The following is a 52,856-nucleotide window of genomic DNA, read 5'->3' on the forward strand; positions in this document are numbered from 1 at the left end:
TCGTTCCGGACATGTTCTAGGGAAATTACATTACCAACTGCTTGACTCACCAATGCCAATAGCTACATTGTGGGAAGATTGCAGGGAAATTATTCAGAATCCTGCAAATGTCCGCAACTTATCCAGATATTAATTGAGACGGGCCCCAACTAGTCAAATGGCTTAGACCCAATTTTTTGACAAGATCGTGACCGAGTGGTCCAAAGCACCAACCTTGGCAAATAGATTCTACAAGCCCCAGAGAAGATATTTAGAAGGGGTGACACCTGAAATTCTTGAGCGAAGGGTGCCTAATTTGCACAATATTGTGTAATATATTTGTTCCCATATTCGAGTATATTTTATTTTGTTTTATTTTTTGAAAGTATATTTCTCATACTGTGAACGAGGTACCTTAATACTTAGGGATGTACATTGCACTCAATAGCAGATCCACTTCCATGACAGACAAACGGTTATACACATACACTGAGAGGCAATTCGCATGGAATTGTTCAACCTATGATTATTAAACTAAATCCGTACAATGTGTAATATAACAAATACATGGTTTCTTTTCAGGAAGAAGTGTGAAATTACTTGGTGAAATTTGCTGCTATTGAGTACAATGTACCTCCCTCCACTTCACGCAGGACGCTTAGTCAAATAAGCCAATGCCTTGAGACCAGTAATTCCGCACTACTTCCCGTCAAACCATGTTGTATACATATACATGTACAGAACATTTGTAGCAAATTATCTTTTAAAAGCCTTTATATTCCTGTCCCCAGAATATGGAGGGCTTGCCATTGGCATCTCGCTCCCGCTTCACGAAGGACGTAAATGAAGAGGTACAAGTCCCGATGAAGTAGTCAGCCTGGCCAAGTATCATCAAGTCTTCCTGAGGTGAGTCTGGGTCTAAATAGTGGACCAGTGCCTACATGAGCAACAAAGGGGAAACAAAGGAGTCATTTGGGAGTTGAACCACTGACCTCTAAACAACCACTCCAGGGCTCTACTGAGCTTCCCAACTTACAGCAAGCATGGCATCAGCAATAAAAATATGGATTGATCGAGACTCGAGCCACAGACATCTGTACAACCATTCCAGGGCACTATAAGCTGTACAGGCTACATCTTTACAATTGGCCAATCAACATGAGCAAGACATAAATATGACTCAACAGTGAATCGAACCACAGACCTCTGGACTACCATTTCTTTCCAGGGCAAAACAAAGAACACTCAAATACAAAAATGCATCATCACCTAAAACATAAAGAAATATTAATTATGACTGAACTGGACTTCAAGAAGAGACCTATTAACTACTATTCAAGTACTCTACCAACAAAGCTCCAAATTAGCTAATAGCTTTTGTAATGCAGCATTTGGATAATACAAAACACGACTGACTCGAATCAGAGACCTCTGAAATACTCATCCAGCACTATACCAATTGAACCTTCCAGCTGATTGCTTTCAAATGAAGCACTTGAATTATAAAAATATAACTGGACTGGACTCGAACCAGAGACCGCTGATCTTCTATGTCAGTCCAAGCTTTCCATCTTACAGCTAGTGCATAAAAACACAAAATATGACAAATACAATATCTAACTTGACTTGGTTTCGATCCAGAAACCTTTCAACTATTGTTACAGTGGTCTACCGTATGAGCTGTCTAGCCCATGCTCTCAAAGGACCATCCCTTTCAAACTTAAGTTGATTACAGTTAATTACAGATTGTAGGGTTTGGAGTTGGATGGAGGGGGATGGGGGGGGGGGATCAGAACTCGGAATGAGAGGTGCTGATTGCTATCTTACTCCGAGAGGCTCGAGCAGTGTCCTGAATTCCTCTAGATGTGGATGTTTGTCTGTTGCAATGAAGAGATGTTTAGCTTTGACGTCTTGGAAGACTTGCAATGTCAACTCTCGGATGTGGGGTACACTAGCTAGACACAGGTCCTAGAAGCCGAATGAGAACAGAAGGTTAACTTGCCATGTAACAAGCGCATGAGTGATTGTAAAAAAAAAAAAAAAAAGTGGTGACACGGTGATGGTGTCCGACTCAAGCGCAATTGTACATACCCGAAAATATGGAGTTTATGTTCTTGGGCAATACACTTTATTTCAACTACCTGCCCCCATGCGGTATCCAGAAATATTAATTGATGCCCTAGGGGGATGAGACCAGATTGCACTGATCTACATCTGCTGCAGAAAAAAAACTGGGCTGAATGCCAGACGAGCTGGGGTAATAATTTAAAAAGATTACCTTGGTAACAGCTCCAAGCTTTATCTCATGACACTGTGGAGATGCCATCACATAGGCTTTCTTCTCAATGTCCATTTCACAAGCCTTCTCCTGTAAAAAAAAATGCAAAAGAATTTACCTGGAATGAGTCTTGTGACTGACCACATAATGTTGGTATCTTAGACAACTTGGAGGAACCATTACAGGTATGAAAATGATGTAGGTTTGAGTCACAGTACTGGGGTGTGTTCCACTTATGTGAACAAATGCTAACATTTGCTAACATTGGCAATGTTTGCACACGCTGATCATTTTTTAGTGTTTTAGCCAGCGATCCATACAGGCCGTGTTAGCGGCCAGTTTTGAAAAAATCACAGGCTATATGTTATCAAGCACAGCTTGTATAAAAAAAATGCTTAATGGGAATATACAGCATTTACTTTTGCTGTAAGTTTCAGAAATGGATGGATTCAATACACTGACTTGTTTGAAGTTTGGTGTTTGTAGATGCTGGAAAAACAAAGAAGAACAGGCATGTTTTTTTAGTCTCGTTCCCTGACCCCATTTAAGTTGAAACGGAGCAATTTCGGGAACTGTAATGGCAGGGAACCAGTCTAGCTGACTTGTACCCGTTCATGGGTGTGTAATCAATTGCAAACAAAATGTGGATTAACTAAATATGGTAAACTGGGGGAATTATTTGAAAAAAAAGCCAGTTTTTCCCAACGCTGGTCGGCCGACCATTGTAAACTGTCAGCACACCAGGTGCCATGACTTTACAGGATGCTTCAGACTGTCTTCACTAACAGTCTGGTAAGGTAATTCATAATAATTTGGTAGTTTTGTTTTTTGATGTTTGCAAATGTTGTATATTAATTCCCTTTAAGTGGAGCAGACTGTTTGCTAGCACAAAAAGCAAAAGTCTTTCAAAATAGCCGACACATACAATGAATGTAATAATCGTTGACTTTATTTTCCTTTCATTTATTTCTTTTGCGTCTGGCTACTAATTACCCAATCCGGGCCATTCCTGAGGTGCACAGCAACCCAGATGTCCTCTCCAAAAGTCTCTGAAATGTAGGCCCTGGCGGTGGCAAACGCAGCATCTGTCCATCGGAGATACATCTGCAGGAACCGGTTCCCTGCAACTATTGGAAACCTGCCGATGGGACCACCGTAGGCCAGGACAGGGTGATCCTGAGGGGGAAAACTAGAAAAGAAAATAAAATAATAATAATAGTGGGTATTTATAAAGCACACGTATCCACCAGGACTGGTGCTCAAGGCGCTACATTTACATCATTATTACCCCTGCTCACTGGGCCCATGAAACATTCCAAATACCATCTCAGCTCCCTGGGGAGTATACAGCTCGATGCAGCCTCATATAACCATCTCTGCCCTCACAGGTACCCATTTACTCCTGGGTGGAGAGAAGCAATGAGTCACAAAGTGCCTTGCCCAAGGGCACCATGACCCCAGGCTGGACTTGAACCCTCAACCTGCAGAATTACCCTCAGACCACAAATCCAATGCCCTTAACCATAAGGCCACAGCACTCCACTACATGCACAACAAGATAATAATAACAATAATTTGGGAGGCTAATCATCCTTACTCGCAGCTGAGAAGCTGAATTGCAAAGGCCGCGGCTACATGTACATGTGGTTGTGCCGAAGGCATGTAAAGGCGCCTTTGGCAGCCAGCCATACGAGCATGGAGCACAGCCAGGGCTACAGATCAAATGTCATTTGATTTTTTTCGGAGGAAGGAAAACCGGAGGTCCCTGAGAAAAACCCTGGTGGCACAGGAGAGAACCAACGCACAACTCTACTTATTATGGTCCTAGCTGGGAACGAACCAGCATGACCAGGGCCACAGTTGCGAGATCAGAGCAAGTGTTTAGAACATCATGAATTTGGTGAAAAATAATGAGCAATATTTAACAAAAGTTTAAGCTAGTTAAGCAACTATCAGAGTTACTTTCATTGATAAAACTTTGTTAAATTGTGTTTGTTGATGATTTTGAACATTGCAGTTGAAGGTGAGCTGGTTCACCACTGACTGACTGACGGCAAAAAAAAACAGTTATAATGTCACAATATAGTCCTGTGTGTGACTCCTGGGGCACCGGCATATGCTGGTTCTCTGGATCCCTGTCATGTTCACCCCTGATGACAGGGCACCAGTCACCAGCTAACACTGTCTTTCCGTGTCCACAGAGTCATCACTGATGGTGGGGTACGAGATACAAGACACTGGTTTTCTGTGTCCCTGGTCAGCAATGGAAACAGGACACCAGACTAACCCTCCTACTATTAAAGAGGTCACAATCGGTCAAAATTTTCTTCCTCACCTCCTGGCATACTGTGTACAAACCAACAAGGGCGGATCCAGAACACAATTTTGGAGGGGGCCAAAAAAAAATTTGGTCCCCCCAAAAAGTTGGTCAAGAAAATTACGGCGTGGGGTTCGGGGCCCGCTTAAGGGCCCCGAAAAATTTTTGGATTCTAGATGCTCTGTGGTGCGATCTGAGGCAATTTCTGACCACTTTAACCAATGTTTTTTGAGGACAAGATGGTGGTGTACTCATTGCCTGCCTTTATTGCGATGTCACATAAAAAACAAACAAATTGGTTTCGTTTTTGGGGGGCCATGGCCCCCTTTGGCCCCCCCCCTGGATCCGCCCTTGCAAACCAATGGGGGTCTTGACCAATATTGACCCAAGTAATAACAAGGCTGACAATGCATGCTGTCATAGAGGAGGGTAACACTGGTCCATGAGTGTCCCCCTTGAGTAATTTACCTTTCTGACCAAAGTTTTGTTATTGTTGTCCTCAAGTTTTCATCGCTGAAATCGACGTCAGTCCTTAACTTAGTTGGAATGCACGCATCAAACTCCACTGGCTGGCTTAACTCCTTATAAAAAGACTCACCTGGGATTTATATGGTTTGAAGGAAGAAAGTGAAGACGATTAGGAACATCCTCATTCTTTTAAAGTGTAACTTTTGCTATGGAATACGAATTAACAAGAAAGGTGGCCAATTGCTTCCAGACCTTTTGTATCCATCAACCATCTTTGAAGTGTTTTTTGTTGTTATAATTTAGTTACATGTACAATGAATGCACAACAGGTGTACAAATGCATACCTGTCATGCCTGTAGAACAAAAGCATACACCTCTGTTTCGCAATACAAAGGATTAAAGCAAATTGGAAAAAACCCAAAATATTCATAAAACAAATTTTGAGCATCTTTATTTCAGGTTAGTAACCCTAACCGAACCCAACCCGTCAAAGTTCAACAGCAGGTTTTGTTTGAATCTGTTGGGATGGGTACAGTACCCCCAAACAGATGGTATTTTACAATGGGTTTGGCATACCTCCAGAAACTAAGTCAAACAGTGTACATGTACAATTCCTCATGTGGGTGTTTGAATTTGCCAGGATGGGTATGGTTCCTAGTAAATTATGCTAGGGAGTTAGGGTTAAAGAAGGAAATGGTGTGCACATGAAAAGTGTTTTTCAGTGTGCAATGTATACAACAACACAAGGAAACGTGTGCTCCCAGGGCAACCTGCGTATTACCCACACTTCAAAGAAAGCAGGAGACAAGGCATCAGTCCGATGCTCCACCTCAATACCCATTTTTAAATCTTCACTGAAGACTACTTGCTCTCTTGTAATTCATGGTAATGTCCATGCAAACATTTGGAGGGAAATTTCATCGGTTAAACCCCAAAACTGAACAGAAAGAGGAAGAGGGCACATCAAGCTTTAATTATTAAACATGTATAGTGTGCATGTCTGGATCACCTAGTATTTCCTCCTTTTTTCAAGTTTGGGCATTAATACCATTGGTGCCTATTGCAATGTATTTACTGCTCTTATCTGCACCCTTATGTTGCCAGTGTGTGGTCTACAACTTTGATTGTGTTTTTTACTTTGTGTCAGGCGGCATTCTCCTCTGAAGGGGTAGGCATAGGCCTTCCGTTGACCCTGGGGCCAGTGCTTGAGGGCTAGCGTCGTCAGAAAATCATCCATAGAAATGGCACGATGGAACTCTCGTACTGCATCAACCTGAAAAAATTCTGTGAACGGCACAGATTTCTGTTGGAAATGAGAAAAAAAAGGGAAAATGTAGTTGGCTTCATACATGTCATAACGGAATCAATTATGTATCCTTGACACTGAATTGTTGGTGCATGTGACTGTGTTCATGGGCATGTGACCATGGAGTGTCATGGCCTAGCGGTTAAGAGCACCGGACTCATGCTCTGGTGCTTCAGAGGCAACAGTGGCGTGTGTTTGAGCCGGGCCCGGACACTTGTGCCTTTAAGCAAGGCACTTAACCATTATTGCTTCGTTCTTCGGATGGGACGTTAAGCCGGAGGTCCCGTGTGTTGTATAAGGCCTAACGCACGTAAAAGACCCCAGTAACACTTATCGCTAAGAGAAGGGGTTTGCCCTGGTGTTTCTGGCCTTCTAGTTATACTCCCTTGTGGAAGTCCTTAGGAGAAGAACCAACCAAGTACCAAGTTCAATTCTCACAAACTGTGTCATGAAATTCTCACAACTACATGTATCTCACAAAGTCCACATCATCTGCATTAATGCTGCATTAAGAGGGAGACCACCGTCTCTGTTACTTCGCGTCAGCAGCTTCTGACGAGGGTCTCTAGGTAAACAACATACGGTTCTGGAGACAGGCTGTCTCCCTGAGGTGTGCCGATGGTGGTGTCAAAGGGTTCGCATGTGCCCTTCTGCAGGCGGGATTCTAGTGATGTTTCTGCCAAAAGAAGTTGAATGATGCGCAATTCCGATCTCGTCGAGAAACGTCTGAAGAATGTCTCTTCTGATGGCATCGAAGTCGTGACTCATATAAGCCCGAGATCTCTGCACTCTGATAACATCGTTGTGGCTTGGCACACAGCCAGCGGTAGCCAAACACTAAGTTTGCTGTTCCACGAACTCGCTGGAAACCGCTTTGTCCAGAGGCAAGAAACGTGTCCCTCTTCTCATAGATTAGATGCTTTTGAGGACCAACAGAGAGAGCATCTTGCCCAGTGTTGTCTGTAGGATGATAGATCTGAGGCTGGACAAAGGACCTCAAGGTTTCCCAGGCTTTTGTAGTAGGAAGAGGACACCGCGTCCAATACTGCGTGGTTGCTGCTCCTCTAACGCCTGGTTAAAGATGTCTGATATAGGTTGTGCCAGCGTCTCTGCGGGTATTTGAGCACGAGTGGCTGTATTGAGTTTCTTCTTCATGGAGGACTACACTTCCTTAGGCTCTCCTTCAAAAGGGGGCATGCCAGAGACCACACTGCCGCGGAACTAGTTAAGTTTACCGAAGTGCTCTGAAATTAGTTTGATAGTTTCCGTTGGGTTGTTGATGGTGAGCCCATGTTACTCGTGAACCGCATGAGGGGTGTACGGCTTGTGATAGAGGAATTATTGGAATGGAATGGAGGATGTTCACCTATAATATCATCTGTTGGATTTTTATTGGGGAGAAGAGCTTAGCTGGAATGGTCCAGGGGTTGATCTTACTACTATATGTAGCATTTGGAGGATGTTTACCTATAATAACATCTGTTCTAAGGTTTCATATGAGATACATTATTGTGATAACATTGTTAATGTTATTACATTAATGAATTGTACAATGTAGGCCTACATATGGAAACCCAATTTGACCTTTTGGCCAGGAGAGTATTACAAAAAAAAATTTAAAAAAATACTCACATGAACCCTTCGAGGCGGGCGGCCATGGTGATGTATATGGTAGAAGGGAGGTAGTATCAGGGTTCTGTTCACGACTTTAGCAAAGGCGAATGCTGCGAGGTACATCTCCACCTGGTTCCCAAAATTTCCTGTCAGTGTCATGGAGAGGAAAGTGAACAGGAGAACAGTGAACTTTTTCAGATGTCCATTTTTTGTGAAATTTCCAGATACATTTGCACACGTTTTCGTATCAAAATTTCAACATGAAATTTCACAAAAATTAGACATCTGAAAAAGGCAGCACTTTCTGATTAGCCTATATAGAGGGTGAGAATGCTTCTAAAGCAAAAAAAAAACCTACAAAGTAAGCCTAAATGTGAAAATCTAAATTTGGCAAAGTCGACACGTTTTTGTACATGTGGATATGTGTGGCCTATGTTTACGGAGGCAGTCCAGTAAATAGGCCACATTTATGGGGCTATCCTGTCAGTATCTGTGACTTTTTACGTTACATTTAATTTATCAAACTTTATAGTCAGTCATCGATATCATGCATAACGTTAAACAAGACATGTGGCAGACTCTCAGACTCTTACCCATACACGGGCAAAATGTAACGTAACCATTCCTGTCCCATCCATCTTTGATCCCGTCCCGGGCAAACTCCGCATCCTTCCCCGCCCTGTCTGTTCCCTCGGACCCGCTCCACCGGTCCCAGTGACCGTGACAGGTATCTGCCTCGCAAACCTGCCCGCTGGCAGGATTTTCTCCCTCGGAATTCTTGCTCGTCGCTGGGACGATTCCATCCATAGCTGCGGCGTTTTTGCGAGCATTGCTAGTGCCGTCACCTGCCACACTGTTGGCTGCCAATTCTAAAATAAAGAGCCCCAAAATTGCTCCAAAATATAACCATTTTGAGGACATCTCCACAATTACCGCGCGGAATAAAGTTCTGCCTGCTCGCCGCGCGCGCCGCGCCGCCCGGCCGGGCCGCCCGGCCCGGCCCGGCCCGGCCCTGCTTCTAGCGCGCCCTCCATCGATCGTACAATTACATTTGCTGTCTGCAGTCAGTCCAATATGAAGTCCGGGAAGGGACAGGGTGGATTTTTTTTTTGGAGTTTGCTAATTATTATGAACGAATTACTAATTCGTTCCCACGAATTAGTAATTCGTGCGAACGAATTAGGAATTCGTGCGAACGAATTAGGAATTCGTGCGAACGAATTACGAATTCGTGCGAACGAATTAGGAATTCGTGCGAACGAATTAGTAATTCGTGCGAACGAATTAGTAATTCGTGCGAACGAATTAGGAAATTCCAAAAAAAAAAAATCCACCCTGTCCCTTCCCGGGCTTCATAGTATGGTCCAACTCCAAAAGTCCAACTCCCAGATTACGGCCAGAACAAGACTCAAGAGCAATTTTTGTTGACAAAACGTCTGAAACAAAGGTAAAAGTTAAGGTACGTATTAATTTGTAAGAATGTAACATAGCAATGATACAAGAATGAACTGCATGTCAATGACGTTTTGGTCATGTTACCACGAATACTGTTTGATTGAAGGATAAATTGTTGGCACTTTTTTTATGGCAGTACATTGTAGGATTCGGGCAAAATGTTGGGCGCGGTTCGCATGTACTGTCATGACTGTAGGCCTATACGTATTGGTTTCGATCCAACTCGGACCCAAACCAAGTCGGACCCAAGCCAACTCGGACCCATGCCAACTCGGACCCACTACCAACTTGGACCCACGTCAACTCGGACCCACTATCAACTCGGATCCACAACCAACTCGGACCCACTACCAACTCGGACCCATGCATGACCAACTCGGACCCATCGTTTACAATCATTTGACAGCGTTTTCAATCATTCGACAATTTCATAAAGTTTGTCCACTTATCATCTGTTAATACAGTTATGCTGTTAAGTATAAATTTTCATTGTAGTTGTCAGGTAAAATATCTGTATTGCAGCAGTTTGTCGTCGTAAAGCGCATTGAAATGCTATTTTGAAATGCGCTTTAAAAGTGTAATTAATTATTTATTTTTATTATTTGTTTCCATTGAAACATATTGCGCTTTAACCAAAAGTAATTAAAATGAAAGTTTAACCAATTAATCATTTTCATATTTGACATCGTTCACGCCATCTTGCTCAATTTAACATTTCATTTTTAATTCAAACCACATAAATTCAAAACAGATCTTCATAGAAAAATAAAATTGGAAAGTATGACATTGAAACATAAACACTTCCAAACATGACATTATTAACTCAATAAATATAAGTAAACATTATAAGTCATTAAATAAAATAAATAAGGTATAAAAACGAAGTCTATTCTAATCTCTACATGTACATGTATTTAAAAAAAATAACCACATAAACACCATTGTATACACTGCAAGAAAAATGACGGTTCCATATTGAACAAAAAAGGTTGATCAAAAAAGTTACACAGATTTGTAAAAAAAACACAAAATTCAAAGCCAGCATGTGAACTAAAAAAAAAATCAACTTATTAAAAACCCTACAATTATGAAATGTCAATCATCAGAAAGGAGTATTGGAGCTCTGGGAAGATTATCCTTCAAGGCCTTACAGGTAGCTGCCTGTATGTTCCACTATGATGTTCCATTGGGGAAAAAAGTTAATCAAAAAAGTATAACAAGTTAAACAGATTCGTAAAAAAAAACAATTAAAAAACTAACAATTACATGAAATGAAAGGCCTATAACTTCCTCACTGAACAAAATTTTTGTGACATATTAAAATCCTTCATTGAGTGTGATTTAATTTGGTTTATTATTTGGCACACACACAAAAAGCAGATGAAAAAGGAAAACATTGCACATAGATATCCATTTCTTCACGTGTATGAGTAATAAGAGAGCAAAATCAATGTAGTATAATCAAACAACAAAACTAAAAGCCCCATTCTGACCAATATCATTACAAAATATCTTCACTATATAAGCACTGTAACATTAAGATGACCTATAAATATAATCTCTGAAACTAATGATTAAGTCATTGTTGGGTCCGAGTTGGTTGTGCTTGGGTCCGAGTTGGTAGTGGGTCCGAGTTGGTCTTGGGTCCGAGTTGGTCGTGGGTCCGAGATGGTAGTGGGTCCGAGTTGGCGTGGGTCCGAGTTGGCGCGGGTCCGACTTGGCATGGGTCCGACTTGGTTTGGGTCCGAGTTGACCTGATGCCTACGTATTTGAGCGAATGGTGTACACCCCGTGTACACAAAACCGCTGCCCAGTTTCCGGACATGTCTGGCCAGGATCCCAGATTGGTAATTAATTAGGACCCTGTTCTTAAATAAGGTTAAAAGACTCGCCAAAACAGCTGACTAGATGACACTCAACAGTGATATTTCTGATATTTCTTGACACATTTGAACAGTTGGCTATGACACCTTCTTGAATATCACACTTAATTTTGTGGAAAGAGGGCAGGGCTTTGATTTATGAGGGAAATTAAGGGGTAAAACTAAAAGACGACGATGACAAACAGAAAATAGGCTAAAAAGGCAAGATGGCGAACTGCAAAAAAGGTCGGATAGCCACATTTTCTTTGAGAGTGCTTTCAAAATTACAACTATCATGAGTTTATCTGAAGATTTATATACACTGCTTCAGCCTGCAAAAGTCAGTTTTGAACAGAACTGGTAAAAAATAGAGGTGTCCTAAAGATCAGGATTACCCCCCAGATTCATGTCTTTAATTTCAACACAATGATTAACCTTCATTGCCATGATGATGATTGAATTTCATTGCATTGCTGAGATAAATAATGATGAAAAAAGAGGGGTCAGAATGCAGCATTCTTTCCGACTATTTTGCCAATGGTTCTGGGATAGAATTCGTGCTACGCAGCCTGCGCTTTTTTCAATTTTTTTAATTTATAATATTTAACGTCATTTATCAATAATAGTCCTATTCCTAGTTTTCTTTACTTGTTTGTTTTTAATCGAATGTTTCTTTATATTTACATGTAAGTAGATCTCATTTCTTTCTTCTTTGTGCAAATGTTGTAATCAGTCATTAACTCATTGTCTGTGCAATTGGAGCATTTTCTTTTTAACAAGGAACTAAAGTCCGAGAACCATTCAGTTGATAGTCTGGTTCCAACAGCCAAAGATCCTGACGTTGAATAGTATTAGGTCAGGCAACCAGACGGTTGCCTATCATGGAGTGCCCTGCTGTGGAGTGTCCTGTCATGGAGTGTCATATGGCCGAGCGGTTACGAGCACCGCTGGCTCTGCTGGTGTTTCTGACCAGCAGAGTGTGGGTTCGAGTCCCGGTCTCGACACTTGTGTCCTTAAGCAAGACACTTAACCATTATTGCTTCGTCCTTTGGATAAGACGTAAAGTCGTACATGTAGGTCCCATGCGTTGTGTTGTGTAATGCACGTTAAAGAACCCAGTAACACTTATCGCTAAGAGAAGGGGTTTGCTTTGATGTTTCTGGCAGTGCGTTTACATGTATCTTCAACCATATGAAGGCAGCACTTGTAAGGAAGGAAGGAAGGTTGACTGCCTAGCCCTATTCTATTCCTGGCCACAGTATACTGTAGTAAACTCTGTGCTAAGGGCCATAAGTGAGCACAAGGTTGGTTATTGCTGGCATTTAAAAACAAAAAATCATGGAAATCTAAGTTTTGGACTCACACTCGGCATGAGTGTGAGTTTCTGGTTGGAAATTCTGGTGAAATTCGTCTATTAATTTGCCAGTTTGGAAGTTCATACGTTTGGGGCCGGGAAAAGTTTGGCAACGTTCTTGGTCTACAAACAAATCACCATCATCATCATCATCATCATTAGCCTAATTCAATCCACTGCTGGATGAAGGCCTCTCCACTAACTTTCCATGCTTTTCGATCCCTTGCCAGTTGTTTCCATTTCTTCCCTATGAAATCAGAGATTTCATCTCGCCATCTCTTAGGCTGTCTTTCTCTTCGCCTCTTCAATGATAATGGCGTCCAATCCGTTACTTTCAGGGTCCATCTGTGGTTGTCTCTTCTCATGACATGTCCTGCCCAACTCCACTTTTTCTTTTTGATCTCAACTATTATGTCTTGCACCCCTGTCGTTCTTCTAAGATCTTCGTTCCTTGTTCTGTCTCTCTTTGTGACCCCAATCATTATCCTTTCCATTGCCCGTACGTTGACTCGCAATTTTTGCTCTGATTTCTTTGAAGGTGCCCAAGCCTCAGCGCCATATGTTAAAACTGGGATGATGCACTGGTCGAAGAGTTGACGAATAAATATTCAGTTATAAATACATGAAATCATGTTATGAAATCACAGATTTTTCTTTGTTTTTTGCTCTGCACAGAAATTGTAGTTGCCGATATCTCGTCATAATGCCTAACATGGGAGGTTCTGCTAAATGTGGAAAATGTGGAAAGTCTGTGTACTTTGCCGAAGAAATGGTGGTTGCCGGGAAGAAATGGCACAAGATGTGTGTCAAATGTGGTAAGGCAAACTGAGTGTACTTTCATTGCATTGTTATCCATAGTCTATCAGTACCAACAACAGTCTGCAGACCATGCCTGACCCTGTTTCCTGTCCTGCTAAATTGCTATATTTGGATACACGTTTGTACATTTTGTTGAGGTTGAATGAAGTTTGCGTATTAATGACAATTTTCCACTGGAAGTTGAACGCATACATGTACATGTATTTGATAAATTTGTAATGTCACTTGCTCTGCTGCAACCTCCAATTTAATTCATTGCCAACATAATGTAGATTTTTGTACTCCCCTTCAATATCTGCCACAGTACAAGTTTCCTGGCAAACTACAGACAATTTCTTTTAACCCTTACTCCCAAGCGTCTTTTACTAGGAACTGGACCAATTCCATCAAGAGTCATCTATCACTGTGCGTCTAATACAAAACTGTACATGACATAATGGAATCCACCACTGACACACTGGTTGAGGGGGGGATTCCCCCCCCCCCCTAAGATCTCGACCATCGAGTGACGAAAAAAACTTTAAACTCGGGACATGCATAGAGCAACTCATCATGAGCATACCCAAGAAATTTCATGACTATAGGGCAAAGGGTTTTGGAATTATGGCTAATTAATTATTCATATGTATGAATGGTAATTCTGCTCTATGATAATGTACACGACGTACATACATGTATGGGGAAATGATAGGCACATACTCTCATACACAGTATTGAGAGTCCCAAATTGTCAGACTATTAGCTAAAGTATGCTTTAGCATCCATGCACAGCTCCTGGCTCTTCCCTGACTTTCGAAAAATTGTACCAAAAGAGCAAGGGTTAAAACCCAAACACAGGACACTTGTACCAATTGTATAATTTGTTGTTTTAAATTCCCCTTTGCCCAACCCTGTCTTGTCCCCACCCTTGCGGTTCAAAGAGGACTGCAACAAGATGTTGGATTCATTCACCGTGAAGGACCACGAGGGCGTGCTCTACTGCTCAGGCTGCCACGGCAAGAATTTTGGTCTCAAGGGCTACGGCTATGGCGGTGGAGCTGGTGTACTCAGCACTGGTGGCGCTGTTGGGTGCGTATTTTGCCTGTATCCACTTCTCCCTATGTAGTGATGGTGGTTAGGCTTGGGCAATATGTTAGTAATACAGTCGAGTCTCGTTAATACAAACTCGTTCAGACCTAGCCAAATTGTTTGTCATATCAGAATTTTGTATTAAGAGGAACATCAGTCCCATTCATTGTGCACATAAATGCACAGTCGGGACTAAGGCTTTATGTTTGTTATAACCAGAGTTTTGTATAAACAGAGTTTGTACTAACGAGATTCGACAGTACCATTACAAATGTAGTTGCAATATTTTGTTATGTACTGAACAGTACCAAATGAAAAATACCGAATACCGTGGTATTTTTGTGCCTCTCTAAGATGCAACAAAGTACGAGCAGTGCACCGGTGCACTGATTTCGTTGAGTGTAACCTTTCATTGGATCGAGATTGGTCTACCTTACCAAATGTGAGGATCTGTACATCCCCATCGCCCTATATCCAAGTGGCGCTAGGCTCGGACTTCAACATGTCGAAAGGTTGAACTCTGGACAGATTTTGTGCACTTGAAATGGGGGCTGGATGAATTGTAAGGACAGCATGAGAAAGGCTTAATTTTTCAAAAATTGGACCAGTTGTAGTGGGGACTTGTACTGTCGAGCATCCCTAAAATGTTTTTGGTCCCAATAAAATTTGAAGGTTTGCATGGTGGAAAGATAATAAGACAAGATAAGTTTGCGATGATGATGATGATGATGATGATGATGCGATGATGATGATGATGCGATGTTATAGGGATGGGTGCGGTGAGGCCTCACCGCACCCATCCTTATAACATCGCATCATCGGTGGAATCCCTCATTCTCCTGACGACAGGCAGAGCATACTGTTCAAAACATTGAGTCCCTCCGTTTCTTTTCAGAAACACACATACTCACAAAAGAGATTTATTCACATGGTGCTACCGCAAACTTATCTTGTCTTGGTTCCAATAAACCCTATAATACTACAAGTTGAATTGTGTGCAGTCCAAAAACCAAGAAACAAGAACTTGTTCATGTTGTAACATTCTCCAGCATCTCCTGACTACAATCAGTTTGGGACTTATTAAGAAATAGTTGGCATTCCGACAGACTTTGCCTGAAATCTGAAACAGAATGAAAACAAATACGACAGTTTCCTGAAGCAGGAAGTGCTTAAAGTAGACAGTGGGTGGAAATTATTTATAGTTCATTGATTTTTGGAAACGGGAAGTGGAAACCACGTTATAAACACATGGTGTATTTTTGTGCAATCTCTATCTGCAAATTTGTTTTGTTCAGCAATGAGAAAAATAATATGACACGTCATCTTTGTGCACAAAAATCACTACAAAGTCTTAATCTAGGAATGGGGGATGTACTGTACATAAAGTAAGGGAACCACATTGTACTGTACATGTACATAATAATAATGATAATGAACATTTATAAAGTGCACACATCCACTTAATAATAATAGGCACTCATGACGCTACAAAAAATTAACCCTGCGCAGCGTTTACAAAATAACTTTGCAATAACTCGGTACTTTCCCACACTACGCAAGACCCTATTCATAGCAATACAACAAAAAGCCACGTGCCAGACAGTGTCCAGACAGTTGCCAGACAGTGCGCTGGAAAGATAATTGACTGGCGGCTGTGGTATGCAGTTATGAAGGGAGATGACTGTGTCAAGTTACAGGTCTTTGTTGATGTTTCAATGAGACTTGGCAGGAGGCCTGGTTGAAAGTTTGTTGACACGGCCTGGGTGTAGCCCTGGCTGCAAAGTTCATTGAACCAGCTGATTTGGCAAGGGTTGAATGAGGATTAGATAGGAGGTGAACGTTATTGGCCCTAATTTTTTTTTATTAAAAAAATTTGGTTACCTGGGGCCCAAAGGGCAGCAGGTCACTCTGCGCAGGGTTAACTAATAGACAAAAGAGAGGAAAAAACCCAACTGCAGACAACCACTAGGCCTATTTACAATCTGGTGTTATAGGAAAGCATGTTGGTGCCACTCATAGAGTTGAACAAACCTCTGACATCCAGGAGACTGAGCAGTTTGTACAAAATGTACATGTGTGTACTTGCAGTCAAGGTGTTCGAAGTGGCCACTATAATTCGTAATTCACATGATAAGTTTTTTTTTGCTGTAGAACTAAAATGACACCACGAAAACAATGCAGAGTCCATTTTACTGCTAGCACTTCTAACAAAAGTGTACTCTGGATCAATTTGGAGTATTTTATTTGCAACACTAGTTGTCAATACCAAAATTTTAAAAGCTGAAAATGAATTACGTCGTCCTGGCCTTAAAGTGGTGAGTCATCATATCAGAAGTGTCAAAATGTGAGCAAATGTGAGCAAATGTGGGAAACTGAGGAGACTATTAAAGAGGTTGTGGAATGCTCGAAGACATTTCCGTCATTTGTCGGGTATATGTAGCCTAAGGTATGATGAAATAAAAACGACTATTGTGTCTGTCATGAAATGAGTACAAAAGGTACTTTTGAGAGCTGTTCTTCAGGTCCTGCTTCGACCTGAACGGGCAGTTTGTGTAAAAGTCGTCGTTGGGGGCAGCAAACAAAACATAGTAAATCGTGACATAATAAACAGGACTCCCGATGCAGCGTAGTATAAACGAGTCCTGTTTATTACGTCATGATTTTTCTCATTTTACGAAGAACCCGACGACTGTTGATTTCGATTATGCGCTCGACGACCAACAAATTACTCGATGAGTTTCAGTTTTATAAACATATAAACGCACATGACAAAAGAATGGCACATTGTCATTTTGATATATACATGTATATGGGTCTACTCTACAAAAAAAAAATATAAAAAACAAAACGACTTTCAGCATTCCACAACCTCTTTAACACGACTTGGTTATGAGGTTTTGCAAAGAGGTATTTTTGTCAGGGTTTGTCTATAGTGTAAATTGAGGACACACATGTGAAGCATCGCGAGTATATTTGAGGACAGGTCATATCGAGGAAGACTTTGATTAGAAATTGTGTACAAAATGAATGGAAACTGTTGCAAAATGTTGTATAACAAAACATCAATGATGAGGAACAAAAGGAAATCCTGATTTTACACCATAAACAGTCTTGGCATGTCTTTGTGTGTTTGCTTGTTTGTTTAAGGTGTTAATCGAGGACACACACGTGCAACATCATTGATGAATCGAGGACAGAAACCAAATCGAGGACTCCTCGGTTGGAAAACATGTACGAAACCAATGAGAGCTGTTGCGAAAAAAGTACAAAGTAAATAATGAAAGGTTTGCGGAAACACCACGTGCGAATAATTTCTCAACTACGAGAATGGTTCTGAAAAGAAACACGGGTTTGTGTTTCCGCAAACCTTTCATTACTTAGTATCTCCACCATGCAAAGCCTCAAATCTTACTTACAAACAAAGTAAAAGGGAAGAGGAACAAAAGAAAATCTTTGATTTACACCATAAACAATCGTGCTTGTATGTGTCCCCTGCATGTGTTTTAGGAGTAAGCCAACAAGTGAGACGGCCTATCAGCCGGCTGGCAAAGGAGCAGCAGGTGGATCCAGATTTGGTGGTGCAGACAAGTGTCCTCGCTGTTCTAAATCAGTGTATGCTGCTGAAAAGATTATTGGTGCTGGCCAGGTAAGTGATGGTTAAATCTAATTTTACACATACGGTTTGGTTTTTTTTCGTCCATGGAAATCTACCCTTGCATTTTCTTTCCACCGTCATGGAGACATACTGGAAAGTCCTACAATTTATAGTGATCATGAAAAGTCAGAAAAGTCGTGGAATCCTGCACAACTCATACATCATTTTATGTCACGGTGATGCTGCATAATTTTGGTTGTGGCAGTCTTCCAGTTTGCATTCCAACGCATCTCCATATAAGGAATTGTTTACGACTACTCGCAAGAGACACATACCATAACATTTCTAGAGTTTTTTTCCCCAGAAACATGAAATTAAAGTTGTTGAACAAAATTGTTGGAATTGATCTTTTAAATTCAAGTTTTCACCATTAAACTATAAAGCTTAATGTGGTTGTATGTGGACCGATGTAATGCGGACCGATATTTTTGGCCTTTTGGTTTTCTAAGGGTAATGGATTTTGGCCTCACAGTTTACGTTTTATTCAAATGCTTGATTTTTTTTCTCGTTTAGTCGTGGCATAAAGGCTGTTTCAACTGCATCACATGCAACAAAAAACTGGACTCCACTACCATGTGCGATAAAGAGGGCGAGATCTACTGCAAGTGTAAGTTTAACAGAATAGGCGGGGAATTTCTTTTTTCTCTGTGCCTGTGCAAAACTTAAACTGTGCAGAAATTAAAAGACCTGGCTACTCATCAATAGACCCCTCCCTGACAGTCAAACAAAACGTGTGCATTGACCAATTAGATCACTATGTTTGGTCAGGTGACCACACATGATAGCTCAGCCTCGGTCAAACTTGGACACAAACTCTGTTTAGCCTTTCACTGTAGCGCTCGAAACCGCCCTGCCTATTACTCACTGTTGCGCCCGAAACATGCCCGACAACACTCTATGGTTTTATTGATTCTTCAGTGAATAAACACATTGTAGTGCAAGTGCACATGGGTTAAAAATGTAACCCCCCCCCCCCAAAAAAAATGGGCGGCCGCTTGCATGTATGTGCTAACATTCAAAATGACTTGAATTATGTTTGAACCACGAGGCACACATCTCAAGTGTCATTCCAAAACAGAAGGCTCAGTTTTCTGTTGCAAGTGTGGATCAAGGTTTTTGAAGACAATGTTCATGTCACTTTGGGGATTTTGAAAATTTGAGGTATATTGGTCTGAAATGTTAATCACCCTCCAGTCCAGACATCAAATCTATTTGGATTCGAACCTACGTCATAATTAGTACAGCTAGAAGGCCAAGTGAACCCCCCCCCAACAAAAAAATATAGAATAACAAAAACAGTAATTCACTCTGTACATATATCATTATTAGGTTTTTTTATTTGTCCATTTTATTTTTATTTATACAGCTTGTTACGGCAAGAAGTTCGGGCCCAAGGGTTATGGATTTGGTGGTGGTGCTGGTACCCTTGTTAACACCGAGTAAAGCTGCCACTGCTTACCAGTGATCATGATTTATCGACGGTAATCTTTGCAAGTTTATATACTGCTTGGCATTTACAGTGTAGGGCTACACCCATATTTTTTGGCTTTGGCTGGTATTAATGTGTGTCTGTAGACATGTGCAGCACCTTGTAAACCCTTATAAGCATGGGCGTCGCGAGGGGGGGGGGGCAAGGGGGGGCACTTGCCCCCCCCCCCCCTGGAAAAGCCCCCCCCCCCAAAAAAAAAGGAAGAAAAAAGAAAAGTAAAATAAAGAAAAGAAAAAGAGGCGCGAAGACAAAGTGGTGTAAGTTTAATGAGTTGGGGGGGGGGCAAAATGTCCCTGCCCCCCTCTAAAACTGATAAATCGAGAATGTGTTGAGAAATACAAGCATTTTTTGGCAAAAAAAGTTTTTTTTGCCCCCCTCTAGAAAAAAACCTGGCGACGCCCATGCTTATAAGGTGCTACATAATGGGTCTCATAATGTTCATTTCCCTGTCTTGAATGATAGACATAATTTCCAGTGCCTGGAGTACCTAAATGTTGGTAGATACGTGCGCTATGTAAGACTCCGGTATTATACTAGTCGTAGCCAAGAAATTCAGATGCGACTCATTCTATTCCATGTTTTTCCTGTACCTGTTACATCTGATATCTATGTAATTCTAGATGCACTCCTTAACCCTACCACCCCAACCCTTCAAAATTCAACTGCATATTCTGTTGGAATATGTTGGAGTGAGTACTGCACTATTAAACTGATTAATGCTTACATGGAGTTAGGTATACCACCATAATCAGATCCCAACAGTTTGGTTGTTGACTTACCATGTGATGCGATCAAGCTACACAAGTCGTTTGTCGGGAATTTTCATTTGGAGATACAGGCCAAAATAGGGCCACTTCATCACATCACTTCATCACATCTCTTGGTGTTCCGACTTCCATAAGTTTTGAACTAAAGATCAGAGGGTACCAGCGTGCAGTTTTCACAGCAGTAATGCTGAGATTGTGCTCTTTTCAAATCTGTAATAAAAAAAAATTTGATGGGGGGTCGACCAACGACTCATTTAGCTTGATCGCATCACATATGGTGTTGGATTTTGCAATAGCAAGGAAGGTTTAAGTCACTCATTGAGTTAAGGACGATACTAGGAACCTTCCTCGTCCTTGCAAATCCCAACAGGTGCACATAAACAGCTGTATGCCTAATTCCATCGTAAAGCACATGTACAGTCAGTTCACTAGTGCAGTACTCATCCTAACAGATTGCAACAAACCCGGGTATTGGAGTTTGGCTGCTTGGGGATCGTTGGGGTGAAAATATTCTTCCTTCATGACGTATGTGGAGCAAACAGCCTTCCCAAGAAATAAAGATCAGTTTGAAATCATTTGTAATGACACTTGAATGGCAGTTTACAAAGTGCAGAGGTAACAGGGACAGTGACATTTTCACACGTGGAGTGAACCCTAACTTTATAGATTGACCCACGTAGCACTAACACTTGATGATTGAAAACAAAGGATGGGGAGGGGCTTAAATTTAATACATGCACATGTAATAACATGAATAAGGGGAAAGAGTCGATCATTAAAATAAACCTGTAATCTTCAGGCCCCCTCCCCCCCCCCCCCCAGAAAAAAAAAAATAGTCGATCTCTGGTCAGACCAAAGTTCCGGAATTAATGCGCAAATTTTTTTTTTTTTTTTTTTTTTTTTTCAAGCTTGGATTGTACAGCCATATGTCCTCATATATACATTGGTGTCCTCCATCATTTGCCTGTTTGCAATTTCCCCATTTCTTTGTGCTCCTTGGTCCAAAATTTGAGGTGGTGCGGCAATAGAGATCGCTGTTGAAGCTACTGCGGAAAATTTGAAGAAAAAAAAAAGATTGACGCGCATGATCAAAATCGACGCAGGCGCTGATCAGAGACCGACTACTTTTTTTTGGGGGGGGCCTAATCTTACCTAAATCCTTCAAAGTGCAGCAGAAGGTTTTCAAGAATTTATTTGCAGAATGAAGGAAGCTAGAGCCAAGCTACATGGGATTCGATGCCACTTGACAGATTAAATACAAAGAAGGTTCCTGTAGATAAGTGTTTATGTCTATATACGTGGACTGCATGAAGTCTGAAAATGGGTAAAGAATTTAGTCATTTAGATTTATTTTGAATAAATATTCCAAAGATGTTTTTTTTTGGTTTTTGTTGCAACGAGGGAAATGATTTGTGTTGTTTATTTAGCTACAGTATAATCCATGATTAGTGTACAGTTATGTACATGTTTAAAAAGGCTAGAAGTTATACATGTAGGCATGTAAATTTGACAATTTTTCTGAGGATAAAACAGCTCACAAAACAACTAACAGTAACATATTAAACCTTGGTGTTTGAAACGTCTCATTATCGTTATTTTATGAAGGGTAATTAAGTTTTTCCTAAAGAAATGTTTTTAAAACATTACACTTTGATGAGCATACACATTTTTTTGTGCTTTAATTTGAACATTTCTTGTCTGAACTAAAAGACTTACCTCGTTATTCATCAGTCTTTCATTTCCAAAACATTCATTCCATTTTTAGCTTTTTTTTCAGTTTTCTAATCAAACATCTGTAGATTCGTAATATTCACTGAGTTAATTAGGATCACCTTTCAGAATTCTGAAATTTTACAAAGTTCAGACAGAATCCCCACTTGTAAGAATGAGCCTTTCTTGAAAGAATGCTACAACAACGGGTGAAACTAGTGTCTGTGGCTTTGACCCTAACCTTCTGAACTCCATCAAAATCCATCCCGCCTATGGGGGAATTTTGGCAGACAAGCCATCTGTACCAAGTCCATCAAAATCCACCTATAGTCGGTGATAGTAGTGGTGGTCTTGTGGTAGATTTTGGTCCTGAAGCATGTGAAATAGGGCCAGTGGTGGTTTTTGGCGGACTTGGTCCAGTACTTAGTAAAAGACAGTAGGAAGTTAGGGTTAATAGGAACATTTTGGCGAACATTTTTCCACACTCCTACAATTGAGTATCCCAGGTAGATTTAGTTGATTTTCAGAGCTTCAGGACTTTCTCTAAAACTATCATCATCAAACATTTCCATTTATTGATTCCGAGATTGCCTTGATAACTAACAATTCTTTATTTTTGTATACAAACAAGTCTTCCACAAGTCAAAATTATATTTTTGGGAAACGTAGGAAACTTTTTCTGTTTATTAATTATAATTAAAAAGTTGAGAAACTTCTTTTTCATGATTAACTTTAAACTAGCATAGAAACTACTTGTATGTGTACAATCATATAATACTATGCTTTTTCTTAAGCATTAACAATTTTTCATTTTATTTTAAATGTTATGTTGTAAAATTTGTTTAGTTTATTTATTAATTCATATTGATTTTGTTTACCTATTTTTGCTGCTGTTTTGCTTGTATACAATTATGTATAGCGCCTTGAGCACCTCACGGTGGATATTTGCGCTTTATGAATGTCCAATATTATTATTATTATTATTATTAAATACATAAACCTTAAAAAGGTAATATGGTCTATCAAATGAAATTAACTTAACCATGAATATTTGTAGACGCACACACATGACTGCTTTAGATGTTTGGGGAGTAATTATCCAATAATGTTGTTAAAGCTTTATAGGATCATTTGCTTTTTGTAACTTTCGTTTAATAAAGTAACACAATTGCTCAGAGTCTTAAGTAGGATGCATAATTTACAGGTAATTTGTTGACGTTTCAGCTCAGTAGATGCTGTACATTTTTCAGAAAACAGAAAATGTATATGCACTATTGTTAGGGTCTTGCGATCGTAATTGGATCGCACTTAAAAATTGTGTCAAATTCCCTTCACCGACGTATAAACACTGTATACTCAGTGTGTTACCTCCCGAGTGAATGTTGGGGAAAAAAATCACTCGGGTGGGACTCAAACCCACGACCTTCTGCTTTCTAGTGCAGATGTCTTACCACTTGACCACCAAGCTAACGGATCAAATCAGATATACATAGGAGTGGGTACTACATTAACTAATCATATAACTATTCATTAAAAAGTGTGCCCACATACACACTTAAAAAAAAAATCATTTTTTAATGATACTGTTTCTGGCGGAATATTTTCACAGAGTATTTGATACCAGTCCTATGATCTTCATTTTGAGCAAGGTTTCCGTCTGTCTTTGAATCGGTTCATGTAGGTATTTTCCAGGTAATTGTAAATGATCCTGTTGGCTTTAAGCACTGATTTAAAGTTGCAAGTAGGCAATTTTGTAGGTTATACCACGCTTACTGTGTGTCATACAGAGTTGCCAAAAATATGCTGAGTTGGAATTTGTGATCTAAAAGATGATTTTTTTTATCAGCAGCATTGCTCACCAACTGAAATAACAATCACTAGTTCACCAAAATGATGCTCCTTTTGCACAAACTTCACCTACTTGTAGTCCACAATCTTAGCCACAGCCTGATCTTGGTATTTTTAAATGTGGGCTAATCAATAACTTTCTGTGGTGTTCCTAAAGGGTACCAATTTAGTTTCAGAAATTAAATCAAGGTGTATTTTTCATATACTCTGTACATGTTGCATTCTGAAAATTACCTGCACATGAGTGTGGAGATGACCAATATGATATGTTGATATGTTTAGCACCCAGTTCTATATTATTGTGTAATTTTTGTTTTCTCTATTTCTTCATTACAAGACTATAGGTGTAGATTCTGTCATTTCATTCATGAAATGGTCACAAAATTTGTGCAACACACAAATTCAATGCTATGCCTTGAATCCAGCTAAAAACGTGTGTTGCAAATGATTGCTTTGTGTATGAATAGACTGTACATGTACAATTAGAAGCACAATGGAGCCATATAACAATCATACACAAAAAGTATACATGTATGTATTTCATTAGAATAAATATTAACTACGCAACTTTGATAAAACCTAAAGTACATTTTTTTTTTCATTTTAGGCACTAACATTGTTTTTGCAAAATTTATTCCAGCATAGTGTTTCAATGCAGTTTTATTTTTGTAGTTAATATATTGTATTGAATTGACCAAGCTTTTTTGTTTCTTTATAGTTTAAAAGAAAATATTCCAATAAAATTGACTTCATTAGAATTAACATTAAAAGTGCTGTAGTTTGTGAATTTTAGTTATGTTTATTTATAAACTTTAGCAATTGAGGTGACTGTTGGTGATGTAGTCCACGATACATTACCCTTCACATAATGTATACAGTAGTTTGTAGAGAGCGCTTTCATTGTGGAAAGGTCAAGATCTTTGTTCATTGTGATTTATAGAGTAGACACAACTTGTAATTGTGTTTTTCATTGTCACAAATTTGAAACACAACCTGTCAACAGTGAGGGCGCTCTGTGCAAGCCCTCTATAGCTATTATTCATAAACTAAAGCCTTGTATGTGTCAACGTGTTTTGGGCCCCATGGAGAAGTATGCCTTCAATTGGTAAAAAAAACCTCCAAGTGGTAAAAAAAAAAACACCAAAAAAACAACAACCTTTAATTGGTAAAAAAAAAAAAAAAATTAACATACCTGTAGTGTATTGAAGGACTCTTCAGATTGCCAGTGATCTTCTTTGCACAGGTGTATTCCTGATGTGGAAAGATGCCAAGGAATGATGCATCAGTTTGTAAGTGGCTGTGCTCAACACTTCTATTGCACTCGTGATGTCAGGCAATGATGCATTAATCATGTGTGCTTTTGACATGTTTGAGTAGCGCCACTTACAGAGTGTGCCAAAAAGTGCAACATTCAGAAAACAAATAATGAAAACTTTTTAATGTTTTTGTCTTCAATGAAAGTAAATACATGTACTACATTAAAACCCGACTATTTCTCAATCCACTCTTTTTTTACCCCATTCCACTGGGTCCCTAGATCCAGAAATGCAACTAAGTGAAATGGTGTAAAATTTACTTGGGCCACTGTCACCTGCTGCAGAATCTGGGTTAAGCATTGAATAGGCATTGAAGTTGGTGACATCACATTTTTTGGCACACTTTGTAGCATATATATCAGTTCTTGCATGAGTCCATTTTTTTAAAACTGGAATTACATTTGCGGCCTTATTAATCTGCAAGGAAAGTGGGAAATTTGAAGTTGGAGCAAGTCTAATCTGAGGAAATAAAAACAAATCAGCCACATTACCTGTCTGTGTAGACACGTCATAGCACTAAAGATTTCTTGAGGGATATTCAAATCTCAAGGTCTTCTTTCATTTTGTGACTAGTCTGAGATGCCAGTCTGGACAACTAGTCACGGTCGAACTTTAGTTCGGTAGATTGGCCCTGCCCTTGACTACAGTTTTGGTAGTTTGACGATGTTCTACTGGGGCATATATTGGACGGCACTTCGGGTTTACTGATGACCAGCATGAGGAACTGTACTGGGCCGACTGTGCTGGCGATCAGCGTGACACGTTTATAATAATTCAGATCTCCCCCCCCCCTTTTTTTGTCACAACTGCACGAAAGGCGCGTCCACGGGTATACGCAATGTAAGTTGATTTGAATCCAAATTTTTGAGAATATACTGGGATCTTAAAATTCTTCGTCGTTATTTTTTCGGTATTCGGCGACAACCATCTCCTGGTACGTTACGTTCACAACAAAGAAATACATGTATAACCATCCAGAATATTTTGCCGATTATAAAAAATACCGCACAAAATGAAGCCCACACTGGGGCTCAGTATGCTTGTTTACATGCATCATTTCGTACTCTAATTTTAGGGGGGGGGGTCCCCAAACGTGGCGCACGGGCTTCCGGCGATGTTCCCCCGACTTTCCTCATGCATGCATGCCAAAAAAACCCGGACTCAGTGTGTGAAAATGAAAAAAAAAAAAAATCTAAACATGATATACTGGAATGTACATCCCAGTGTATTTCTTACGGCGGGGGATGCTGGGGCAATGTGTAAGAACAGCTGCTCCTGACAGAGATACCGATAGAGATACAAAAAGAGAGTAATTTCATTTTCTCCCCTCCTCAAGAACTGCTCCTCTCCGACCCCACACACCCATCCCGTGCTCTCAGCTCAAAATATTAAATGCTAAAATTGAAAGAGGGCGGCACATAATTATTGATGACGTAATCCCATCATCCAAAGCGCGTTTCGGAAGTAAAAAATGGCCGCCGCCATTCGATCAAAAGGCAAGTGTAGCTCATTGAAAGAATAGAAATTTTGCCGCAACATAAAGATCGTCTCAAGCAACGACTCTGCTGACACTGAAGATAAATTTACCCGAAAGCAGGTGAGTTTGGGAATGAAGCTAACGTTCACGATTTTACAAAATTTCAATAAGAATATAATTTACGGCGAAATCCGACGGGCAGTAGAACATGAAATGCACGTTTTAAAAAGAAAAGCACAGGCCGCATACAAACGACTTCACATTACTGTGACGTCATAGCATACTTGCACACGTGTAGAAAAGCACTTGTAGATCGTGTTCAGTAGACTAGACATGGTTGATCGGAATTTTCACCATCGATTCGTGGATTCGTAAGTGAAAATTAAAATAATGTCTTCAAAACCACTGTCACTGCACTAACAAATTAACAAAGTGCTAACCCCCCCCCCCCAGCCCAGTTTCTTTAAATTATAGAAGGCCCAGGCTTTGTTATTTAGTGAGTCGGCCTCAATCAAATCTCAATTTGAATGATTCAAATTTTGAATCTAGCAATTACGGCCTTAAATAATTAATAAATAAACCCTTTCGGCATGTTCGGGCATAGCATCATAAATTTGGCCAAAATAGGCCTACCTCCTAAAAAAAAAGTCCACACTCGGAAGAGTCGGAACACTGGAACATGCACCCGAAAGTGTAGAACTTTGTCAAATTTTGATTTTCACATTTGGACTAGCATGACTAGGCAGTAGGGTAGGCCTATATTTGTAGTTCATTAACACTTTAGAAATAGACGCATACTCACACTCTTTATATTGTAGCCACACTCTTTGTATTGTGTTAAAGCACTTTGTTATTTGTTGAAAAGCGATAGAGTAATAATACTATTTTGAAGAATTAATTTTTCAAACGTCATGTACATTTGTAATTATTCATTCGTAGAAGCAATGGAAGAATTCAAACCCTACCCAACCCAAGCCATGGCCAGCCAAGCCGATATGCCCCCGGCTCAGCTAATGGTCAGCAGCAACGAAGCGCATCTGCCGGCCGACCGTCGATCACCCCATCAACAGCAAGTCCGATCCAAACCAGACTACTCCACATTTGACTCGGTCCAGGCCGTCCAGTACGGCGCCATTGATCGGTTGAAAGAACTTGTTGAGAATGGCTTGGATGTACAGGAACCGGACAAGGAGAATGTGACGCTGCTGCACTGGGCTGCGATCAACAATAGACTGGAAATTGCAAGGTAAATCACAAGAAGTGGGAAGCATTGGAGTGCTGTGCCTCATGTATAGGGCCTCATATTGAGTAGGAATTGAGTCAATCACAAGTCAATCACAAGGTCAATTCGCAAGTACATGCAGCAGGGGATGAGCAGTGACGAAGGAATGTCTTTTTACAGTTGATTTGCTCAGAATGCTATTTGAATTGAGACTGGACGACTTGTGATTGACTTAGGTGATGAGTGGTCGTAACTTGTTGAACCAACTTTATTACAACACATGTGTGCATTATGTAAATGCATTTAAAGGTATAATTTACTGTAAAATTACTCTTTCAAAATTAAGTGGTACCAGTTCGGTATTTCAATGACCAGAGGTCATTCGGGATAGCATCGCTGACAGGATCTTCCACGATGTTACGCACACGGTAATTTACATGCAAGCGTCGTGAGCCCGCATTCATGCGCCTTCGAAACGTTCAATTATCCCGAATGACCCGTGACCCATATCATTGTGCACATGTATGTACAGTTGAAATACCAAACTGGCTTATTGGGGAGGCTGAAGAAGATGGGGATCAGGAAGAGGGGGAGCACAAGGATGAGGAGCTTGAAGAAGCAGAGGATGAGGTGGGAGAAGAAGGAGAAGGGGACCAGGAAGAAGAGGAGGACCAGGATGAGTATGAAGAAGAAGAGGGGGATGATGAGGATGAGGATGATGACGAGGACGAAGAAGACGAGACGGAAAGTGACATACCCGAGCCAACACCAAGAAGGACGGAATGGCGACCAACAACTCCAAAGAAGGCCAGCAGAGGCAAAAAGAGACAACTGGATTACGATCCAGACCCACAATCTGTGTAGTCTATGTACATGTAATAGACATGGCGAAAGCCATGATCTATTACAATTGAGCAGATTCGCTGATTAGTTATGCAAGACAACCGCATCTTGACCTCTAGATTTTGACCAATCAGCTGGCGCTTCCTATATCGGATCTTCGGTCATTCACGTCTTTGCGTCATAGACATGGATATAAAAAAACCTGTGTCACGTGCTCTGTATCATGTTACGCAATATGCGCCCAGCTGTTGTTGTATTTGAAAACACTGCATTCGAATTGACCAATCAAACCATTAGTCCTAATATGGGAATTAAATGACGTCACAAGTTAGTAAAGTCGACCCCGATTTGCTGGCGCCTGGCTTGCATATATCCGCATGTTTAAACATACATGTATCAGACGTTGTACAGGAGACTTGGCTCTGTGGATAACGGGTGATACTCAGACCACCATCTATGCTCCAGCCAGACGTCCCCCTTGACGAACATGGATGGACGAGAACTCTGGCTGATGTGTTTGTGCTGCTGGGTCCCACCTTCAGACGAAGAGAGTCACACATGCACTTTCTCCAGCTCCTTCCCCCTGTCTTGGATGGTATTTATTGTCAATTGGACGAACATGAAATTGAACTGAAGGAGGCAGGTGATAAGACCTCCACCATCCAAGAGATACAGGCCTGGTGTGGCCTCCACTTTCTCATGGGTCTCAACAAGCTGCCAAACTACAGAGGATACCGGTCCACATACCATGCCCTGTCCACACACGATGGCTCGGAACCAGTTTGACATCATGAACAAGTACCTGGCATGCCACGATCCTGACAAAGGTCCAGGTTTGATCGGTAACAAGGCAGCAAAAATTTGGAGGAAACACCCACTAGCTGTACCTCCTCCAGCCACCCTTGGAACAACAAGGTTTGACATCGATGCATCCACCACTGCAACGCCATCCGGGAGGTGACGATCGAAGAAGCAGTGACAAAGTAAATGTACAGTGGCTACAAAGCCAGAGTCAACAAATTTGTCATACCCCTGAAATCAATCCAGGTAGGCTTCAAGATCTACGTCTTAGCCGGGCCATCTTAAACTTCATGGAGCATCCCTGGTGCACAAAGACCAGGATGACATCCATTGCTACCACAGTAGTGAAGCACCACCTTGGCCACACTTCCGCAACATCTAAACATACCGACTATACATATCAATCCCCTTGGCCAGAACCCTGCTTTCCCACAAAACTTACCCCACTGGGGCTGTGAAATGCAACAGTCGAGGTGTGCCTTCAGGTCTTAGATGCAGACTGAACGAGATGAAGAAAGTATGGAGAGGTACATTGTACGTCCTACATGTACTCCCAGCAGAATTGCCAGATGGTTGTCTCCGCTTGGAAGGACAGCAAGGCCATGATGGTTCTTTAGCAGCTCACCAGGGATTTAGAGATCAGATCAGCACAACGTCCAGCGGAAGGTTCCAGATGACAGCGGCTGGAGAAAGACCCCGGTGGTGCTGGCTCCACTCCAAACCATTGACAACATGGCACACATGACATGGGAGGGATGGACTGTGGAGATCAACTCCATGCATAGTAAACATGCTCCCGGAAGTCTCAATGCTGGTGGAAGAAGATCCTGTACTTCCTGATGGACATCACCAGGGTTAACGCCTACATCTGTGACATCAGTTGGCAGGGCTTAATGGTACCAGCAAGAAACCACACCAACTTTCCTTTTTTTTTTAAAGGGAATGAAATTTAAATTGTTCCTCTTTTTTTTTTCTCAACCAGATACCTCATCAACCATGGAGCCGTCATTGACCAACTGGGCGGAGACCTGAACTCAACCCCTCTCCACTGGGCCACCAGGCAGGGTCACCTACCCATGGTGGTCCTCCTGATGCAATACGGGGCTGACCCCTCCTTGAGGGATGGGGAGGGGGTAAGTGGGGTCCACCTGTCATGCCAGTATGGGCACACGGCCATCGCAGCCTACCTGGTAGCCAAGGGGCAGGATCCGAATCTGCTGGATGGCAATGGAATGTCTCCACTTATGTGGGCATGTTATAGGACGTTCTCGTAAGTAGGAATTCTGTGCATAGACTGTTTCACAGATGTCGAAATCTTTTATTTTTTGTTCAAGTCATTTTAAGTGCTGCCTAACTTTTCCATGTGATTTTGTCTGACTTATATAGCTGGCCACCACTTATGATTTTGAGGTGACAGATTTATTTTCACTCATGTTTTACTTCAATTTTTGTTTCCCTCTCAGAGTTGATCCAACTCGTCTCCTGTTGACTCTGGGAGCAAATCCCAATCTTCAAGACAAGCATTATCTCAATTCTGCCCTGCACTGGGCCACGGCCGTGGGTAATACGGCGGCCGTCAGCACGCTATTGCAACATGGCTCGGATAGCTTCATTGAGAACAGCCGGGTACGTTTGAGTGCCAATTTGCAGACAATATTTTTCACAAGATTTCTGCTTCAAAAACTTGATAAGAAACGAACCGTTAGAAACAAGCTCCATCGTATGGCTCTTGGCATATCCACTATTTTAAACCAATGCGAAAATGAAGCGGAAACACCCGCAACAGAAGTGCTCAATCAGCAAAATGAGCGTTATATTTGCTTTGAGCAAACAACACACACATGCCTCATATTTGGTTCCAATAATTTTTCATGCTTACGAACCCTCTGCTTCCTCATTTGTTGTGCTCTCACATTGCAAATGTTCTACAATTAAGCACATAACAGCCATAACTTGTCAACGGAATGTCTGATTAAAGTACAAGACCACACACCCCAATTTCGACCTCTGCCCAGTTCTGTCTTATTTAGCTAGAATGCTTCACATATGATCGTTTTCTCTGTTTAGCACGAGACACCGTTAGACGTAGCGATGTCACGGCGCAATGGCTACATTGCCATGCGTATCAAGGAGCACCGAGGGGAATTCCCACACGGCTCAAAGAAAGGGAGCAAGGTTGGTTTGTTCCCCTATCTATCTGTCTGTCTGTGAGTTTTTGGTTACTCTAGATTTGTTAGAACTAAGGGCGAGACTTTGTGTTAAATTTTGTAAACATTTAGCAAATACTTTAAATAAGGATTAAACGTTTAAATGCTTAGTCATATCACAAAGTCTGATGCCTGCCCATTATGTCTGCAGACCGGCGTGATTGACATAATAAAGCAACGATGATTGACATAATAAATAGCAGGCAGTCATTGAAAAAGTAAAACTTAACTAAGTGTACCCCCTAATCAAGCACTGTGGTGCTTCTAAGGCTATGTATGTTTAGCTCAACGGAAGATTGTATGAATGTCAGTCCCTTTTTTATAATTCATGTTTCGTGTAAAAATTTTGGAAAATTTGTAATCTTATTTAGCATTCTATTCCTTTTTGACGTTGTAAACATGTAAAGTTAATATTCATAATTACAGAAAATAGCAGAAAATATTTCAACATGTTGCTAAGCAAAAGTCAGTGGAGCACCAGTCAGAGGTTATGTACATTGCGTGAAATTGTGGCTGGTAACCAGCCGTTGCTCAAACGTTCTCTTTGTTTCTGTGTTAAACAGCTGCATGATATTATGCCGCTTAAATGAGGCAGTATTTTGCAATTATACCACATCGTTGCGAGCAAGTTTGGAAGGCCTCAGTTTTGCTATATTCCCTCAAACTCGTGCTTGACAACCATAGTGTTGTTCATGGTATTATGGGACCGAGGACACTATGGGGACAGCAGAAAAGCCCCACAACTTAGTCCTAATTTGTCTAACAATAAAAACTTCCCATAACTCGGTGACGGGCTGCCGGTCTGCCCACTGTTATTTATGGCAATTTTACCCCTCTCATGCTTGTACTCATACCTATGGAAATTTTCTGGACTACAACATTTCTATGTATTATTAAATGAATGTGCTGGTTTTTGCACTCGTAGGCCTTACGGAAATACGTCATGTGGGCCATTCCAGCCGTCGTCATGTTCCTCCTGGGGTTTATCCCCAATCTCAGCGCTTCCTACATCACCAAGGCTGGTCTGTTTGCGTTGAGTGTTGGCCTTGTGTACCTTTCACTACGGTAAGAGTTGACTGATCTTGGATTTGGATTTTATTTCCCTTGTGCATCCTGTCACTGATAAGCGTGGTAAAGCCACGTGCAGTAGACGTCGCTATCAACAAGATGAATCATATCCAGCCTTAGGAATTTTGGCAGCGCTACCCAGGAAATTCGGAGCATCTACCTTTACGCGTGCTGCATCCAAGCTGATGCGAATTGCACGAGGTATGCTGCGGAAGTTACCCAGACTGTATTGGATTCATCTTGTTTATTGTGACTTGTAACGCTGCAGCGGCTTTACTGTGTTTGTCACGGACTGATGAGTGTATCAGGGGAATAAATGCAGATCCAGTCTAGGACCAAGACTAACAGTAGACTGCTGGAAACTTGTTCTCAATCGTTCACTGAAACTGTGGAACACCTGTCTAAAATGGGTTCAAAACACATCATATAGCCTTCATTGGTTTCCCTGTGCCTTTATGATTCTTCCTTTCCTGATTCCTTGATATGGCATGTAATATTTTGTATGCATAAATATTAAACTAATGTTATATTGGTTATTGCCTGTAGATAAATGTTAATGTGAATATTTGATATTGACTATACCCTGAGTTTATCAAACATTTCACAACTTGTGAGAAGGTAGTTGATTTCTCCTTTTGTGTTTCATTCAAAACATACATGTAGGTTCTTTGTCGATAGTCGAGCTGCTCAGCTTTTTCCCATCGCTTTGGCAGTTGCAACCAAGGTCATCGTCAACTTCACATATTTTGCCTTCTTCTGGCCTTATATCCTTTTGTTACCCTTCCACTCCCTTTTTTCTGTAATTGGGCAATTCCATTGTTACGGACCTTACATTCAGAGCCTACTGACCAATTTGAAACAACAAAGAAAAAATTGCATTACGAGCAAATGTGATATATTTGGTACATGTACAACTCTAGCTTGGGCCTTAATTTAAAAGATACCATAGTTAATGTAGTATTTAATAGCTGAATTAATAAATGAGATATACATATATCTAAGCGCTGTGACAACCATTACAGATGTTACGCATGAAGACTGGTCTTGAGTTTTAGTATGCAATGATGAAAGTCTGTGAAGTTTTTGCAGGGATTTAATGAAATAAAACATGTTATATAGCTTCACTCTATAAAATCCCAATAACATTTTACAAAAGCTACTTTGATGTTATTGATTCCTCATGTTTTTGTTGTTAAGGATTTTATATTATGTTATGAACGTTACTTGTCTGAAATTAACCTCACACACGTGATAAAAAAACATACATACCGGTAATCATGGTAAGCAGATTCTTAGTTCTGAGTGTATAAAATATAAACCGTTGTCTCTGCCTTAAAAACAAAAATCACAATAACACTTGTGTTTTGCATGTGAAAACAAGATGCGAAAAGGACTACCTAAAATGTGTAATTTTAGCCTGAAAACATCCCAGAGCAGTTTAATTCACAAGTAACAGTCGGTCAGTGAGAAAGGTAACAATATGTAGGTAACCAGTCTTTAACCTTAACTCCCTCGGCCTTTTTGCTAGGATGTAGCCTCAATCTTGCAAAATCCTTCAATTAGCCTCATGGAAAAATAGCATAGCCTCAATTCTGCAAATTCCATCAATTATTTCTTGAATATGGTCCATGGAGGGGTGACCACTGCCTGAATCCTGCAAACTCCTGCGGCACTTGCTGTCAATTTGACATCCTGGAGCAGTACGGAGGATTTCAAGCATAATCCAGGTGTACATGTATACTTATGCATGGCTGAGCAAAAACAACACAAGGTCCGGCCCAAGACCTTGACAAAGTGCATCCTACGAAATCAGTAATGCGCTTTTGTCATGTAACCTCAATCCTCCAAATTCCTTCACTTTGGCAAAGAGGATTTTGAAGGATTCAGGGCGGTTAAGGTTAATCAAAAGTGAAAGTTAGTCTGTAAGATAGGTAACCAGTCTAATTGATAAGGACTGTCAGTCAGTGAGATAGTCCGACTAGTCCAAATCGAGTGTCAATCAGTAAATGAGAGACAAGCAAGTCTATTTTATTCTAATTGCCAAGCAATAGTTGGTCAGTAAGGAACATACTATGTACCAAGAGGAGTGTACAATGCCTCTTGGACCAATTCAAAATGTAAGTACTGAACAAGATATAAAGGCCAGTAAAGGTGGCAAAACTTTGAAAGCGTAGCTTGTATCAGGCATGTCATTATACAAAAACAGACAAACTATTACAGAAAGATAATTACACACATTGTATACTTCTAAGCTTTTACCAAAGTTATGAAAAGTAATAATGGGCTAGGAGTAGGATTGCCATAAAAAGTCCAAGGACAGAGACACATCAAATATAAAATATATTACATTACATAAGGTACAATTTAAGTTTGCGTATGAAAATATTGTATGACCTTGAACATCTAAGAGAGAATGGTAGATTTTTCCATAATTTAGGTCAAGTATTTAATGTTGTATTGAAAGGCAGATGTTCTTTGTTGCGGTATACACACAAGTGTTATAGTTATGTAAACAAAGACGGTCACTTGATTGCTTTTGCTGCTGAGATGGCTTTGTTTGATTCATCAGCTAGCGACTAATGATGTATGCCCAGGGTACTTCTTTGGGACAGCCACAACAACATTCTTGTGGCTCAAACAGTGAAAGCTTTTTCCAAATCGTGCTATGTCCAATACAGCAGTTTACCAATAAGCCTTTTCGGAGTTCCAACTGCGCATTCGTAACCTGTGACAACGCGCATTGTTTGTCTCAAATGGCCTTTGACATCATCGCGCCACTGACTTTATAAAAAGGCTGTTTGTGCATTGTGGGTACTGTCAAAGGGCATTTGAGACAAACAATGTGCGTTGTCACAGGTTACGAATGCGCGCAGTTTGAACTCCGAAAAGGCTTATTACAGCCACATTTACCTGATATAGTGTACATACATGTACATGTATGTAGCCGTATAGGTTAGGCAGCCATATTTTGATAAATATATCAAGAGTAAGTCTGGTTCCTTGACTCTGAACACATGTCAGTGATCTGTGGATGAAGGCAGGGTACTTTCTGTCTATGGGTGCTATGTTGTACAGCTTCTGGAAGTGCTGGCGGTTCAACCCTGGCGTCATCAAAAACTCGCAGGAAGACCAGAAAAGGGTGAGACGTTTTGCTTACAGCGACTGAGCTATCTAAGGGTAGTATCAAAAATGAAGACCCCTAAAAACGAAGACCTAAAACCGAAGACCCACTGAAAAACAAACACCCACTCAAAAACAAAGACCTGTTTTTGAGTGGGTCTTCGTTTTTGAGTGGTTCTTTGTTTTCAAGTGGGTCTTCGGTCATCGTTTTAGGGGTCTTCGTTTTCGATACTACCACTATCTAACTGTGCTCTTGACAGTTAACTTTCAATCCTAGGTCTCCTTCTCTGATGTTTTTTTTCCCCCATTCAACCATTAACCATATTGTGAGCCACACAGCGGTGATACACCATGTGTGGGGGAAAAGTTGATTTTGAAAAAAAATAAAATTGGGAATGTTTTTTTTTTTCCAGTTGATATTCACCACAGAAGGTACTTTAGCTGGTTAATGCCGTGTCCGAAACGGGCTTCCAGAGCTACGGCTACGTCTATTGTCAGCGCGTCCCCGCGTATTTTCAATGGGCACAGACCTAGACCTAGCTCTAGGCAGTTGATTCGGATGCAGCCTAATAACCAGAGAAGATCAAAAGGTCAAGTGTACATGAGAGTGTACATGACCTGTGACCCAGAGAAAAGCACTGCAATCTGTTTTGGACAAACCCACTGTCAAACTAAACACAAAAGAAACATGATTAATATTTCAACCAGGTAATTACCTTCCATGGTGAATATCATGTGAAAAACAAAACAGTCACGATTTCGATTTCCTCAAAATCAACTTTTCCCCACGTACGTACCACTGTGTGGCTCACAATATGAGGAAGTCCAGTATTTATTGGGCTATTATATTTGTTATGTAATGTACAATTGTTGGAACTTATGCAAAATCAGGAACATGCAATGTGACATTGGAGAGGCACACATGTTGGTACCCATGTTGGCAGTGGATGGGGCTTGATAGATTGGTCAATTAAGCTAGGGCGACTCCTGTTCAGAATCAAAAAGAATTGATTCCCAACTTGGAAGTGGAATCGTAGCTCCGCTTTTTGAGTTTTCAGTTCCGGACACTGAATCAAAATTTATGTCTTTTAAGCAATCACTGAAGAGAGGGAAAACACCCATTAAAGGCAAGTAGGATCATTTGCTTTTCATGCTTATAAATTCTGTTTTTGTTTTTTTCCCCTTTTTCTTCCTCAGACAATCGTTGAGATGGCAGAGACGACAGGCCTGGACCTCAGCAAGTTCTGCACGACCTGCCTGATCAGGCGACCAATCAGATCCAAGCACTGCTCGACGTGTGATAAATGCATCGCAAGATTCGACCACCACTGTCCCTGGGTAGACAATTGCATTGGTGAGATTCCCCAAGTGTTTTGTTTTTGTTTTTTTGCTGGCCTGGTGAAGGGCCATAGTAATTGGACCAATCTCAGGTGTGATTACTATCTGACATGTATGCACAAAGGCTACAGCACACTGCGTATGCCATGCATGTCTTGAACATGCAGTTTGACAACAATTGACCTATCGCCGTTTGCGAGTTAGCCACGCCCCTTAGACAACCCTATGGAGTTTTGTACACTAAGTTTTGTTTGTCTCAGATTTTGCGTGTTCCACGGCCATTTGTATATCATGTAATTGGACAATATTTCACAAGCTGCATTGACGCGGTTCTAATGCGATTCTACCGCGATAGGTCAATTGCACAGTGATCAGGTTCTTATGGATTGGCCTATAGACCATTATCATGTTGCGGCCATCTTGACTTTTTCCCATTCAAATCAACGTAACCAAAGAGAGGCTGGAAGGAAAAATAATCTGGTTCCTTTTTTGCAAAAAAAAAAATCATTCAGTACTGTTGTTGGATACAGGGAACATGACTGAAATGGTGGCAGCATGATAAATGTCTATTGTCATCGTACTGAGACACTAACTGACTGACTGACCAGCTCAATAGTCAAGCCTAGTCTAGTGGTCAAAATGAAGGAAAACTAATCCTTAAACCTAACTTCCTAGCATGTTTTACTAGGAACCATACCCATCCTGGCAAATTCCAACACCATTATCAAAAACTGCACACATATTTCTGACTTAGTTTCTGGAGGTGTGCCAACCCAATGTAAAAGACTGTCAGTTTAGGGGTACTGTACCCATCCCAACAGATTCCAACAAAACATGCTGTTGGGATTTGATTGGTTGAGTTCTGTTTGGGTTAACCCATTTACAACTGTACTACATTGTATTACATTGTGTTATTTCACTGGTGAATCCATGAAACCATAGAGTACTTGGGCAGTAACAGGCTGGGCGCATTGGTGTGGTAGAGAAACCAGGCTTGACTAGTAATGTATTGGAGTGCGCCTTACAAGCTGCCTCGCAGTTCGACGCAGCCTAATTTTTGTTTTCTTTAGTTATGACTTTAAAACTTAAAACTTCTTTTGAGCATGTCAATCAGTTTGTTTTATTCATTATACTTCAAAAAGCATTTTACTTCAAATAATAACCCTGGATTGGAGATTTGGGAGACATCCCCATAGACTTGTGCACAACATTTTTGAAACTTAAATGTGCCCTAACCCAATATTCCCTTGTCCTTTTTCCACGAATTTCGGTAGGTTTACTAATTAGACCCCGAGCAACAAATATAACTTAATTGCGACAATAAAATTGTGCCTCTAAAGGGGGGGGGGGGGGGGGGGGGGGGGGCTGTGACATTAGGGAGACATGAAATTGTCTCCCTAATGACCGATGTCTCCCATCGTTCGAAGAAATTACGATACCGTGTCTCCTTAATGGTACCATTACACGTACATGTGTATAATAGTTTGTCTTATGTCTTATATTGCCCTTTAATGTAAATCCAACCACAATTCGGCCTTGCGTCGCTAAAGGTGGATATTATAATAAACCATTATTGATTGATTGATTGATTGATTGAAGTGTGAAAAAAAATTATCTGTGATGGAAGCTATTCATTAATTTGGTAACAAGGATACATGTATGTACAGTAGAATGCCTGTATAGCGAAATCCACCTTAACTAAATTATTTTATTCTAATGAACATGCTTTTGTACCTTTTGGCTGTCAATCTTACCGAGCATTGGTGGCCAAATTGGTAAAACCACTGCAGCACCGAATGATTTTGAGGATCCCATTGTGTACGTTATAGGGAATTTTATGGCAAAAATTGTGAACTTTTGTTCTTGATTAACCATCGTCCATTCTTTTATGTTTACATTCAGGTTCCTTGAATCATCGTTTCTTCATCATTTACCTGGGTGCCCTTCCGATTTCGAGCATGTTTTACCTGATGGGTAACGCCCTTTGTAAGTTGATTGTTGCAAGGCTTTATCTTTTTTTGCTTAGCCATTGAAGTATATTGCTTGTCCATGATTCTAGGCTGCATTAATACCACATACACTCAACCAGAAAAGAAAGTCCCGCCCCCCTCTTCCAATACTGTTTTGTCTAACTAAAAAACTACTGAGCACCTCTCGCTCAAATAACGACTAATCAGTACAGAAATTCCTTAGCAATCCAGCCATACTCTTTATTTGGCCCAAAACAGTGATAATGTGTGCGAATTTATGCATTTTATGACAAATGATACCGAAAAACAGTTGCACTTTTGTATACGTGCAAGTTGTGGTTCACAATCACCTTGCACGTATAAAGTGCAACTTTTTTTCAGTACCACTTGTCATAAATTGCATAATTTTGTACACATTATCGCTGTTTTGGGCCAAACAAAGAGTATGGTTGGATTGCTAAGAAATTTCTGTACTGATCAGTCCTAATTTGAGCAAGATGTGCCCAGTAGTTTTTGAGTTAGACAAAAAAGTAATAAGGGGGGACTTTCTTTTTTGGTTGAGTGTAGCTTAGCTAAGTAGCATTTTCTGCATAGCTTCTTTCACATTTTATTATTATTATTTTTTGTCACAGTCTGGGTAGAGTCCTGCCAAACCACATTTGGGGAGAACGGCCTTTGGATTTTCATTGGCGAGGTCATGTCTTGTTCCCCGTGGACCTTTGTGTTGAGTCTGCAGGTCGCCGTCTACATGATGTGGGTCGCCATGCTATTTGTTTGTCAGTTTTACCAGGTAGGGAAATCTTAACCAGTCCAACCCAACCCAACCCATCCAACCAAACTCACCTCGCTCCAACCCAACCTACTCCAACCCAACTGAACCCACCCCAACCTAAGCTAACCCAACCAACCAAAACCAACCCACACCATTCCAACCAACCCAACTTATACCATCCCAACCCAACACACCCCAACCCAAGCCAACTATACCCAACCCACGCAAGTGTGTAAACACCTTCAATCGTGGAACCCCTATTGTCACTCTTTTGTTTGTACTTTATGGAAGACCTCCAATATGTTTTGTACATGATCGTCAATCTTGGACCTTCGGGAATTGTGGACCCTATTGTCCTCTATCGTTCAACGTCCCCTATTGAATGCACAAAAAAAATCGACCCCACTATACAGGCAACTTTTCAGCTGATCAGCTGATTTCCTCTTTTTTGACCTCCCATGTGTGCCATTGAAAATAGAAAAACACTGTACAAAGTCTGGGAAAAATTTGAATTTCCTTTTTTTTGTGATTTCCCAGTTGCATGCCTGACTATACCCAACCCTCCTATACCCACCCCACCCCACCCCACCCCAACCCAACCAACCCAACCCAGCCCAGCCCAGCCCAGCCCACCCAGCCCAGCCCAACCCAACCGGTCCTATCCCAAGCAAACATACCCGTCCTAGCCCAACCCAACCCTAAACCAATCCACCCATATCACAACCCCGCCCCATCCCCACCACATCCCCTGCCCCACTCAAACCCAACCCAACCCATTTATCCAATTTCTACAAAACCCACTAGCCAATATCCAAATAATTCCCAAGCTTTCTTCTTGCAGGTGATCTACCTGGGTGTGACAACCAACGAGCGCATGAACCACACAAGATATGAGTATTTCCGAGACCCCAAGGCACCCAAGGGTCCGTTTCGAGATGAAGAGCTACACAACCCTTTTCAGTAAGCCATTTTGACTTTTAACCCTACCACATTGTTTTTGATTTGTCATGTCAACAATTACACATGTTACTATTATCATTATATTGACATTTTCTAGGTTAGGGCGACAGTTTTTTATTAAAATTACTATAATAGGGCGACACACCTTATTACGGCGACAGTAGTAATGCCGACCTATTCTTAAAACCGCCATTTTGACAAGGTTTAAATGTAGGTTAGGGTTAAGGTTAGGGGTTAGTGCTAGGGTTATTTTTGTGCACAAGTCTATGGAAGTGTCGACCTATTGTGGTTGTTGGTATAATTATTAGTATTATTATTATGTTTCTGGTACTGAAACCAAGGAATCCTCAAAAGCGCCCCAGGTACTAGGCAATGAGAAGAAAAGAGAGTTTTAGAGGTGGGAGGAAAACACAAGATATGAGTATTTCCGAGACCCCAAGGCACCCAAGGGTCCGTTTCGAGATGAAGAGCTACACAACCCTTTTCAGTAAGCCATTTTGACTTTTAACTATTACTATTATCATTATATTGACATTTTCTAGGTTAGGGCGACAGTTTTTTATTAAAATTACTATAATAGGGCGACACACCTTATTACGGCGACAGTAGTAATGCCGACCTATTCTTAAAACCGCCATTTTTGACGAGGTTTACATGTAGGTAAGGGTTAGGGTTAGGGCTAGGGTAATTTTTGTGCACAAGTCTATGGAAGTGTCCACCTATTGTGGTTGTTGGTATAATTATATTACTAAATGTACTATTGGGGAGACACGTTAGCGTAGAAATTTCGATAGTAGGGAGACACAGGCTTAATAGGGAGACACCTACATGTAGGTGTCTCCCTATTGGCGCAGCCCCCCTTTAGAGGAAAATGTTGCTGTCGAAATTAGGTTATATTTGTTGCTCGTGGTCTAATTAGTAAAAATACTGAAATTCGTGGAAAAAGGACAAGAGAATATTGGGTTAGGGCACATTTAATTCGGAAATTTTTTGTGCACAAGTCTATGGGAAAGTCTCCCTATTACCCCATTGCCGGTAATTATTATTAGTATTATTATTATGTTTCTGGTACTGAAACCAAGGAATCCTCAAAAGCGCCCCAGGTACTAGGCAATGAGAAGAAACGACAGTTTTAGAGGTGGGAGGAAAACCCCAGCAGAATATTCTGAGGAAAACCCCACAGAATCAGGTAGGACTGAAAACCCAATTCACATCTGGAGTAGGGCATTAATCGAACCCAGGCAGGCCATTGAGGTGGAACCGTGGAAGGCGAGCGAAGTAACCACTGCGCCATCCTTACTCCCCTATAGGTCCTTTGAACAAACAAATATGAAGTCACCAGACTATGTTTGAGTTACGAGCCACATAAATGAATCTTGTACAATGGAAAGCAGTTGCAACTGTCAAAGTTTACAGTCACATAATGTCCCTATTGATCTGGATGTCAAACTGAATGATAATATCGACATGAAGAGTCAAGTATGCAAAATAAAGAGTTGTGCATACTTGTCTGATGGTTTGATAAAGGCAGGTAGGGGCATTTGCAAATACGCGGAAATGTACCTACCAATTTAACAAGAAATCCTTGCTCAAAGTGAAGATAGGACTGGTTCTAAATACCCTGTGAAATTATTCCGTCTGAAATGACATCATTCGGAAGACAACACTAATTCAAGGTAGTTTTAGAAAATTGTGTCCACGGGCACAGATTGTTACCTGTGGGCATTAGCAACGGAATCTAGTAAAAAAGACCCCAAAATTTGTGCATACCTTTTCTCTGTTTTTTTTCTTCAAAATGTATAGTATCCACTGAGCTGAAACTTCAACAAGTTAATTGTTATGCACCTTTCTTAAGATTCTGAGCAATATTGTTGCTTAAAATTAAAAAAAAATGCACAAAAAGCAAATATTCCCATGCACCTTAAAAAAAAAAACTGCGTAGTAACGAAGTCATTAAGACTCATATTTGGGATCTGGTCACATTTGCATATCGGCGTAATCCAACAAGTAGTAATGTCAAAGACTAAACATGTATGTTTGATAATGCTCAACTTATCTATTTTTTATTTTTTTTATATTTAATTTCTAGTCGGGGCGTTCTTCGAAACTTGGTCGACTTCTTCGAGTGCACATGCTTTGGGCTGTTCCGGCCAATGAAAGTCGACTGGGCGGTCCAGTTCACGTCTGAGCTCAACCAATCTGGCACCACCAACTACGTTTAGCGTAGGTCAGGGGTCATACTTAATGTATTCACTCAGCAATTAATCTGCAGTAAGTTCATATAACATTGGCAACGTTCGACTTCCAGTCACAGGTATGTTTTTTAAGGATTTTAAAAGCTACTTATTTTAACAGTGACACTTGTAAGATTGACATATTGGGCGCCGCCATTTTGACAACAGTGTCTTGATGACATTATCGTTCCAAATGCAAACATGTTCGCGTGAGTGGAAGCACTGCTGGTTTGTAGCTAAGGCTTTCCCATTTCATCAGTATTTCTCTGCTGTAATTTTTATTTCAGGATTTTGTCACATAACACTAAATGTCATCCCCACTTGTGTGAAAGTTAGTAACTCAAATTAGGTTTTGCCCTTCACCAATGTATAAACACTGTATACTCAGTGTGTTACCTCCCGAGTGAAAGTTGGAAAAAAATCACTCGGGTGGGACTCGAACCCACGACCTCCTGCTTTCTAGTGCAGATGTCTTACAACTCGACCACCGAGCTAACGGGATCAGTTGGCTGGTTTGAATCTGATGTACATAGCAGCGGGTACCGCGTTAACTATTCATAAGATGGAATTTTGCGTCGGGGTGATGTAAATCAAATTACATTTGGCCCTTCACCGACGTATAAACACTCTATACTCGGTGTATTACTCCCGAGTGAAAGTTGGAAAAAATTCCTCTTGTGGGACTCGAACCCACGACCTCCTGCTTTCTAGTGCAGATGTCTTACCACTCGACTACCGAGCTAACAGGATCGGTTGGCTGTTCAAATCTGATGTACAATAGAAGGTAATACACTGAGTATACAGTGTTTATACGTCGGTGAAGGGCAACATCTAATTTGATTTACATCACCCCGACGCAAACTTCCATCTGATGAATAGTTAGAAACTTGTCGCGTTAGTGCAATAAGGTCGTAACTCGATTCCGCAACAAGGTCGTATCTCGCATATCGCGACCTCCATTGACTTTGTGTGTACATCCGGGTTATTTTGAGCGAGATACGACCTATTGACATTGAAAACTCGCGTTTCACGTACATGATGTCACACGCCATTTTAGGAGATACGACCTTGTTGCACGGACACGACAAACTAATAATCTTCATGAAAGTACAACTCGAGGACAATGCTTTGTGTTCTTTGTTCATGTATTATAACACTCTACCGTAGACTAAGCACATAACCGTACGATCGAGGACCGTTTTCAACGAAAAACCCAACACTCGAGGACTGAAAGGCTTTTTTGTTCTCCGTTTGTGTGTCTATCCTCAATCGTAAAGCCATACAAGAGCGCAAACCTATAACGTCTTCATGTGAGCATTCGATTTGAAGGTCCCTCCCGCTAGTCTCCCCCAACTCTTCCTTTGTAACCGTTGAGGGAGTACTTGTGCACAGACATTGATCTCCATTAGTAAGACTGGATAGGACATGCGTATACTTGCGCGTAGTGAAGATTCAGAAAACGCGGACACATACAGCTGGGTAGCACAGTGCGGGTTTAACTTTCAAACCCTCACCGATGACTATACGTGCTTGCACAAGATGGAAGGCGCTGTGTCCTATCCAGTCTTACTAATGGAGATCAAAGTGTACAGGGCCCTTAAAGTAAGCTGCCATATGCACCTTTGGCAGGAATGGTGATGTGGTTATGGCCGAGTTTCGCTTGACCTACATTGAAGTGGCTTAATCATATGGAAGTGACTTAAATCTGCATTCAGTAGGCCCATGCGTTACTGCCAGCTGTAAAGTAATAAAAGGGCAATTTTCAATACAGTCAGCCACCAAGCGATTACCACGGAGAGTCAATTTTTCGCAGGGCATTGTGGGAGACTGTTGACAAAATTGCCAAGATGTGGGATGCTATAAAATTGTTACATTTAGTTTGTCTTAGTCAGTAGGTTCGTAAGCGACAGCGTATGATTCATGTATCTTTTTTTTTTCTTTTCTTTTTATGAAGATATGGTGTTTTGGGTTTTTTTGTGAGGCAGAGGAATGCTTTGCCTTGATCTATCAACAATTTCCTCAAGTTGTCTACTGACATTCATTCAAATCACGGCAAGTCGGCCATGTTTTTGTCGACCGTAAACTTGAAAAATGGACTCTCCGTGGTGACCTTGTGGTGTGGAGCACTGTATTGGGAATCGCCCGTACTCGGACACAGCCTATGGCTAAGTTGTCACAAAAAGCTGCCTTGGGGCGCCAGTTGGAGTAACGCAAAACAGCTGTCGGGAAATTGCACAAAACTGGCAATCCAGAGTATTTAAAGTGATATGTCTTTGTGGATTTGTAAATAGTTGCTGTAGCTTAAAAAAAAATAAAGTGGAATGTAGACTTTTGTAATTACAGGCTTTACCTGAAATCATGTTTTGTGAAATCGTTTTACACAGGAGTCGATTAACAAGATGCAGTCTGTCAAAAATATATCTTTATTTTGTTCATGTACCAGACTTCGTCAGCGATTCCAAAACAGCCTTGTTTTTTGTTTTGGTTCAGTATCATCAATTAGTATAACATATGGCCTAAGTTTGGACTAGTCCTTAAACTTGGATTATAAAGGTTTGCTAATGATTTTAAACCCAGGAATTACGACAAAGTCAGCGACGAAGACAAGGTTTTTCGCTATTAAATCGCTGTTAAAGCAGCCAGCATTTTCATCACAACGATCATCTGAGTGCACTTGTATACACAAGCATATGGTGTATAGTTTGCGACAGTGCAATATAAAAACGTCCAAGATCATGTTGTATTTGTGCGCATAGTTTTGCATAATTTGTTTAATTAAGTACTCCGACATATATTGGTAAAAAAAAAATTGCATTTTCACAGGTTCCTTCATTCAGACAAAGGTATATTAACCTTGATGAGAGCCATTGTAGCGTCCCAAAATGTCCTGGCCAAAAAGCCCCTCTGATAAAGCCCCATTTGTATGTTTATGCACAAATAAACTAGTCCATGAGTCATGGTATTGATCATGGGGGTGATATCGCAATGGTGGTCACACGCAATGGGTAATAATTATCAGTGCTTTCCAGTGTAGTAATTCGAAAGTTGAGAAATGCTTTTAAGAAAAAAATCGGATATCAATTCCATACCATATAAATTGTAGTGATATGAACAATCCTTTTTTATTATTATTTTTAATTTTTTTAGAATTAAAACTTAAATGCAAGGAATAATAATGGAAATGTATGATTGAAATTGGCAAACAATCTTAGTTTGAATGACATGCAATATTTTGATTTCAAAAAAGTAATTTTCTGAGAATTATGACAAACAAGCATAGCTACTACATTGTAAATTGATTTCGATGATGGACTATATAATGTACATGTATGTAATTTGCGTCGAACAAATTTGTTTAAATAGTTGAATCATTATGACTAAATGTTTGATGTATTCCATCGTCCCAAGTGGTGATATTTTTTTATGTAGGTTTAGAAATCTAGTAGTTGATCGCTAGGATGCTGTACACAAAATGGTTCCCCTGTGCAATGCTGGGCACAAGATGAATCGGATTACCCCGGTACATGTGTACATGCTGTACATGTGTTGGTTTGGTCGAACTTCAAGCTATGCTGTCTCCATCGGAGTTGGGAGATTGTTAAGGCCAAATCAAACACAAAAAAATATGTTTAGCGTCCCCGCCCGCTTCCTTTTTGGAGTCCCCCTCCTTTTTTTTAAACCCCCAAAATGATACATTTTAAACAGTGACCTCATTTAGGCCTCTTTATCTGTTGCATCTAGCCCATATGAAGCTGGTATGTCATTTCCTGAGTCAAAGTGGCGGCCATTTTGAAATATAGCCGGGTTGGGCGGCCATTTTGGAAGTAAAAAAAAGAAAAGAAAAGAGCCTCCTTTCTTTTTTTTGCAAAAAGGCAGGACGCTAAACTTTTTTTTTTACTTGGTGTACAGATATTTTGTAATAACAGAGCCAACTGCAATTGTAATTTAAAAACGATCCTGTAATTGTCCTCCATTGGCCTTTTTCTTCCGGCAATGACAACAATGATAACCGTTGAGGGAGTACTTGTGCACAGACATTGATCTCCATTAGTAAGACTGGATAGGACATGCGTATACTTGCGCGTAGTGAAGATTCAGAAAACGCGGACACATACAGCTGGGTAGCACAGTGCGGGTTTAACTTTCAAACCCTCACCGATGACTATACGTGCTTGCACAAGATGGAAGGCGCTGTGTCCTATCCAGTCTTACTAATGGAGATCAAAGTGTACAGGGCCCTTAAAGTAAGCTGCCATATGCACCTTTGGCAGGAATGGTGATGTGGTTATGGCCGAGTTTCGCTTGACCTACATTGAAGTGGCTTAATCATATGGAAGTGACTTAAATCTGCATTCAGTAGGCCCATGCGTTACTGCCAGCTGTAAAGTAATAAAAGGGCAATTTTCAATACAGTCAGCCACCAAGCGATTACCACGGAGAGTCAATTTTTCGCAGGGCATTGTGGGAGACTGTTGACAAAATTGCCAAGATGTGGGATGCTATAAAATTGTTACATTTAGTTTGTCTTAGTCAGTAGGTTCGTAAGCGACAGCGTATGATTCATGTATCTTTTTTTTTTCTTTTCTTTTTATGAAGATATGGTGTTTTGGGTTTTTTTGTGAGGCAGAGGAATGCTTTGCCTTGATCTATCAACAATTTCCTCAAGTTGTCTACTGACATTCATTCAAATCACGGCAAGTCGGCCATGTTTTTGTCGACCGTAAACTTGAAAAATGGACTCTCCGTGGTGACCTTGTGGTGTGGAGCACTGTATTGGGAATCGCCCGTACTCGGACACAGCCTATGGCTAAGTTGTCACAAAAAGCTGCCTTGGGGCGCCAGTTGGAGTAACGCAAAACAGCTGTCGGGAAATTGCACAAAACTGGCAATCCAGAGTATTTAAAGTGATATGTCTTTGTGGATTTGTAAATAGTTGCTGTAGCTTAAAAAAAAATAAAGTGGAATGTAGACTTTTGTAATTACAGGCTTTACCTGAAATCATGTTTTGTGAAATCGTTTTACACAGGAGTCGATTAACAAGATGCAGTCTGTCAAAAATATATCTTTATTTTGTTCATGTACCAGACTTCGTCAGCGATTCCAAAACAGCCTTGTTTTTTGTTTTGGTTCAGTATCATCAATTAGTATAACATATGGCCTAAGTTTGGACTAGTCCTTAAACTTGGATTATAAAGGTTTGCTAATGATTTTAAACCCAGGAATTACGACAAAGTCAGCGACGAAGACAAGGTTTTTCGCTATTAAATCGCTGTTAAAGCAGCCAGCATTTTCATCACAACGATCATCTGAGTGCACTTGTATACACAAGCATATGGTGTATAGTTTGCGACAGTGCAATATAAAAACGTCCAAGATCATGTTGTATTTGTGCGCATAGTTTTGCATAATTTGTTTAATTAAGTACTCCGACATATATTGGTAAAAAAAAAATTGCATTTTCACAGGTTCCTTCATTCAGACAAAGGTATATTAACCTTGATGAGAGCCATTGTAGCGTCCCAAAATGTCCTGGCCAAAAAGCCCCTCTGATAAAGCCCCATTTGTATGTTTATGCACAAATAAACTAGTCCATGAGTCATGGTATTGATCATGGGGGTGATATCGCAATGGTGGTCACACGCAATGGGTAATAATTATCAGTGCTTTCCAGTGTAGTAATTCGAAAGTTGAGAAATGCTTTTAAGAAAAAAATCGGATATCAATTCCATACCATATAAATTGTAGTGATATGAACAATCCTTTTTTTATTATTATTTTTAATTTTTTTAGAATTAAAACTTAAATGCAAGGAATAATAATGGAAATGTATGATTGAAATTGGCAAACAATCTTAGTTTGAATGACATGCAATATTTTGATTTCAAAAAAGTAATTTTCTGAGAATTATGACAAACAAGCATAGCTACTACATTGTAAATTGATTTCGATGATGGACTATATAATGTACATGTATGTAATTTGCGTCGAACAAATTTGTTTAAATAGTTGAATCATTATGACTAAATGTTTGATGTATTCCATCGTCCCAAGTGGTGATATTTTTTTATGTAGGTTTAGAAATCTAGTAGTTGATCGCTAGGATGCTGTACACAAAATGGTTCCCCTGTGCAATGCTGGGCACAAGATGAATCGGATTACCCCGGTACATGTGTACATGCTGTACATGTGTTGGTTTGGTCGAACTTCAAGCTATGCTGTCTCCATCGGAGTTGGGAGATTGTTAAGGCCAAATCAAACACAAAAAAATATGTTTAGCGTCCCCGCCCGCTTCCTTTTTGGAGTCCCCCTCCTTTTTTTTAAACCCCCAAAATGATACATTTTAAACAGTGACCTCATTTAGGCCTCTTTATCTGTTGCATCTAGCCCATATGAAGCTGGTATGTCATTTCCTGAGTCAAAGTGGCGGCCATTTTGAAATATAGCCGGGTTGGGCGGCCATTTTGGAAGTAAAAAAAAGAAAAGAAAAGAGCCTCCTTTCTTTTTTTTGCAAAAAGGCAGGACGCTAAACTTTTTTTTTTACTTGGTGTACAGATATTTTGTAATAACAGAGCCAACTGCAATTGTAATTTAAAAACGATCCTGTAATTGTCCTCCATTGGCCTTTTTCTTCCGGCAATGACAACAATGATTAATATTCTTTTGATACGTTTGATTTATGCGTGATTTTTTTACCTTGTTTATATGATAGTGTTACGTTATCGTTTTGAGTTGTGAAATATTGCTTGGTTTAAGTTTGTGTCTTGTACGGAAAAGAAATAATAATAATTGAACATTATGCTATACCCTGAAGATCTGAGGAGTCGTGTTTTACTTCATTTTGTAAGGGGTTGTTCTTCTTCTTGTGGAGTGGCAAGTTGACCAAAAAAGCGCGAGATTTTGCGAGTATATGGGACTTTCGCGTAGGAACTGCACGTACATGTACACTTAACGTGAATGTTTTCTGGCTAAGTTTGGTTACAATGGTTCAGTGAAACAAAACCAAGCGTTATAATCTAAAACACATTACCGGTAGGTCTACTGCTGCTATGCGCAATACGCACGCATTGGCCAGTGCATCTTGAGGAAACTGATCCACCATCTCAGATGGCCAAAAACGTCAAACCGGGACATGTACATGTGCATCGTTCTACACTTGTCTGTTTGCTTTACATTCAAACCTACGATTCCCCTGATAATGTATTAGTGCATCTTGAGGAAACTGATCCACCATCTCAGATGGCCAAAAACGTCAAACCGGGACATGTACATGTGCATCGTTCTACACTTGTCTGTTTGCTTTACATTCAAACCTACGATTCCCCTGATAATGTATTAGTGTTAGCATAGGAACCGTTTCCAGGAATATGACTGCTTAATCAACCAAACCGGTCAGAAAATACAATTCTTGTTATTATTATTTTTTGGCGCATTAACTCTGATAGAGAAATCCGACACCAACTACCCACAACCCCCCCCCCCAAAAAAAAAACCGAACGCGTTTACTGCGCGTGCGTTGTTAGACGCAAGATGGCGGCGGCTACTTCAATGTGTGGGCATTGTCAGTCACAGTCCAGAAAGCTTGAATTTTCAATATAAGTTTAATTGCACAGTAGCAAACAAACAGTCACACAAAACAAATTACTTCTTTACCAAATGAATATTCCATTATAAGAAGTATACATCATCCACGATTTTGTATTATGCTTTTTGTACATATAATTATTTAATTTCTCGTGTGGTAGAAAATCAAAGAATTGTAAACATAATCTTAATCTTCCGTTGTATTCATAATATTATTATTCACTCAGTTACCATCAAACGTGACAAATTGTACACAAAAACTGTTTGGACAGACTCGATTATGAGGCGTTATGTTAGTCTGGTTTCCTGACCTGGAGATCACCTGACGAGTAAGGTAATTGTCAAATTAAAAAAAATTAACATGAACATGAAGTGCTGTAGCCTCGTGATTTATTTAAGGGCATTGGATTCGTGGTTTGTGGGTAAAAGTGCAGGTTGCAGGTTCGAGTCCAGCCTGGGGTCATGGTGCGTGTGCCCTTGGGCAAGGCACTTAATCACTCATTGATTCTCTCCACCCAGGAGTAAATGGGTACCTCGGGCTGTGAGGGCAGAGATGGTTATTGGGATTGAATTAGCTTCCTTGCGCTTACAGGCATCATCGAGCTGTATACTCCTCAGGGAGCTGAGATGGTGGAATGTTTAATTGGCCCAATGATCAGGAGTAATGATAATGTAAAACGCTTTGATCATACTGTTGAAAGCACTATATAGGAACCAATTCTTATCATTATATTTGTTAGTCTTACTACTACTATTTCTGTAATAGGGCGACAGATTTTGCGAACTCCGTCCACAATAGGGCGATACACCTTTTTGAGGCGACATAATAACTGTCGCCCTTTTATGAAAACGACCCTTAGGACAAGGAATTTTGCTGTCGCTAACCATCTAGATCGATTCCTCATGGTCCAATTAGTATAAATACTAAATTTCGTGGAAAAAAACATAAGGTAAACTTGGGTTAGGTGACAGTTTAGGTTTGTGCACAAGTCTATGGGAAAGTCACCCTACTGGGGCGAAAAGAGTAATTATTATTATTATTATTAACATGATGTACTATGCCCTGACCTCGTCCGAGTGTCCAGTCCCGGCACAAAGCCTCTTATGGATATAAGATGCAGATACTGGGAATTATAATTGGAATTGAGTTTCGTAGATTGAATTTTGGTTTTATAAACTCGAAATTTCAGGACTTTTAGCAAGCATGACAGGTACTTTCTTGGTAAATAAATTAATTTTGCATCCAGGAATCCCCTCGCGATCGCGAAAACGGCCGAGTGTCGGTGTTCGGAACACTTTGGACATATTCGGAAACGGGCGGGATCCTGGACTCTTGGCAGTGGCGCTTACCTGACATAATAAGATTCATCAGAATCCTCATAATATTTTGGTTCAGGAACCAGACTAGCATTAGGTACCTAAAGGTATTCCTGAAAACAATAGAAAATAATAAGTGCGTGTAGGGCCACCGATATTCTACCCGGTTACGTTATCAAAATAACATTAACAAAAACAATAGAATGCACAGAAAGGGACAGGTGTCAGCATGATACACTCCTCAAACATAAGAGATCGGGTTAAGGGTTCAGACATCTGCATGTACTAAGTCCACTGCTGTCCAATCCCAGCAAAGCATCGACGCAAAGCATTGTGTGATGACACTGCCGAAGCATGGATGTCCTTGGTAGGAGTCGCTGCCCGATGTTCCCGGCCCCGTCGACGTCTATGCATGCCGTCATTGCGTTCTCTGTGACAGCTTCGTACGTGGTGGATTGACTGTGTGCCTAGCTGCGTATCAAGAGATGAAGGGACTCGGACTTATCAAATCGATTACCTTTTTTTGTAACAGATCAGTTGCCAAATTTGAAACGTAAAGGTAGAAGCCAGTGATAGCTTGCGCTCCAGGCTCACCATCGGCTAACCAACAAAACAGCTATCAAACTATAAAGACACACGA

General features: G+C 40.6%; 2 protein-coding genes and 1 pseudogene across 6 annotated transcripts; 2 read left to right on the forward strand and 1 right to left on the reverse strand.

Annotated features, from left to right (window-relative positions):
• Positions 1-560: 560 nt before the first annotated feature.
• Positions 561-8,942, reverse strand: LOC119742965 (annotated as a pseudogene).
• Positions 8,943-9,359: 417 nt separating this feature from the next.
• Positions 9,360-19,810, forward strand: LOC119743043 (cysteine and glycine-rich protein 1-like). 2 transcript variants are annotated; one of them, XM_038219411.1, is made up of 6 exons: positions 9,360-9,422; positions 13,310-13,449; positions 14,374-14,521; positions 18,029-18,167; positions 18,690-18,783; positions 19,543-19,809. In XM_038219411.1, the coding sequence occupies exons 2-6, from the start codon at positions 13,338-13,340 to the stop codon at positions 19,617-19,619; spliced, it is 570 nt and encodes a 189-aa protein (XP_038075339.1). In that variant the 5' UTR covers positions 9,360-9,422; positions 13,310-13,337; the 3' UTR covers positions 19,620-19,809. The 2 variants fall into 2 exon arrangements, with proteins under 2 accessions (XP_038075339.1, XP_038075407.1); XM_038219479.1 differs by having other exon boundaries at positions 9,366-9,410; positions 19,543-19,810.
• Positions 19,811-26,745: 6,935 nt separating this feature from the next.
• On the forward strand, positions 26,746-43,778 carry LOC119743175 (palmitoyltransferase ZDHHC17-like). 4 transcript variants are annotated; one of them, XM_038219726.1, is made up of 14 exons: positions 26,746-26,903; positions 27,723-28,029; positions 30,632-30,919; positions 31,113-31,275; positions 31,717-31,824; positions 32,782-32,921; positions 33,588-33,688; positions 35,939-36,063; positions 37,242-37,398; positions 39,285-39,368; positions 39,985-40,142; positions 40,966-41,012; positions 41,500-41,571; positions 43,174-43,778. In XM_038219726.1, the coding sequence occupies exons 2-14, from the start codon at positions 27,728-27,730 to the stop codon at positions 43,304-43,306; spliced, it is 1,878 nt and encodes a 625-aa protein (XP_038075654.1). In that variant the 5' UTR covers positions 26,746-26,903; positions 27,723-27,727; the 3' UTR covers positions 43,307-43,778. The 4 variants fall into 4 exon arrangements, with proteins under 4 accessions (XP_038075654.1, XP_038075514.1, XP_038075701.1 ...); XM_038219586.1 differs by lacking the exon at positions 41,500-41,571 and having other exon boundaries at positions 40,966-41,084; XM_038219773.1 differs by lacking the exons at positions 41,500-41,571; positions 43,174-43,778 and adding an exon at positions 41,426-41,468 and having other exon boundaries at positions 40,966-41,084.
• The last annotated feature ends 9,078 nt before the right edge of the window (positions 43,779-52,856 follow it).

Source organism: Patiria miniata, unplaced genomic scaffold (genome assembly GCF_015706575.1).
Source record: "Patiria miniata isolate m_02_andy unplaced genomic scaffold, ASM1570657v1 HiC_scaffold_1, whole genome shotgun sequence".
Lineage (NCBI taxonomy): Eukaryota > Metazoa > Echinodermata > Asteroidea > Valvatida > Asterinidae > Patiria > Patiria miniata.

Bases quoted from the DNA above. Each gene is read 5' to 3' on its own strand.
- LOC119743043 (XM_038219411.1), top strand. From the start codon at position 13,338: ATGCCTAACATGGGAGGTTCTGCTAAATGTGGAAAATGTGGAAAGTCT. The intron at 13,450-14,373 runs GTAAGGCAAACT...TGCGGTTCAAAG, and splicing joins CAAGATGTGTGTCAAATGTG to AGGACTGCAACAAGATGTTG. The intron at 18,784-19,542 runs GTAAGTTTAACA...TTATTTATACAG, and splicing joins GGGCGAGATCTACTGCAAGT to CTTGTTACGGCAAGAAGTTC.
- LOC119743175 (XM_038219586.1), top strand. From the start codon at position 27,728: ATGGAAGAATTCAAACCCTACCCAACCCAAGCCATGGCCAGCCAAGCC. The intron at 31,825-32,781 runs GTTGGTTTGTTC...TTGCACTCGTAG, and splicing joins GCTCAAAGAAAGGGAGCAAG to GCCTTACGGAAATACGTCAT. The intron at 32,922-33,587 runs GTAAGAGTTGAC...ACATACATGTAG, and splicing joins CTTGTGTACCTTTCACTACG to GTTCTTTGTCGATAGTCGAG.